This window comes from Mytilus californianus, unplaced genomic scaffold (assembly GCF_021869535.1).
Source record: "Mytilus californianus isolate M0D057914Y unplaced genomic scaffold, xbMytCali1.0.p SCAF_12, whole genome shotgun sequence".
Lineage (NCBI taxonomy): Eukaryota > Metazoa > Mollusca > Bivalvia > Mytilida > Mytilidae > Mytilus > Mytilus californianus.
In genome coordinates this window covers 24,341,656-24,413,744 of record NW_026262604.1, presented here as the reverse complement: position 1 = coordinate 24,413,744, position 72,089 = coordinate 24,341,656, and the positions used below count along the sequence as shown (strand labels likewise).

The following is a 72,089-nucleotide window of genomic DNA, read 5'->3' as shown; positions in this document are numbered from 1 at the left end:
ATAGTTTTAAAGATAATAGCCAAAAGTTGAACATTTCAGGTGCCATTACGCTAGTTTATCTAAAAATTTTAAGACAGGTACACTTTGTCCTGCTGATTATTTAAGCAATTGACATTAATATCATGTATCTCCTAGTTTATTTTACAAAATAGTCAAAAGTAGCTTATTAGGACATTTCATGGACCATTACTTCTACAATGGAAGTCTATTTTTGCTTAGCATTTGTAGACAGGTAGAACACCTCATGCTGATCATTTCTAGAAGATTCAATGATCAGATACATGTATCTTTAATAGTTTTCAAGATAATAGCTGGGAGCAGCTTGATACATTTTGTACGACAGCAGAGGTCGATACTGAACAATTGGGTCAAGTATGGACACAACATTTAAGCTTAAAACAGCTCTAAATTTGGATTGTGATTGAATATTTGACACACCATAGGATTGTGACACAAAATGAATGTGGTCAAAGAACTGAAAAATTTGAAATAGGACGTTTACCTGTTATGGACCGATATCCGAAATATTAGTAAATGGTTAGAATCAGCATATCAATGAACCCAAAGAATTTAATTTGTGATGAAATCAAACAAAGGTTTAATTTAGGACACATTGGACCTCAATGTGGACCAATTTGATAAAGGAGCCCAAAATCCAAAATCTAAAAACATGGAAAGATTCAGCATTTCAATATTCTATTTATGTTTAAATCAAACACAGTTTAATTTTGTACCCCGATTTGTACTAACTTGAAAACTGGGCCAAAATCAAAAATCTAAATACATGTTTATTAAAAGACAATAGAAGCATAGGATTTAAAGGAGTTTGCTTCATCAAAAAAATAAATGGGGAATGTGTCCATGGGTCACAGATGATGCCCCTGCTTGTATATCTATACTACTAAAGGAAAAGACCGATTTCATTGAGCCGCAACTCCTCTGAAACCATACAAAGTCGGAAATATTTGTGATATGACGTATAGAGGTAGTGTTTCGTACTTCCTAAATTTGTCTAATTTGTCTTTGAAACAATCTTTTTTTCACAGAAAACGCCAATTTTTGAGAAAATATCCAAATTCGGAGACCGTTATCGATCCGTGTCTTATACGCTTTCGTGCAGGCTCAGTCGACGTACTGCCCAAAAACTCAGTCCACGGCCAACTCAAACCACTCAAACACTCTCACTAATTATTACAACACTTTATCAAACTCGCATCACTCAGAAAAAAAAAGAAATATAACAAACTTGAAGAAATGTGTTTAATCATTAGATTATTTTCTTCTACTCTTCCTACAAGATTGTATCATATAGATAACGATTAGTATTATTAACCAATAATATATGTAATTTCCTCCTTTAATTCTCGGAGTACCCGTGTCACACCAGAGGCAGATTTAGGTGGGAAAAATATGGTTGATTATATTGGGAATCACTGAATCACTGAAGCATGACTGGAGCGGGTCCTCTCTTATGAAAATTTCTGGATCCGCCACTGCACACGGAGACAGAACTCGCACCACTTGAAAAATATACTACAAACTCGCACCACTGAAGAAATGTTTTAAATCATTAGAGAGTTTTAGATTGTCTTCTTCTTCTCGGAGTTATTTCCTCCGTTCTTTGAGCACCCGCATCATACAGAGACAGAACTTGACTCGCACCTTTCGAAAAAAAAAAAGAAATACTACAAACTAGCACCACTGAGACATTTTTTACTTGATCTGAGTTTTGTGGTAATAAGCATATAAACGAAAATTTCAGCATTTTTTCAATTTGTAGAGGGCATAACTCTAGAACGTAAAAGTAACGCCACCAAAATTCAAACTTGATATGTGTTTTGTGGTAATAAGCATTGTGTATAAGTTTCATATTATTTGGTTGAGGCAAACTTAAGTTAGGGATATATATATATTAGGGATGTCAACTCTGTGAAGATAAACTAATCGAGTACTCGTAGGATTTACCGAGCGATACTCGAGTACTCGCTCGGTCAACCATTTTATATTTACAAAATGGAAACACAAAATTATATCCATTTTATGTATTGTGGGTCGTTGCATTATAAACGTTAAACCCTCAACATTATTACTTAGGACTAGATAATAATCCAAGGAATTTTATATCATAATTAATAGTTCATTTACTAAATGAACTGATTATGTAAGCTGACAATAATCTAATCAAGTAATTAATTAATATCTATAGAAAAATGATTACTCAAACAACAGTAACCATAAAAAACACATTTAATGATCACCAAAGGGGTGATAATTAGAACTTAATCCTTTTCTGAGGGTCAACACAGGGTACAACGAATTTGTTCTTATTGAAAAATATTATCTTGTATACTTTTTCTGGGACGAGGCTATTTCTCATCTTTGTTAGGTAACTAACAGTCCTGCTGAAGAAAATATATACTCTTAAAGTAGAGAAGTGGAGGAATAATTAAGATCAGCCAAAGGTGTATGCCTTGGAAACTTGCTCTTGTTCATATATCCTACCTCTCTTTGGAGGAATTTTAAATGACATTTAAACACAAACATTCGAATCGAATTTTAAGTTTTATTAATTTTGATTAATATTTAATTTCCCGGGAGGTGCTCTCAAAATTTTTTTTTTATGTTTTAGCTTAAGAAAGCAAGAAAGCAACAACATTCTTACAGGAAACCGATTAGTCGAGTATCATTTTGGTAATCGATACTCGGTACTACCGAGCGATACTCGAGTACTCGAGTACTCGTTGACATCCCTAATATATATATATATATACAGTAGGTAATAAAATAAAGTAGTGTGATCAATATACAGTATGGGGATACAAATACAGTATGGTGATAGGTATACCGTTTGTGATATTATACAGGTTGGTCAGATATATACAGTATAACAAAACACTATATATCTTTCACCGTTCTGTATATTGATAACCATACTGTATATCTATCATCATAGTGCATATCTATGACAACACTATATAAATATGCCCACACTCTGTACATCTAACACAACACTGTATATCTATCACCACACTATGTATATCTAAAGCCACACTGTATATCTATCATAATGTATATCTATCACCAAACTCTCTATATATCTCACAACACACTCTGTATATCTATCCCCACACACTGAATATCTATCACCACTCTGTGTATCTATTATACCACCACACTCTGTATATCTATCAACACACGGTATATCTATCACCAAACAGTATATCTATCATTACACTGTATATCTATCATCAAAATGTATATTTATCATCATAACGTGTATTTATCACCACAATTTGTACCTCTATCACCACAAAATGTATATCTATTGCCACATTGTATATCTATCATCATAATGTATATCTATCACCAAACTCTGTATATCTATCAACACACTCTGTATATCTATACCAACACACTGAATATCTATCACCACTCTGTGTATCTATTATATCACCACACTCTGTATATCTATCAAAACTCATTATATCTATCACCAAACAGTATATCTATCATCACACTGTATATCTATCTCCACACTGTATATCTATCATCAAAATGTATATTTATCATCATAATGTATATCTCGCACCACAACTTGTTCTAAACGGTCGTCTATAACTTTGGCATTTACTTCTAGTTTTACAACTTTAGCATTTAAAGAAGTAACTAAGGAGTCTATTTTGTCAAGTTTATTAAGTTTATTTTCAAATGTATCCATTCTCCGAAATAACTTATCAACCCAGACTGGACGTTGTTGGGATGTGTATTGCATGGCTGGCGATGAATGTTGTACCTGTTGCAAAGGATATATTGCACCAGAGTTCGGAGTAGAGCATAGCTGTTGATTTTTTAATTGAAACATCGGGTTTGGAATAGGCGAGTACATTAAGTTTGTATCTTGAGTAAAACGTTGCTGGTTCATATTGTTCATATTGCTCATTAAACTTGGATTGTCAAATGAAGGGTATGTATGATTGTTTACAATCGTTATGTCACCTGTGTACAGCTCACCTTTGTTTACATTTGTCGAACTGAGTATGTCCTTGATTTTACTTTTCTTTTTGGATGTTTTTTTATTAAGTCATTTACAACACTATTGTCAGTATAGTCCAGCTGATTCGTGCATATTTTAAGAAGAATTGTGGATTTGATGATAAAAGCATGAAAATTTGCACAGTTGTAAATATATATTTGATAGTCAATTTAAGCTATGGACCCACTCTGAAAAATCCAATATGGAAGCTGTTTTCAAGATGTCTGCCAATCAGTCCAAATTTCACAAACATGTATAATTTAAAGCAAATAATATTCAAACCAAATCTTTTAAAAACATATAAAATGTATTCCAACGTTTTTAGTTAGTCGTGACGTTATATTAGACTTTTCATTTTTTTCAAAATGGCCGGCAAAAAATAAAAATGATTAAAACAAAGACAAGGCTTTGCTGTTATTACTTCTATTGAATTGCATTTGCGGCACATACAATATTCTAGGGATGCGTTTCCATGATACATGGATGCTGCTTGCAAAACGATTTAATCAAAGATCCCATAAATTGAAACATTCGAACGTTTTCATGACGCCATGAGGATTTGTTTGACCGTTGAGTACCATCTGAGTCACAAATGATAATGGATATTATCCACTTATCCTTGCCACAATCCTTTCTTTTTCCACGATTGTGATAACATCAAGATAATCAATAAAAACGACTAATCACCACCGAATTTCTACTTCAATGAGTAACATCACGAGTGCTACCAGTTCTGGAACACCTGAGTTGAGCCCTAGTTTTGATGAAAAGGGACTCGTGTTTGTTTATGCTTTCAATGTGTTATTTGCTCTTTATTTTAAATGTCTCTGTTGTCAACCAGTGAAAGTCTTGTTTTCCATCGTATAGGGATGGGAAACTTTATTTCATTTCAAACATTCACATTCGATCAAGATATATATGGTTTTTACATGTTTTAAATTTTGTGATTCTAAAGGTTAAATTAGTGACATTTATAAATCCACTATTATATGACATATACCTAATTACTGGATATGACTCATCAATCTATTTAAACAGGATCACCTAGGCTGGTATCACTTGTAGAACAGAAAGTGCTGACCCTTCTTGAGTACCTGAAAGCATCCCCCGTTTTAAGAGGGGTTGATGTGGCTCAGTTTTTGTTTTGTTGTTTCTTGATTGCTGTTAGTCTATTTTGGCGTTTTTCTCTTAAGGACAGCCCATTTAGTATTTGCCCCGCTCCCCAACACATTTTAAAGAACACCGTACATAACATCATTGTACTCGCGCATTATCATCTACCGTGACATCCGTTTTATACCTGTAAACCACATTTTATTAGCTCATTACCAAATGTTGATATCTTTGTGCTAAATGTCCAATAAGGTATATGCCATCAACATTTACTCGAAGTAGCACTATGCGTAAAAGGCCGAAACATCACCTCGCTCAAAACTTTCACATGCTTTGAATATGTGTGTTTGCTTTCAAATAGTTCCTGTGGTATTATATAATCACGTTATATTATTTCAAAGGTGGATTGAAACTTGTAAATTACTATGTCCGTTTCTAGACAAAACACCATTAAATGCTGTAGTTGTGTGATATTGATGGTCGATCTGATTGTCCAACCTTCTCCTTTCACAAGTATGTAATTCTACTCTAATGGGCTTGATCTACATTTACCATTTTCAAATTAAGTTTGCAACACATAAACTGGATAGTTAATTGCCATAATATCGAGCACGGGTACTGAAAGTCATAATTAATATGGACAAATCAAAGGAAATAATGAATAAGCAGTATAATGGAATCTTTATACACCCAGAAGGAACATTCTCTTAAAGATTTCACATCAACATGTTTAGTTCAATCCTAAATGTTAAAGACCAGTTGTGGTTATGCGTACTCTTAATTTCCCTCTTATTACTCCATTCTTTATAAAAATAAGGAGATGTGTCAATGATACAACTATCCAATGGAGTTCAACAATGAGAAAAAAAACCATACCGTTTAGTCGGCTATAAAAAGCCCTGACATGAAAAATATGAGACAATTCAAAAAAGAAAACCAACGGCACAATTTATAACAAAACAATTTACGAAAAACAAATATGATGGACATCAACCAAAGACAACCACTGAATGTTACATAGTTCTCACTAGGGTCTCATTCCTCAGTAAAAATTATGTTAGGATCTTTGCATAAGTATGAGAAGTACACCTACTGTAATCTCATGGAAATGTCTTGTTCATGCTGCATGAGAGCCTCTAAAAGATCTGCTGTTTATGAATACTGTGTTTCCTTGACTATACCCTTGTTCGTCCATTGTTTTCTGAAGAATCACACACGGTTCTAAGCGATGACATTTATATATGAAGACCGAAAACAAAACTACATGTATTCTTTGTTCTGCTAGAAATATGTTTGCCTAGTTTTACTGTTCCGATTTTGGAAGAGCAAAAAACGATTGATCACAAGTAATAATTGTTACATGTCTCGGAAAAAAACACATTGTTGGATTGTATTCATGGAATATCGAATTGTTGTGACAGATGTGGTCTCTTCCTGAAACATTGGTCAATGTGGACTGATACATAAAGGCGAATGACCATTTGACTTGGCTCTACATACGTAGAATGCTGTCCAGACATATTAAATGTTTTCATTATCATCTGCTTCAAGTCACCTGTGTTATCATTTTGTTAACAACTCATTTACACCATGTAAGGATAGAGTTGTACAATTGACTGATTATACCAGGTTGGCATACATGTATTTCTGGTTAGACAATTGTCAGAGTGCATGTCCATAAAACGGTAATTAATAGATGTAAATATGAAACGCATGGGTATATTTGGTTAGTATTAAGGAAATATCTTGCTCTTAATAATATATAGAATAAGTTATAGAAATAATACGAACAGTTGTGCTGGATTGATAAAAGTATCAGAAATTATAAGGGAAATGTATATATTTCAAAGCATAAGGTTATGACGAATTTGCCAAGTTAGCCCACGAAAATGCTGAAATATTGAAAGTGTCGTACTATGTAGCAATTTTTTAGCCTTAGTTTTACTATTGTTGTTGTTAATATTGTCCACGGCAGCTGTTGTAAAACCACCAGTATTCGATGGAGGAACCACATGTCCAATGTTAAATGTTTCATAGATGGAATTTTCTAGTACTGTAGATAAATGGATAATTGAATCATTCCTAAACGACAACGTAAACAGTACATTTGGTCATTTAGTATCCCCGTACCTGGTCCTAGCATCCAGAAGAAGGCCTATATACATTAAGAAATGGTTTTAGTTCAGGTGAATGTAATATTAAAGAAGAATATAGAAATGATAGTGTCGTATTTGCATCAATGAAATAACTCGACTGCATCTAAATATTAAGCCAAACGATTATCAACTAATGTTTTATTGACTGTGCCTACTCATGTATTTTTGAACGACCTGGAGCTTTTTCAAGTATCGGTATCATACAAACAGATTGTTGTGGTTGCTTGTGTAATTGCAACATCGAAATAATCATTAAACAGAAGAAGTAAGCACCTGTCTTGTTAATAGCCTGGCAAGTCTGAGATTCCTGCAATTTATTAGATCATTACTATGTCCTGTTCCAATTGATCCTAAATAGAACTGTTCGAGTTAGAAAGTATACATTCTAGTTCAGTCTAGCCTAAATATTGGAATAACGCCTCGTTGTATACTATTGTTCTGCAAGAATAGTACCATAGTTACGATTTATACTTTCCTCACAAATCTTTTAATGTTTGGTTTTAGTATATAAATGTTGCATACACTTGGTATTATAGGACACTTAGTTTTACTGAAGGTACGTCAAAACAAAACACTTTGTAACCTTCTATAAGGGATATTTGTTGATTTTGATATCTTATTGCGGCCATCTTGAAAAAAGCCGCAATATTGAAGTTTCAATTGGGGTCCTCAGCTAGTATTGTTCGAAGCACCCAGCACTACTTACATGAACAATTTGTACTAATATAAGGGATATTTGTTGATTTTGATATTTTGTGGCGGCCATCTTGGAAAAAGCCGCCATTTTGAATTTCAACGTGGGTTCATTGCTTATATTTTTCGAAACCCCCAGCACCTACTTCCATGTCAAATTTTACCTTAAATGTGACCTTTTATAAGTAAAACAATTGATTTTGATATTTTATGGCGGCCATCTTGGAAAAAATCCGCCGTATTAAAATTTCAAGTAGGGTCCATAGCTAATATAGTTTGAAACAACTAGAACTACTACCATGCCAAATTCGATGCTTTTATCATCAAACCCACAATTTTATCACCGATCTGCTGGACTAAAATGGCAACCTACAAGGTGTAATACCACCAAATCATAGTACGTCACATCCGGTTGCATACGAAAATAGGTCGAAAAAAAGTATTCCCTTGAATTTGAAAGTTGTAGGTTATTGATCCTACATTTCATTGCAGTAAAACATTTCTGGTTCATAAACATATATCTTGGGTATTTCAAAGCACCATTGTTTTTTTATTTGGGGTTTCTATAGAATATTTTTGAAACTTGAGGTTACATGGTTACTAAAGCTTGTACACAGGTTAAAAAAAGGGAAAATTTGATTGGTTAACTTCCAGTGATGGTTATTTTCTTATATGCAATGAAATGTTATGTGAAATGTTTTCTACAGTACTGGACAGGATACAACTTTACTCATACCAAGTATTTCTATATTTGAAACAAAGATAAATTCTGCACAATTTTTTGAACAAAGACTAATAGGGGCAAATCAATGGTAGTATTACACCACAATGGTACGAAATGCTAAATATTAAAATCATACATATGGTACGAAATGGTGTACATTATAATCTCCCATATGGTACGAAATGGTAAACATTATAATATTCCATATGGTACGAAAAGGTATACATTATAATCTTCCATATGGTACGAAATGGTGATGGTACGAAATGGTTACGGTACGAAATGGTTTTTGTTATGGTACGAAATGGGTGGTACGAAATGGTTATGATACGAAATGACTATGATTCTGTGCACTTACTAAATAGAATCATAAAAAGGTGTTTTAGAAACGGTGAAATCGCTATCGAATAAAGAAGGTTAAGCTACACTTTGCTTGTAATTCGATTTTTAACTTTTATAATGTTGAATAAAGTAATCTCATGCATTTACCCCAAAAACAACACTAACGGTTGAATTGGTACCAACCGCAAATCGTTAAATCTATATTTAGAATACGAACGATGATCCTTTAGAAGCTAGTTGGTACTTTTTTTATTCATGCCACATTTCATATTACCACGTGACTAAAAATGCCATTTACACAATAAGTTCATTGAGGTTAATCATCTCAGGTTATAACTTGATATAATCTACAATGATCTCATCTAAATTTCTATGGATGGATTGTATATGGAAACTTTGTTGTAAACAATGTCATAATAAAATTGAGAATGGAAATGGGGAATGTGTCAAAGAGACAACAACCCGACCATAGAGCAGACACACAACAGCAGACTCCCGCACCCGGAGGCGTCTTTCAGCTGGCCCCTAAACAAATATGTATACTAGTTCAGTGATAATGGACGTGATACTAAACTCCAAATTATACACAGGAAACTAAAATTAAAAATGATACAAGACTAACAAAGGCCAGAGGCTCCTGACTTGGGACAGGCGCAAAAATGCGGCGGGGTTAAACATTTTTTTTGAGATCTCAACCCTCCCCTATACCTCTAGCCAATGTAGAAAAAAAAACAAACGCACAACAGTACGCACAGTAAAATTCAGTACAAGAGATGTCCGAGTCCGATGTAAGAATAGGAAACAAAAGAAAATAAACAAAATGACAATAATACATAAATAACAACTACTAGCAGTTACTGACATGCCAGCTCCAGACCTCAATTAAACTGATTGAAAGATTATGTATTCATCATATGAATATCAGGCACAATCCCTCCTGTTAGGGGTTTAGTATTATACCGTCATAAAATATATGAGAAGAACATAACCCGTGTCATAATATATGTTCCTGTTGAGAAATTGTTCCAATGAGAAGAAAATATCGCGGGAAAAGGCTAACTTGGACTTTTACCTTACTTTTTGTATTGGTATTATTTGGGTCTCAAATCATCCTTAAGTTTCGCCTTGGCAATGTCCATGAAAGTTTCGGTCATAAATTTTATGGACAGAGTTAAGTATTTCTTTGGACATCAATTGCACCATTTTGATAGCAGACTTGTTTCTAAAAGCTGCAACCCACCTCTAGGTGTTAAATTTTCTCGCTGCGTTGAATAACTATAGGTGGCATTTGGAATGTTTTCTGTTCTCTGGTGCAGTTGTTGTCTTTTTGTTAAATTCTATGTTTCCATTCTATTCTCCTGTTAATCAATGTTAAGAACCGTAAAGATTCTTTCCATAATTCCATATGTATTTGCTATGTCTATTAACATTCAACGTTACCATGATGACATTTGTTCGTTAAATACTAGTAATCAAAAAATCTTTTATTAAAATGAGGGCATTTTTAAAAGTGATCTGTCCTTAAAGATGAATCTATTTATAACATCAAAACTAGTTTTTTTATGATTTGGATATTTCGGTTCTTCTCATTTTAACTAAAAAACAAAATTAACGACACACGAGACTTTTCTTTCTCCCTATTGTTAATTGTTTTTGGACGATAATGATCTTCGGAAATTCCGCAGGCCCTTTCTTTCGAAGTGTATATACTTCCCAATTTAGAGCTTACAAACATGTTAAACTCCGTGATATTTGATGGTGTCTGTCTAAGTTTAGGAGCCTACAATTAAGTGGTTATCGCGTGTTGCTCGTTTAAATTTTACGGACGCCATCACGAGATGGTTGACCGTTATGTAATATCCGTTTCACAGATGATAACAGATATGTTCCAAATGTAGTATCTACAATACCGTCCTCTTTTCCTCGAATGTGACCTACGGTTTTAGAATTATGACCGGGTTTGTACTAACATGAGTAACACGACGGATGCCACATGTGGAGCAGGATCTGTTTACATTTCGGAGCACATGAGATCCTCCACTGGTTTGCTGGGGTTCGTTTTGCTCAGTCGTTAGTTTTCTGTGTTGTGTTTTGTGTACTATTATTTGTCTACATGCATGTCTTTTTCCTTTTAGCCATGGCGTTGTCAGTTTTTTTTCGACTGAGTTTGAATGTCCCTTTCGCCTCTCTTTTAAACAACTTATCTCATATTTTGTCATGTCGGATCCTGTTGAAGCTGAGTTTACTATGTGGGTAACCTCGTTGTTGAATGTAGTACATATTGAAAAAAAATACAAAAAAAACCTGCAGATTCTAAAAATATTTTAGAAAAAATTAAATAAATACTTTCTTTACGCCGCAATGAAACCGTTGCAGAATTGAAATTTTGAAAACACATATCTGCATGATAGATTTCAACATAAATTTTCCTCGAATATGTTATCTTTCTTTTACACCTTGGCAGTGTATCAAATACGGAAAGATAACTTTTGATATCGATTTCATAGTACTTAAATTTTCATAAATTATATTCATATTATAAGATATAGTCTGGTGATAAGCTTTGATATGCCTAAACTTCAAAATGGATACGAGTGTACTCAAACACGTGGTGAATTAACTCCATGGCTAAACATTGATCTGTAGGATTCGTTTAAAATAAAGAAAGTTGTTCTGGTTAACAGACAAGATGAAAATGGATAAGTATTTGGCAAGATTTGTTTAGTAACGATACACAAGATCATTTTGTTTTGTCTTACAGCGCCATTTTATATCTCTATCATGCAGTAGGTACGTGGTTGAAGACCGATTGTTGACCTCTCGCTGCCTTTTGTTGTTTGTTCAATTGTTGTCCCATAGCTTCTTTCATATTTTCACATTCAGCGTGGTTTACACATCGGGTTTCCCGATCCAAAATCCGCGGAGGGATCTGAATCCCGAGGATCAATTAATGAAAATCGGGTTCTGATAATAAAATTTCAAATGTGCCGCGAATCCTGATACAAAGAAATACAAAAGAGCGTCCTATGTCCAGGTATCATGCTAACCAATCAAAATAAAGAATACTCGGAACAATTTTTTCCGAGTAATATGTAAACAGTGATCCACGTGGTAATTATCAATTTTTATAATACTAAAAAATTTCACTTTTATTTTTTTCGCCCATTATTTTTTTTTTTATTTATTTTTAAGCACCCCATTATTCTTTATTCTTTAAAATATGGACCATTTTTCCACGTTCTTTATTTTCTGGAACATTATTCTCTATTCTGTAAACCACACCCAAAGCTTCGCAAATTAAAGAAAGACAACGCCGGGGCCTAAAGAAAAATGAAATATAGCAGTCCACAAACAAACAGTTAACTTAAGAAACCCAATCACTACTCCCCCCCCCAAAAAAAAAAAAAAAACTAAAAAAAAAACAAAAACAAACCAAAGAGGTAAACTCATATGCTCCGCCGGAAGAGTTTTCGCTCCAGTAGTGACACTCTTGGCCATAGGTGTTAGCTCTGTAGTTCAATAGTAAATATCCAGAAACAGCTTTCAAAATGAAGATTATTTTATGACTCGCCTAGTATATGAGGGCATATTATGTTTCCTGGTCTGTTCGTCCTTCCGGCCCTTAATAGTCTGTTCATATCAAGATAAAGTTTTGGGTTAAGGTACATGTAGTTTACCCATGAAAAAAAGTGCTTGAATGACGTATATACATTTCAGTGAACTTAACCATTGGGCAATGTAAGGGCAGTAATAAATGAACGAGAGAACAAATTGGTATTAATACAATTTAATTTAATTGTTTTTGCAGGTCAGAGGTTGCATGACGTTGAAATGAGAGCTGGTCTAGACGGGGCATCGTTTCCTGGAATCTGAGGAATCTTCGAGGGACCCGGTTTTACAGGACAAAGCGTGACTATATTTTGCCAGAAGAATACGATTGGACGATTTCACAGTGCACAGATCGTTAAAGGAGGATTTCCTGAGTATTTATCCTTGTGTGAAATGGAGATTTATACTTTATAATTGAACTCTCTAAAGTTGAAATGCAAATTGTTTAGTGTTTAAATTGCATATTTCTTTCTCTAGCAATAGACTAATTATAAATTTTGGTTTTCTTTTCTTTATTGTGTATTCAAAAACGAAAACTAAATTGTTACCCAGACAACAGACACCCCAAAAAACATTAAGGTTAAAGTAAAGAAACCACGTATGAGGTTCCTGAATCTAAGCTGTATTTTTTGTTTAGGCTGTTTATGTTTTACGCCCATAAATTGATAGCGTTGGCTTTCCAAACATTAGTTCCCGAACGAACCTGCTGAAGGTAATTCCAAAAATCCATGTTGTGCGCAATGAATAGGTAGGCTGGTTCTCTCCCTTGCAACATACAGGTATCTGAGTCACCCTTGATGTATGTCAAAGCCATACAGATAAAGGATAGGGAACCAGTATAACGGAATAGAATCGTAAGTTTATTTTATTATCATTGGATTTGTACCAATATGATAACAGTTCTTTGTGGAAGTTCCCAGGGATATAACGGCCTAAGTGCCGTCTTAAACTTGCAGTTAAGTGAGAGTTTTTTTGCTCCCTGTTGAAGGCCTCGCTGTGATTTTAGAGGAAGAACAGCAATAACAGGGCTGTTCCTGTGCTTTTTTGTGTTTTTGCTGTGCTTGAACTGATTTTGTGTCCTACCCCATATCCTTTGTTTTTTTCTATTATGAGTCGTACGTTTATTTTATTTGCATTGGATTTGTACCAATATGATAGCATTTCTTTAAGGCAATATCCAGGGATAAAAAGGCATAAAAAATGGCTTCCAAAAAAATATCGAAAGAGTAAATATCTATTCAAATGAGTAAATATTAATACTTTATAGATATGTAAATATGAAAACCACTTCCGACACACCAAATTTATAAATGTTATTTCATTTTCTAGGGTTGGATTGATACCGCTGCTGGTAGGCTCAGTGGCGGACCAAGTGAAGCGTTGAGGCGTACAGGGCTTACACCCCCTTTGATCGCTATTTGTTTTATCATGTTTTTCACGATTTATAAGAATTGTTTAGAATAAAATCGTCATAAAATATTCGCCTCGCTTCGCTTGGTGGTTTATAATCGGCAATTTTAGGGAATTACGCCCTTCCCCCCTTTCAAAAATTCTGGATCAGCCCTTGAGTCTCCTAATCCCTAAGGATATGTGCTTATGTACTGATGTGATAATGAAATACCTTTCCTAAATCTTCCGTAAATAAATTTAGAATTTTTCAAAAACTTAAGGTTCCAAATTCCTCAGTTGTCAACGTTGACCTGATGTAGGTTTCACTCTGTTTGGTTATTCCTTTAAGGTCCAAATACGTCATATGGCCCCTCATGTCTCATCTAGTATATATCTTGACGTTAAAATGTTTGGGTTTGAGTGTTTCTGATAAAGGTGCATCCAGAAAAGCTGGACGCAACACATTATTAAGTGTTATATTCATTGTTAAAAAACGAAAATCACAGTTTTTAGAAAATGTGGTACCATTACACCAGATGAACAATGGTATTCAAATGGCATCTTTTTGACTTTTATATTGATTGAGGAATCGAATCTATTTTAATTATAACGGTAATATTGAAAATGTCCAAAAGAAACTACCGGAAAATGGAAAAAGGTCGTTTTACACTCAAACTCCGAAACAGCGGTAACGTAATGCGTACTCTTTGCTACGCAGCGTTGCTATAATGAGTTTAGCAAAGCAACGGTCACCGCTGTTTCGGAGGTTGGTTTTGTACTATCTTATAAAATACGAAATGAATATCATAACCATAGTACTGTATAAATTTTACTGATGCACATGTAGCAAATATAAATTAATTATGTTAATTATGGTTGAGGAATATTGGGAGTTCATAACATGTTAATTTAGATATTTAAAGTCAGACTGTACTATGAATATATCGTCTATTGTTGTGAATAGACTATTTTCATATTTCCGACTTTTGACTCCGAATAATATAATTTTTCGACAGGTTACCTTCTCTGTGGTAAGACATTCTGATATTCGGTCAAGTAAAAGCAACCAAAAGAAGTAAAATCAAACATATACTCGGTGCAATTTTGGGGGGAAGTTTACTGTTTTCCGATGATTTTATCTTGTATCTAAAACATAAAACAGTATTTTCGCCCAAAATTGTACCGATTGTGAGCTTGATTTTACTTCTTTAAGTTCCTCTTACTTGACCGAGTACCAGGATCTCCTACCAAAGAGAAAGTAATCTGTCGAAAAAAATATAAACTCCGGAGTCAAAAGTCGGTATTATATATAGGTGTCAGACACCAATTCAAAATACCTATCTATTCAACCAAATTTTGCAATTTTCACAGCTTTCTTAATATTTTACCTTATTTAATAAGTTTAACTTCAGAGAAACCAGGTATATCCTGAATTGTACGTGTATCAAATTTCTACATGCCAATTTTCAATCCATGTTTGAAGACTTCTAAGAAAGAACTGCCTTTCGGAAGACAAGTATTACTAAAAATAACCCCTGGTTTTCTGAAAATCTTAAATTAGTATACTATGGAGCGCATTAATCCTCAATTTTTAATGCAAACTCATAGACAAGTAAATTTTGGCTCAAAATGGTCAAATTATATTTCTCTTTCGTCAAAAGTTTCATTTCTGCAAATTTGTTGGTTAGTTTAAGTAAACAATGACATCAAAAGCACTATTTTGTGTCAGAGTAGGGCTACTTTTAAATACGTTCTAAATTGGAGGGAGTGAATTGGTGGTCTGACACCTGTATACAAGGATGATAACATTATATTTGTAGATCTTATTTTGCTAAACATTTTTTGACATTTAACATGAATATAACTCATATAAATGGTCAAATGACTTTTTCAGTCATGATGACTTATTTGTAGATATCACCTTGCTGAACATTATTGCTGTTACAGTTGATTGTTTATTTTTATTTACAATAGTTTGCAAGAAAAAAAAATCAGACTTGGAAATTTCATAAGAATTTACATTTAAAGGACATAACTCTATATTCGATTTTTCGATTTGTCTTAAAATTTCATTACAGGTAGATAATTTTTTGATGGTAATCAATTTTATCAGTTTTCGTCAGTTTTGATGCTTAAGATATAAGTCATAAACTGCATTTTACCCTTGGTTCCATTTTGAGCAAAGGTGGCCACCTTTGTTGATGGACTTAATCTCCTGATGCAATATTTTGAACTAGATAAAATTGTATAGTATCTAAATAAAGTTTGAGAAAAAACTCAAAAAGGATATCAAACTTGTAGTTGTGAACGTCAGACGCATTTCGTTAACTAGGGACTCATCAGTGACGCCTAATAAAGAGGGATTAAAAGGCAAAACCATGTACGAAGTTGAAAAGCACTGAGGAAAATTCCCAAGTATTTTGCTCGGTACTATAACGGAAAACGACGACGGATGCCAAGTGATGGCAATAGCTCACATAAACCTTTGGGTCAGGTGAGCTAAATAAGGATTATGCCAACCTAATATTTTTGCTATCCGCAAATAAATTATGTTAAAGGTTCACCGTCGTTTATATTTACAATAATGGTAAATTAAAATTAGTAACTAACAAATGTTATACCAGTAGCAATAGAATAAAGTTATTCATGGAAACAATTATTATCGGTTTTAAGCATTCCAAATACCAGTATCAATGTGTGATGTTTTGATATTCTAAAATATATATAAGAATGTATTTTATTCATGGTACACATAAGCAATTCGCAAATATAGTGTAATTAGGGAGATGAATTTAGCCTTATAGTTATATGTTCCAATTAAAATATTTTATTATTTGTAACACTCTGAAATTCCTGACCACAAGAGTTTCTACAAGAGACTACATTTGGCCTTTAAAAATAATTAATCCAAACTGAATGAAGTCATTTTGTCATATCCACTATGTTGATCATAATTGAAGTAATGATTCGAAACCATTATATACCATTTAAATTTAGGAGGGAATTTAATTTGTAGGAATGTGAAAAGATAAACAGCTTGACCTTGTACATGTCAAGTTATTAGCAACACGCCTTTTGTTTTAGTCCATCTGTTAAGTCTTAATGGTATTTTTTTTCGAATAACGACGTTATTCAATTTTTTTGCATGTTCACAATTTTAATATATTGCATTTGTCGGGCATATTTGCTAATTTGCAAAATGCAAATATTCAACTGCGTATGTCTCATAATTTGTCCGTATAGAGCCAAATTCTACACAACATATATTCAAGTAAGGGAGGTATTTCGAATAAAAGGGTTGGCGTCACGTTAAACATATTCCGTGTAGTGTTACATAGTTTGAAACGAAACAGATATGGACTTTGCGGCAGAGATTAGCTTCGCTGGTAATTTGTTACGCACATCCGCTTTTTCAGCAGTGTGTTTATATAAATTTTTTTTTCATATAAAGTTTTTTAAAAGCTTAATATGTTAGAATAGAGAATGGAAACGGGAAATGTGTGAAAGAGACAACAACCCGACCGAAGAACAGAAAACAGCCCAAGGCCACCAATGGGTCTTCAACGAAGCGAGAAAATTCCGCACCCGGTAGCGGGCTTCAGTTGACTCCTAAACAATAATGTATATTTGTCTAGTTCAGCGAAATGGACGCCACACTAAACTCCGAAACATACAGATGAACCAAAATTGATTTTTTATTTAAAATTTATAAAATTGAATTAAAAGTAAGATACAATATACGTTCTTGAAATATTTAAAAGTATTGAAAAAGTATACAACCAAACTCTTCCCCTACATTTTTACTTAATCGTTTGTATTATATACATGCATGTAATATTAAGGAAGACTAAATCGTGGCTCTATCCATTTGCACAAATATTTGTGCATTTAAACCAATAAAAAGTATTTTGTAGCCCTTTTTTCATTGAAATGCCTAGCATTAGTCCAATAAATGCTAAACGAAAGACAGTATGCATAATTTGGAGAGCGTTAAATAATTTTGACAATATAACAATGAAATAAAATAAAAAGAATGTTTCATAAAAATTCGTATATATATAATTATATTACCATGATGCAACAGATAAAACAAGTTTAAAAATTATCAGCAATATTCCTAATGCAAGTTTTTACATGAACAGATGAACTAAGTAAACTATTTTAAATCTCTCAATTTAAACATTAGAATACAATCATTCCTGGATTTTAGTCTTGTTAGTCTTTACATGTATCCTACAGAATACTACAGCAGCAAGGCTCCTCATCGCTGTCTGACGAATCGTATGTTATCTGCCGCGGTTGCTGACGATTTTGTTGCTGAAATCTATTAATCATTTGTTTTAATGGTTCGATATAATTTTCTTCTATCCATACCATCTTGTAACACATGAATTTCTTGATTGCTACTTGAACGTTCCCAACCATAACTGATCGTGCCGCAACAATTCTAGTTCGGTTTGCCTCTATTTTAAAGAATTGATTTTGGAAATTGCCACATGCGTCTTCGTCATGGAAAATACATACATCATTTAACGTTACAGGATCCAGAAGAGTACACAATAGGACCATCGCAGCTGTCTCCTCATTGGAGAGTGAATAGTAGTGTTCGTAATCGGTGAATCTTTTAATATTATGTTCCGTTTGATCCAGCTGTAAAACAGTACACATGCTGTCTAAATAGTACATTAATTTGGCTTTTGGGTTATTGGGAACGTCGACTTCCGATCCTGTCTTTTTAAATTCAAGGCCAATATGATCTAGAGAACGTACTGCCATTATTGCACCTTTGCAGTTCGATAGTTTTTTCTTTTATCAAATTATGATTCGTATGTAAGCTAACTTAATGAATCGTATTATGCCTGTATTTAAAAAATCTATCGTATATATAGTCATCTACTTCCTTTGATATATATTCATTTAAACAGTTGACCCGTCAGATTTTAAAAATGTTAGTGTGACATTGGTTTTTGCTGACAGAGGTTTCCAAAAAATTGATACCTATTAGTACGTTTGTACGTGGCTTGACCGAATTCATTGAAGCGTGCAGGAAAGGATTATAGACTGCATGATTTTTCTTGTTCGAATAATTATTTTTTTTAAATAACACAGATCTTATCTGAAATTTATCCAAACATACTAATTAATTTTTTTAAAGAAAATTTGATTTTAATTTGAATAAAAAAAAATAAAGTTATTTGTATTCAAATCTCTTGTGATTACTAGGCATTTTACTGGTCTACATTTTTATGTTCTATACATTATGTGATTTTGAGAGCGAAATAATCATCACTTGGTCTTAAAATGAGTATATTTTCATAATTTTGATATAGATATTATAAGCTAATCATTAAATAGCATGCGCTTACTTTTCATATAATATTTAGAGGGTAGACAAAGCAAGTGATGCGTAATATAAAAGGAAATAGGACATGCCGCTGGAATACGTAACATTTTTCCAGCTTGAAAATATGTGAATAGGTGGGGTGAACCTATCAGAAATATATGATAAGGTCAATATAGTTCCCATTACTTGTTATATGGAAAGCACTGAAGTGTTTTTAATCCACAAATTTTCCCTCTTTTGAAACTTTGGTATACCATTTTTCCAACACACTATACGAAACCTAACCAATATTGGCAAAGGTCACAATTTTACCTACGTAATATATGAAAAGGTATACATTTCAAAAATCTAAATTATAATAAAAGGGTGGGGTAACAGAACCCCAGCGGTACCCCTATCCATTACATGTATGTATTGAAGTTTCGTCCCCGAGGTAGTCACCAGCCCAGTAGTCTGTTCTTGTGTTGGCATGAAATATAATTGATATAGTCATTTTTATAAATTTAGTGTTGGTTAAGTTATGAATATCGTAAAAAAAAACTATATATCAATTTTAACTCCAAAAATGTCATTTTTAATTGTAAAAGTAGATACAATATATTATTTTAAAAAATTTTCTCTAAATACTATCTTTTGATCATATAAGATTATTTGCGAAACCTTTCACGTCGATATTTTTGTAATGAAAAAAACATCACAAAATCTTCTAAACAGTATTTAATTGTCAGTTGTAACACATTTCAAAGAAATTCTTGTAAAATATTATAAGTTAAGACATAAACGACTCGACTACCATGTGGGATTATACATTTAGATATGAAACTTTCCTCATTACAATATTACCCAAGTCATAGTTTCCGAACATACACAGCCAAACACTCACCAAATTAAAACATATTTTAAAAACCTTAATTCAAAAGTTGCTGCACTTATTTGAATTATGTATGTTATATACTATTGCATGTATAAATGACATAACGGAGAGATCTTTTAACTACTACAGGGCTGGGAGGTTTACGGTTTGTCACAAGCAACAGATTATTTTTTTTCTTTTCAATTGAGCGGAGCGCGAATTTTTTCTACCATTTAACATGACATTTAATAGAAAAACTTTTATATGAAATATTGTTTTTTTTTTAATTTCATATCCTTAAAAATGCAGATATATAATATTCGTAAAAAATAAATATTAGTTTTAGTATTATTTCTATTACATTGTATTATAATAATCATTATTATTGTTTGAAATTCATATTCAATGTATATATGGAATAACCTTCTCTTATGACAATCATAAGCGCATCATATGCATGACTATCTTATGACAGCTTTGATTTACAATCTATGACATGCCATGTAAAAGTCCCAAAAATTGTCTTAAGATATATATTTAAGAAATATCTTATGACACTTTCGAGAACAAAGGTACAGGGATACATTTTTTTCGAGAAAAAACAATAACCCTAACCTCACAGTTTAATGGTCGCTCCTTTATAGCTTTCATCTATAAAACAAAAATGTCAATCTAATGAAATATTCTAACCATGTTCATCACAAGTTTGATAGATCTTAATTTCAATCAGATTGGAAAAATGTTTGACGAAACTAGCTAAATTACATTTTTTTATCTATAACAATTCATTTTACTAAGTAACTTCCTAACTTCGTGGGAAAAAAACATTTAACAATTTGATTTAGTTTTGACCATTACACAATTTATATGAACTGTATTGACTAAATTTATTATTTCCAATTAAAGACATTATTTACATTTTTTTAAATGTGCCTTAGTAACTTTGATCTGCTTTGTATTGGCGACAAGAACAGAACTATCTACTCATACTTATTGATAAAGAATCCCCTCTGTCACCTTGTGAACTTATTAAATGGTTTTGGTAATCCTATGCATCCTATTCTTGTTTATACTGATCATAATCCTCACACCGTCATACATAAAATGAGAAACAAGAACCAGAGGTTGACTCGGTGGAGTTTATTGTTACAGGAATATGATGTAATTGTAAAACATATTAAAGGTAAAGATAATGTTTTAGCAGATGCTTTATCTAGATCTTATTAAAACACTGTATACATGCTATGTATTTTTGTATATATTTTCTAGGAGTTTCCCTTCTACAGTGTTCTAGCGGTTTCCGTGACAGCTATCTATACCAAATCCGAAATTGGATAGACAGCCATTAATATATTCGGATTCTCAAAAGATCTCTGGATTGACACTTGTATTTACGTTAACTACATCATACTAGATTGTGAACTTATTGGACATATTCCGTACAGCTAAGAGAAGAATTCCGGATAAAGAAAAGACAAAGGATCGGACATATATTTTAACAGTTAAGTTGACATTTCAATTTGTATAATATTTCTTGTAAACTTGTGTATAATAAATCTTGTTAAATCTTATTATTGAATTGTGTCTTTTTTTGGCTACAATTTAAAGGTGATTTCTGGCCGTAACAATATGATTAATGAAATACCTTTCATAAATCCAAATTCCTCAGGCGGCAACGTTGACCTGATGTAGGTTTGGTTAATCCTCTAAGGTCCAAATACGTAATACGGCCCCTCGTGTATTCATTTAGTATAAAGTATTTTCGTTTGAGCGTTTCTCATGAAGGTTCATCCAGTAAAGCAGGACGCACCAAATTAAAATTGTCATAAACGGAAATAGGAGTTTTTAGAAAATGTGGTACCACTAGACCAGATGAATAATGGTATTTAAATGGCACAATATATTCATTATGGAGTATTGTCATTTAAGGTGGTACCAAAAACCTTGACTAACATAGTTTGGCTCGTTTAATCTTCATAAAATTTTGACAAAATATTTACTTTGACCTTTTGACAAAAATATAAAAATTTCAAAAAACTTAAACCACACATTTTTGTGGAAAAATTTCATTGGATATATAGCAGTTTGACAAATACTAATTTTGATAATTGAGAACCTTAATATTTCCTTAACAATAGAACGTGCTTAAAACGTCCAGCTGAGTTTTTGAAGAGTTATCTCCATGTAGTGTTATATACCACCTTAAATGCAAAATTCGTAAGAAATTTTCCATTGCTTTTTTTTTGCTTGAAAACTATTGTAGATAAAGATAAACGATAAACAACAATAATGTTCAGCAAGGTAAAATCTACAAATAAGTCAACATGACTGAAAAGGTAATTTGATAATGTTAAAGGTTCACCGCCGTTTTTGTTTACAATAATGATAACATGGATAAATTAAAATTAAAAGTAACAATTAACAATTTTCATGCCATAAGCAATAGAATAAAGTTAAATTAAAGAGATTCAGATTCAATATTTTATTAAATTCTCACCACTTGTAATACATATAATACAATCATCATAATATATACATTGTATTAAACAGAAATTTTATAAGTTAAAAATACAAGTGCCATTCTATAAAGAATTATGAGAGACTATAGAAATTCCAAATAAATTATAACTATATATTTATCATGTCTATAAAACATTTCCGTTCCGTAAAAACATATAACTACATTTATTATGTGTATAAAATATTTCAGTTCTGTAAGAACATAACTATCAATTAAGCAAACTTTTAATCATCAGATAAAATATTAAAATCACCATTACTTCTTTTAAATTCGTAAAATAAACTTTCACACAAATCTGCATTTAAAGGACAGTCTAAAAAAAACATGATTCTCATCTTCAATTTTATCATTACATAAAAAGCAAACTCTTTCAGGTACAGTTTTGTTTTCATAGCGAACTTTTTTGACATGTTCCCAATTTTGATATATTGGATTTGTCGGGCACATTGAAAAACTAATTAGAACTTAGCTAATTTGCATAGCAGCCATTTTGGATTTCTCTGCCGACAGTCATTTCAAAGCATACATTTGTGAATAAAAATGCAAATATTCTCATAATTTGTCCGCATAGAGCCAAGTTCTACAATTTGCTTTCTTTTTGTGTACAAATGAACACTGTCAACATTACAAATTTGCAGCCTTTTCAGTTTAAAAAACCGAAGCGTAACCGTAGTATGACTGCTATATAAAATAACCAAAGTTTCTTGAAAGTCATTAAAAAATGCAGATTTAAACTAGAATTAGAGATACAGGGGAGAGAGCATACATGATTTGTCCGCATATAGAGAAACACTTTGGAGGATGACTTTTTTTTGTTAAATCCTTTCATAAGGACCGAGAACACAGTTATTTCGTAGTGCATTTCTTTCAGACAAAAATGCAAATTAAAAAAATCGCACCTGCTCGCAATTTTTTTACATGTAATTTCATACACGTACTTACTATTTTAGGCATAAAATATAAATAATAAATTTGGAAGTTGTATGAAAAAAAATTGCAAGTTATACACTGTCCACACTAGGGACTCTATTCCTACGAAAATCAAAGGACGATAACTGTGTCCCCGGACCTAATAGGATAGAAAGACTTGACCAATTTTAATAAAACTTTGCATGAACTAAGATTAGGGAATTATAGTACAGTTTACAAAGTTTCATGGCAATAGAATATATATGAGAGACCATATGGTCATTCTTATATTTGAACTTTGGGTGTTTATTTTTGACGTTTAAATCGAACAATTTCAACTATCAAGATTTGGGCCTACAAAATTCAAATATTGCAATAAATTACTTTTTAAATGCCTAAATATATAATGTAGCTTGTATTTAAAGCAGCTGAATATTCAATTGATGTATCAGATTTATAACTATTCAAAAGTCAAATTTATATGAGCCTGTGCCTGAAAATAGAGATTTTCCAATGAAAGGGGAAGGGGGGGGGGGGGCGGGGGGCTTATATAAAATTGTAGTTTTGTCCACCAAATTAAAATGTGTGAAGTAATTTTGCTATAAATAATTCTTTCATATTTATTTAATGTACTTTAAATGGAAAGAAAAGTTACAAATAGCATACCACATGAGTATAAAATGGTCCTGGCCATGTAAGACTAAACATAATTTAGGGTCAATTTAGGCTGTAACACATAATTACATATAAAAATGCATATAGAAACTATAGGAAATAGAAATTTGTTTCTTTTTTGGTCATTTCTATGCTAACGTGACATGATACAAGAAGTCTGAGTGCAAAAGAACTCTTGCATTCAACTTTTTTTGCAGACAGTATACTCTGATGCTAAGTTTTTTCATTTTTCAGGGGAAAACTTTCGTGTAATTTTAGTCTCAATAGGCATATATCTGAACCACTTACTATCCTACAGAAGAAAAAAAGGTGTCATATGAAAGGAAGCAGGAACAACAATCATTGTAAAGTGCTTTTTATACAGATTTAGTGAACTCTTTATAATGGACTTCAATTTTTATGTACATAGCTCATTACATTTCACTTCCTTCAAACAGGCCGTAAGACCAGGACCATAAATACAACACATTTTGCACATTTTTTCTGTGATAATCTACTTTTCTCTACATTCAGGGTTCACATATGATTATAGAAACTTGAAATAACCATAGAAACACAAATATCAAAACATGAACACCTGTCAGATAGAAAGTCGGCTAGCTCCTCAGGCATATAAATGGAAATGGCTTTAAAATGCTTATTTCAGCAATATAATGCAAAAATTGGACATTAAAGATTTAAATTCTTTAATTTTATTCAGTTTGACAAGTTGATACCCTCAAATCATCCAGGGAAGTTGCCAAAGTACAGAATCAACATTTATTACCTCTTAGGCCCGAGAACACAATTATTTCGTAGTGCATTTCTTTTAGACAAAAAATGCAAATTAAAAAAATCGCACTTGCTCTATCAAGAAAAAGATTTTTACAGTGTAGTGTACTGCTTTTGGAACAAGTTATATCAAAATTATAGAAAAGTCTATCGGCTCTAACTCAAAATATGGATAATTTATGATAAGGAGGTCTGTTATTCAGTTTGACAGCTTCAAACATACTAATTTTTGACCTTTTCAAACTGGACCAAATCACTACTTTACCTAAAAATTCATGCACCAAATTTTTTTACATGTAATTTCAACCATTAGCACTGCCGTTTGAGCTGTATAGAATGCTCGTAAAAAGCGTAAAAAAATGCAGGTTTGCCATTTTTAAACAACGTAAAGTTAAGAGCTTCTAAAATTTTAGTTACGCTTATCCTTGAGAAATCATGACTTCCAGTTACGAGCATCATAGCGAGAAAAACATCGCATTGTTCCTCTATGTCAAATAATATGCAAGTAAATCTAGGAAAAATGAATATTATACAAATACATAATTAACTTTTTGTTGTTTAGAATCAACAAACGTTTGAGCTGCATCGGATAAAAATCTACCATTTGCATGTGCATGTATACATGTACATGTATGAGACTTTAATTGATTTTAGAACATTCAATTACGAAATAAAACATGTTTTTTTTGTCTGCTTTGTAGGGTTCTTACAACAACTAAATTTTCAAACAGTTACAGACTTTCCGTAGAGATTTTTTCAACTTGAAATAGGTTAACAGATGTATTGATATTCAATAATGGGTCTTCAACGAAGCGGAAAAATCCCGCAACTGGAGGCGGGCTTCAGCTGGCCCCAAAGCAATAATGTACTAGTTCAGCGAAATGGACGCAACACTAAACTCTGAAACATACAAATGAAGCAAAATTAAATTAAACGTTATAAAATTGAAATAAAAGTAAGATGCAATATACGTTCTTCAAATATTTAAAGACATTGAAAAAGTACACAACCAAACTCTTTACCTACTTTTGTACTTAATTAATCGGTTGCATTATATACATGCATGCAATATTTTGGAAGACTAAATCGTGGCTCTTTCCACTTGCACAATTATGGAAAAGTCCATAATATGTGTGCATTAAAATCAATAAAAAGTATTTTGTATCCCATTTTTCCTTGAAATGCCATTCATAAGTCCAATAAATGCTAAACAAAAGATAGCAATGAATGTGGTTTTTAATTTGATAGATGCTTTTGTGCCTTTTTTGTAAATAATTGTTTGTTTTGATATTGTAACACAGTGATGACTGCTGTACCCATATTTTGACTATTTTATTTATAATGTCTGTTATGTTCACGCATCGTTGTAAATATAACGGAATTTGATAAGACTGTCGTACAAGTGAGAGGTTTAGCGCTATAAAACCAGGTTCAATCCACCATTTTCTACATTTGAAAATGCCTGTACCAAGTCAGGAATATGACAGTTGTTGTCCATTCGTTTGATGTGTTTTGTCATTTGATTTTGCCATGTGATTAGGGACTTTCCGATTCTTGAAAGTCATTAAAAAATGCAGATTTAAACTAGAATTAGAGATACAGGGGAGAGAGCATACATGATTTGTCCGCATATAGAGAAACACTTTGGAGGATGACTTTTTTTTGTTAAATCCTTTCATAAGGACCGAGAACACAGTTATTTCGTAGTGCATTTCTTTCAGACAAAAATGCAAATTAAAAAAATCGCACCTGCTCGCAATTTTTTTACATGTAATTTCATACACGTACTTACTATTTTAGGCATAAAATATAAATAATAAATTTGGAAGTTGTATGAAAAAAAATTGCAAGTTATACACTGTCCACACTAGGGACTCTATTCCTACGAAAATCAAAGGACGATAACTGTGTCCCCGGACCTAATAGGATAGAAAGACTTGACCAATTTTAATAAAACTTTGCATGAACTAAGATTAGGGAATTATAGTACAGTTTACAAAGTTTCATGGCAATAGAATATATATGAGAGACCATATGGTCATTCTTATATTTGAACTTTGGGTGTTTATTTTTGACGTTTAAATCGAACAATTTCAACTATCAAGATTTGGGCCTACAAAATTCAAATATTGCAATAAATTACTTTTTAAATGCCTAAATATATAATGTAGCTTGTATTCAAAGCAGCTTAAATTGAAATAAAAGTAAGATGCAATATACGTTCTTCAAATATTTAAAGACATTGAAAAAGTACACAACCAAACTCTTTACCTACTTTTGTACTTAATTAATCGGTTGCATTATATACATGCATGCAATATTTTGGAAGACTAAATCGTGGCTCTTTCCACTTGCACAATTATGGAAAAGTCCATAATATGTGTGCATTAAAATCAATAAAAAGTATTTTGTATCCCATTTTTCCTTGAAATGCCATTCATAAGTCCAATAAATGCTAAACAAAAGATAGCAATGAATGTGGTTTTTAATTTGATAGATGCTTTTGTGCCTTTTTTGTAAATAATTGTTTGTTTTGATATTGTAACACAGTGATGACTGCTGTACCCATATTTTGACTATTTTATTTATAATGTCTGTTATGTTCACGCATCGTTGTAAATATAACGGAATTTGATAAGACTGTCGTACAATGTATTTATAAAGGTTACTCGGGAACACGTGTATTTGTTTACTTTTAACACGTGTGTTTAAATCAAAACATGTTTATGTTTAATTTGATTGGACCATCAGTAAGTTATTACCGGTTTAAGTTATATCAATCATGATAACTTCATGCTAGAATTTTAGCGCTAAAATTATAATAAGATATCTAGAATTGTCATTCGAGGTTCGCCTATCCGACAGAAAGGTTCGTTTTTTCTTAAATCGCCACTTGGTAAAATGTCCGAATCTTCTCCACGTCTGGAATTGAATGAAGACATACTACTCGAAGGAGATAATAGTTTACCGCCACCTAAATCTCGCCAGCAACCTTACCCAAAAAATCCGCCTCGTCAACAACCTGCGGAATCTTATGGTAACCCTGCTTACGCTCAGCATTATCAACGTAATCAGCAACAGCCCTTTCGTGGGAGCTTCGCAAGGCGTGAGCCTTGCTCAATCGACACGTGCCACTACTGCAAGCAACAAGGCCACTGGAGAAAAAACTGTCCTCTTCTCGCCAGTCTCAGGTCATCTAACAGCAACTCCACAACCTACCAGAAGTAGTAAAGTAGGGCCTGAACGTCACTCTCCAGTCATTGTGAATGATAAGTATTTAGACACTATTAATGACCAATTTTCTACATGTTTTGTTGATAACGATTATATAGAATCTTTTTTAGATCAAGTTCAATATTTTGAAAATTGTCAGTCATATGATAAATTTAAAGGGGTGAAAGGTAGATTAGCTTGTCATGTAAAGTATTGGGAAAATATAGGTGCTTGTCCTTTTGTGCTTGATACAATAAAAAATGGTTATGTTATTCCATTTATAGATACACCTTTTAAAATGTACCACAGAAATAATAGATCAGCACGGCAGAATACTGAATTTGTCACAAAGTCAATTGAAGATTTAGTTCAAATAGGTTGCGTAATTAAAGTGCCTTTTCAACCATATGTGGTAAATCCATTGAGTGTTGCTACTCAAAAGTCCGGTAAGAAACGACTTATTTTAGATATGAGTCAATTGAATAAACACATAAAGCGCGAAAAAATAAAATTTGAGGATTGGAAGTTAGCTATACAATATTTTGACAAAGATATGTATCTGTTTAAGTTTGATTTAAAATCTGGTTATTTTCACTTAGACATATGCTCACAGCAACAGACTTTCTTAGGTTTTCAGTGGGAAAGTCAATTTTATTGCTATACTGTTTTAGCTTTCGGAATTACTACCGGTCCGTACATTTTTACTAAATGTTTGAGGCCACTAGTAAAATTTTGGCGTGGAAACGGTATAAAAGTTGTTTTGTATTTAGATGATGGATTTGGCATGAGTCCAGATGAAAATACATGTAATGAGCAATCGTCCTTCGTAAAAAGGTCTTTGATTGATGCTGGTTTCCTTATTAACGAGGAGAAGTCTGTTTTTAAACCTGTTACCGAGTTAGAATGGTTGGGAATAGTTTGGAACTCGAAAGAATACAAATTATCTATTACTCAACGTCGAGTTGACGATTTGATTTTCTCATTTAATGTAATTTTGGCTAAATTTCCCTATGTTACAGCTAGATCTTTAGCTCAGGTTGTAGGTAGAATTATTTCTATGACTCCCGTAATCGGAAATGTGGCTAGAATTATGTCAAAGTTCTGTTACATGGAAATTGAAAGTAGAATTGGGTGGGATATTCCCATTACAGGGTACAAACCCGTCGAGGTTTTATCAGAGTTAAAGTTCTGGTTAGAAAATGTCACCATGATTAACTATCGTAATTTATGTCATTACAGTAAATCTTCTGTTGTCATATACTCAGATGCTAGTAATATTGCCGCTGGTGCATACACCGTTGAATTAGAAAATAAGATTTTCCATAAGATGTGGACATGTAGTGAAACGGTACAAAGCTCCACATGGAGAGAGCTGAAAGCTATAGAGTTGGCCCTTTTTTCTTTTAAGAATAGTTTCACAGGAAAAACTATAAAGTGGTTTACTGACAATCAAAATTGTGTCAAAATTGTTAATTCGGGAAGTATGAAAGAAAATCTTCATGTTATAGCAAAATCTATTTTTTCATTTTGCATTCAAAAAGGAATATCAATTGACATTCAATGGATTCCCAGAAAAGAAAATGAAAAGGCTGATTATATCAGCAAAATGGTTGATTTCGAGGACTGGGGAGTCACACATATATTTTTCAATTTTTTAAATGATATGTGGGGTCCTTATTCGATTGACAGGTTTGCAAGTGTCGAAAATAGAAAAGTTATGAGATTTAACTCCTTATTTTGGCAACCTGATTCTGAAGCAGTTGATGCATTTTCTCAAGTTTGGACCAATGAAAATAATTGGCTAGTTCCACCAATTAATCTTGTGATACGATCGATTAAACACATTATAGCTTGTAAAGCTCGAGACACGTTAGTTGTGCCTAAGTGGATTTCTGCTGCATTCTGGCCTTTGATATTCGATAAACATCTGATTTATCAAGATTACGTAAAAGATGTTATTGTGTTTAAAAATACTGATGGTATTTATAAGCAAGGTTCGAATAAGAATACGATATTCGGAATTGAACCGTTTGGTTCGCCAGTTTTGGCTGTTTTGCTAGATGCATCTTAGACATGGCCCTAATATATATAGATATATTTTAGCAGGCATGGTCTGTTTGTGACATGGCCCTAATATATATATAGATATATTGTAGCAGTCATGGTCTGTTTGTGACATGGCCCTAGTATATGTATATTGTAGCAGGCATGGGTGTTTATGTTGACATGGCCCTAGTATCGGTAATGATATTGTAGCAGGCTTGGTTTTTTATTTGACATGGCCCTAGTATCTATAATGATATTTTAGCAGGCATGGTAATTTGTTTTACAGTTTATGGCCCTAGTATCTATAAAGATATTGTAGCTGGCGTTGAAATATTTGAATATATATTATATTTTACTGTGTATAGAAATCTGAAATATGCTAATAATTCGTCCTCTGTATATGTATATAAAATGTTATTGCAATTTTACGTTTTTCAGATATTTTTTCAGTAGGACATTGGTCAGACTTTAATTCACAAGTTGCCTCTAATAATGATCTCAGCAGTTTGTTCAAACAGTTACCAGAATTCCTTCTTTCGTCCAAGGCTGCGAGTACTCAGAAGAAATATAGATATGCCTTCAATTCATGGTGTAAGTGGACTAGTCAATATTCTTTTTCACCATTGCCAGCATCTCATTTACATATTTCTTTATATTTAATTCATTTGTCTGAAACTGCAAAATCGGTTTCAAAATTAAATGATGCTTTTTACGCCATAAAATGGGCACATAAATTAGCTGGCGTTGCTGATCCCAGTGAAAATAATCTAGTTGCATCTGTTCTTGAAGGGGCTCATAGAAAAATAGGTCATTCAGTTGTCAAAAAAGAACCTATCACACCGCATATTTTGAAAAATATTGTATGTAAATATGCTAATAATACTTGTAATTTAAAAGATTTAAGAATAGCATGTATGTGTTTATTAGCCTATGCTGGCTTTTTAAGATTCTCCGAGTTAGCTAACTTGAGAAGGTCTGATATACAGTTTTCCCCTACTTACCTTACACTTCATTTAGTCAAGAGTAAAACTGATGTATATAGGGAAGGGAAAGATGTTGTCATTTCAAAAACAGGGAATATTACATGCCCGGTAGATGTACTTCAGCGTTATCTAAAGTTAGCTAACATTCCTGAAGAATCGAATGATTTTATTTTTAGATCTATTTGTTATTGTAAATCTTTGAATATATACAAACTTAGAAAGAGTAGTCATATTTCTTACACCAGAGCCAGAGAGTTATTGTTATCTGCACTTGACAGTTTAGGTCTTGATAAAAAACAGTTTGGCTTACATAGTTTGAGGTCAGGAGGAGCTACTGCCGCGGCAGAAGCTGGAATAGATGACCGGTTGTTTAAGAAACACGGGAGATGGAAAAGTGATAAAGCCAAAGATGGTTATGTTAAAGAGAGTATACTCAACAGATTGTCAGTATCTAAGAATTTAGGATTGTAATTTATATTGTTTGTCCCCCCTTTTTCTTTATGTCCCTTTCTTTATCAATCGAAGCTTTCTGTGCTGTCGGGGCGAGCTGATAACCAAAAACTGTGTTGAGTTTTTACTTTGTAAATGCTTTATGATCGTTTGAAGTATTGAATAAGAACATAAATGTATTTATAAAGGTTACTCGGGAACACGTGTATTTGTTTACTTTTAACACGTGTGTTTAAATCAAAACATGTTTATGTTTAATTTGATTGGACCATCAGTAAGTTATTACCGGTTTAAGTTATATCAATCATGATAACTTCATGCTAGAATTTTAGCGCTAAAATTATAATAAGATATCTAGAATTGTCATTCGAGGTTCGCCTATCCGACAGAAAGGTTCGTTTTCCCACCCACCCACCCCTTTTATTAAGACTTCATAGGAATGTGAATCAGTATGTTATGTAGAAAATAGTTGATAAAATACATGTATGTAAATCGAAATGATTTTTTCTTCAACTTATAGAACATTTTTCTATTGTAGATTGTGTTTATATGTGATGGCAGCGGTCGATGACAGCAAATTGGACATTTGTTTATTGTTTATAATAAAAATAAGCTTTCTGTGCTGTCGGGGCGAGCTGATAACCAAAAACTGTGTTGAGTTTTTACTTTGTAAATGCTTTATGTTCGTTTGAAGTATTGAATAAGAACATAAAGTGAGAGGTTTAGCGCTATAAAACCAGGTTCAATCCACTATTTTCTACATTTGAAAATGCCTGTACCAAGTCAGGAATATGACAGTTGTTGTCCATTCGTTTGATGTGTTTTGTCATTTGATTTTGCCATGTGATTAGGGACTTTCCGATTGAATTTTCCTCGGAGTTCAGTATTTTTGTGATTTTACTTTATAGTATGCAAAATTTGGAGAGCGTTAAATAATTCTGACAATATCACAATGAAATAAAATAAAAGAATGCTTCATAAAAAATAGTATATAATTTATTTATATAACCATGATGCAACAGATAAAACAAGTTTTAAAGTTATTTGCAATATTTCTAATGCCGGTTATCTTGAACTAAGTAAACTATATAAATCCCTATAAGTAAACTATTTAAAATCCCTATAAGTAAACTGTTTCAAACCCCTATAAGTAACCTATTTAAAATACTAATATTTCATATCCCTTTAAGTAAACTATTTCAAATCCCTATAAGTAAACTGTTTAATATCCCTATAAGTAACCTATTTCAAATACCAATAAGTAAACTATTTCAAATCCCTATAAGTAACCTATTTCAAATCCCTATAAGTAACCTATTTCAAATCCTTATAAGTAAACTATTCCATATCCCTATAAATAACCTATTTCAAATCCCTATAAGTAAACTATTTCAAATCCATATAAGTAACCTATTTCAAATCCCTATAAGTATATTTTAAATCCATATAAGTAACCTATTTCAAATCCTTATAAGTAAACTATTCCATATCCCTATAAATAACCTATTTCAAATCCCTATAAGTAAACTATTTCAAATCCATATAAGTAACCTATTTCAAATCCCTATAAGTATATTTTAAATCCATATAAGTAAGCTATTTCAAATCCATATAAGTAAACTATTTCAAATCCATATAAGTGAACAATTTCAAATCCCTATAAGTAACCTATTTCAAATCCATATAAGTAAACTATGTCAAATCCATATAAGTAACCTATTTCAAATCCCTATAAGTAAACTGTTGCATATCCCTATAAGTAAACTATTTCAAATCCCTTTAAGAAGCCTATTTCAAATCCATATAAGAAAACTATTTCAAATCCCTATAAGTAAACTGTTTCAAATCCCTATAAGTAAATTATTTCAAATCCCTATAAGTAACATATTTCAATTTTAAAGAATTCATTTTGGAAATTGCCACATGCATTTTCGTCATGGAAAATATAGACATCGTTTAACGTTACATGATCCAGAAGAGTACACAATAGGATCATTGCAGCCGTCTCCCCATTGGTGAGTGAATTGTAGTTTCGGAAATCGGTGAATCTTTTAATATTATGTTCCGGTTGATCTAGCTTTAAAACCGTACACATGCTGTCTAAATAGAGATGACCAGGATATTGACGAACGAACTTATCTCGACGAATGAACGCAATGGGAGCGGTAATTGTATGTTTACAAACGTACTTAAAACGTAAAAGATTTTATCATGTTTAAGGTGTATTTGGATGCAATCACGTTAATAGATAGAAACGCATAAAATATACCGATTTAAAAAAAAAGGTTTTCATAATATAAATGGAAGACGTTTACAAGTTTCCGAAAGTGTTACATATCATACGATACAATGTGATTGTTTGTTATTGTTGAAAGCACGATGAAATAAATAAATTTTGTGTATTTACTGTCTTCTGATTGGTTAAAAGTATTACCTTTATTTTCATTGTTGTCAATTTTTATGGCGACACGCCCACTCTGACGTTGTGTATTCATACGCCAACATGTGTGTACGTTGTTATTGTTATATAAATAATATAAAAAGCTCTTTGAACCTTATTTTTGATAGAAATTTATTTATAATGAATAACAATAATTTATTTTGAATTTATTGAACCATAAAATTAATTTTTGACTCTTCACATTTTACATAATCCGCTTCGCGGATTATTCAATGTGAAGAGTCAAAAATTAATTTTATGGTTCAATAAATTCAAAATAAATATTAGTCATTCATTAAATGTACATCACACATAGGATTATTCGAGTGCAACGACAACTTTTGCAAAGTTCAAACAAATACAAATGCAAAACTTTGATGATTTGATGTAATTTACAAAGTTATTGTTGTCCAATCGTATGTTTGCTCTGTGTTTTTATTGGGTATTCAAGTTTTAGGAAAAACAATCTATCAGATTATAATAAAAAAGAAAACCTATAGCGTCTTGTACCAATTTAAACAAAAACTATTTCTGTTGCAAACAATTTTTTATCATACCTGTCATCCTCTAACGATGGAAAAACTTTTTAATGTAAAAAAAACTAGTCATAAGAGAAAATAAAGTATTTTTTAAGGGAATTATTTAGACTAAAGGCATTAGTGATCCATTAATGACGCATACGAAGACATTAAATATATTTTTAAAGCCTTACAACTATTAAGATGAAGAAAAAATATATGTCAAAATGACCACAGGCGCTTGTGGGGTAGAATCCCCTTTTAAGTGTTTAATCTTTATTAATTATTCTTGATTAAAATATTAAATTTTCAATGTTTATACCACTTATCTATCTCTGCTGCGTATGTCTCACCTTGTTTCGAGTGAATTTACCACCTCTGTTACAACCCCTTATTTTACTATCCATACTTAAAACAACATTTTAGTATGGATATCAAACCATGTCAGAGGAGATGCAATGAGTAAGTGCATAGTGAATAGGATGCAATGAGTAAGTCCATAGTGGATAGGATGCAATGAGTAAGTCCATAGTGGATAGGATGCAATGAGTAAGTCCATAGTGGATAGGATGCAATGAGTAAGTCCATAGTGGATAGGATTAAAATTTATAAAGTCTTAACACCTGTTCCTTCGGGAGAATTTATGAACCGCAACATACTTCGTCTGACATGGTTTGTTTGATAAAAATGCAAAATTTTGCGTAGGAGATTGTTGAAGTACGTTTCACTGAGTTGAGTATTTAAACTATCATTGATTTAAAAAAATAATCAGAAAGCAAGTAATAACATTGATAAGAATATCATTTAGATGATGGTACATCAACCTTTGTTTATTTCGGAATTCAGATGTATTGCCTTTCAGTTTAGCTGAACTCAGGGGTATTCTGTCCTTCCCTAGGGACTAGTCATTTGCATCCTGAAGGAGGGAGGAGGACATTAAAGGGGCCTCGAAAATTTTGGGTATAGGAAGGGGTGGTATTCAATATTTCAATACTTCAAAAGCATCGAAAAAAATTTACAATATTTTAGCTGTTCTGTATTTCACACATGAACAAATTATAGCTAATTTGATAAAATACTTCAAATCAGTATCTGACTATTCAACAGAAGTGACTAACACTTGATTCATATGTCATATCTATAAATATTGTGTCATAATTTTTGGCTTCAAACTTCATTTCAATGTTTATGTTATATGCATGCGAGTCTTGACCATCTTGTTTGTGTTTTGGACATGTAGAATGACAATAATAGGGAATAATGGTTTGATGTCTTTCAGGTTTTTTTATAGGTTTTTCTCGAAATTCTTCTTAATATTATACCCCTTTCCATATCATAAAAGCACTGATAATATTAATAGTTGTTTCGTTACATGGTTTATCGCAAAACTTATGATTGAGCATATATTTCGATGGTTCAAGATGATATCTAGGAGTCAAGTGTTGCATTTTTAATACGTCTTAACGTTAATAATTTCCTTTATGACCTGGAGGTATGGAGTCAGGCGACCCACAACCAACGCTCCCCCTTACAATAAAGAAAATAATTTATTTTAGCAGGAAAGACATACATTTGTTTCGCCTCGCTCAGCTCGGCTGAATTGTTCAGAAAAACACCTAAAGTCTCAACATGTTCTTCCAGGAAAGTATTTTTATCTGAAGTTTAGTTATTAACTTTTTTAATAAAGAATATGAACAATGTGCTGAAATTGAAAGAAAACAAATAAAAGTAATTCAGATGTTTCCTTACCCCTCCCAAATGAAAGAAAAAGAACAATCCCCAATAACAAACCTTAGATTATTTTTAAGTTTTGAAATGTGGAAACGATTTCGTTTAGTTATATACGTACTGATCATCAATCATATTAATATAGTAAACTTCAATATCTATCCTATCACCCTTTTCTTACCCCCCCCCCCCCCCAAAAAAAAAAAAAACAACTCATTAAAACCACTTTTGAAACCTCAATTGTCAAAGCAGAGGCTTGGATATTGAGTGCACCATTTGCTATTGTAGAAAACATTGAATTATTAATGAGAGGATTTGGATACAGATACAGGTAATATCTTCTTTAATTTTCATGCAGACGATGCGAATTACTATACTTCTGTCGTTCAACCAGGGTTTTTATGTTAGATTTATACATTACTATGTATAAAACAACAGCTCCCGGTTCGTATGATTCGTCAAGTTACGCTTTCGTAAGTTCGTTCGTCAATATCCTGGTCATCTCTAATAGTACATTAACTTGGCTTTTTGGTGATTGGGAACGTCGACTTCCGTTCCTGTCTTTTCAAATTCAAGGCCAATGTGATCTAAAGTACGTACTGCCATTATTGCCCCTTTGCAGTTTGACTGTTTTTTTCTGTTATCAAATAATGATTCGTACAGAATCTAACTTACTGAATCGTATTATGCCTTATTTAACGAACCTGTCGTATATATAGTCATCTACTTCCTTTGATGATATATTTATCTAAACAGTTGACCCGTCAGATTATAAATATGTTAATGTGACATTGTTTTTTGCTGACAGAGGTTTCCAAAAAATTGATATTACTCAAAATAACCTACCTATTAGTACGTTTGTACGTGACGTGACCAAATTCATTGAAGCATGCAGGAAAGGATTAAATACTTCATGATTTTTTTCTTGTTCAAATACTTATTATTTTATAAAAACAAAGATCTTATCTGAAATTTATCCAACCATTATAATTATTTTTTGCATAGAAAAGTTGAATGATTCTTTTTAATTTTACATTTTAATAAAAAAAAAAAATTTAAAGTTACTTGTTTTCAAATGTTCCTATCATTACTAGGCATTTTAGTAGATCCATATTTTTATGTTCTTAACATTATGCGAATTTTGACAGCGAAATAATCAAAACTTGGTTTTAAAATGAGTATATTTTTCAATTTTGATATAGATATTATCTGCTTATTATTAAATAGCATGCGCCAAATTTTCATAAAATATTGAGGGAAGACAAAGCAAGTGATGCGTAAGCGAAACGCGCGTCTGGCGTGCAAAATTATGAGCCTGGTACCTTTGATGATTATTAACAACCACTGGGTTGATGCCGCTGCTGGTGGACGTTTCGTCCCCGAGGGAATCACCAGTAGTCAGCTCTTGTGTTGACATGAAATATCAATGGTATGGTCATTTTATGAAATTTAATGTTTGCAAAATATGAATTATTCAAATTACTAAGGATTTTCTACCCAAAGCAAAGATTTTCACTAATGAGTCTTATGTAGACGAATCACGCGTCTGGTGTACCAAATCATATTAAGCCTGATATCTTTAATAAGTATCATTAACCACACAGACTTGAACTCCATGATATATCTAAATGTTTACTGAACAATCATTTAGTATATTGCACCTCATGTTTGCGGTATACCATCTATTCCGCAAGTTTTTTGTTTTCTATTTAGTATTAGATTAAAATTAAGATCCATTTTGTTACATCTGTGATCCGTTTATTTGGCAATCGCCATGGCAGTCTGCAGGGTTTAAGAACATCCGTTGTTCGACCTGCTAGTCAAATGCGTTTTGTTAAAATATACTTTTTCACTTTTTGGTCTTTTGGAAAATGTTGTTTGTGCTGTATTTAGACCTCTCTACCAAGAAATTTGTTTTGCATGCACACGTATAAAAATTGCGGTTTTTATCAAACGCAATCATAGGTTTGAACGTTGTTTTCAATTTAGACTTGTTTATATTTTTTCGTTTGGGCTTGTGTTATATTTTCCTTCGGGTTTATATGATCCGTTCATCCTATTTCGACTCTTCAAAATTCAAGAGTCAATCCCAAATTGAGGTAAATTATATGGCCTTCCAAATACCTTTCGATTCCTAACATCACTGAAGAGACATTAATTGTCGAAGTGCCTATAAATAGCAGCACATGACATACAAATCTATGGGAGTGTGGATTAATCAGTACAGAGATTAATTCAATTACACAAATAAAATTATAGATTGCCTAACAATGTAATTTTAACACACTATTTAGTATGTAAATATAAGAATGTTTAAAATATTTACAAAATGATGAAAATAAACGCAATATTTCGCTAGACTAACTAGCTTTATCAAGCGTGCATCTATCCAGGTGAAATCGGATGTAGATGATAAGAAACTTTTGCAGCTCAATGTATATGTTGCACTTGAATTTAGCTGCCTTGAAAATAATACATAATTTGGATGAAGTTCAAGATTTTTACAAAATTGGTAGTTGAAGTTAGCAACGTCCATTGGCCAATATTACAGGATAAAAAGGACGATGCTGTGTACTAAATTATTCTTTATCTTTCCTGTATCTTTTCTCATCTTTTTCGTTAAGACCATCAGGTTCTAAAGTGTGGAGTTGGTGGATCCCAAAATTTTCTCTTCTCCTTCTCGCCGTGGTGTCCCACTCGGTGTTGACTTCTATGATTTGGAAGGTAACATTATCAAAAGAATGTTTCGTTGAACGAAGATGTCTTGTGAGAGGACAGTTTTTGTTTGTTTTGTACCATGAACGATGGTTATTGAGCCGAATATTAAATTTGTCCATTGTTTCTCCCACATACTGAATGCCACATGTGTCACATGTTAATATATAAATTGAGTTCTCCGTTTTACAGTTGGAATTTGAGTAGATGGTATAATTTTGTTTAGTAACGGAGCTGATGAAAGAACTGCTTGTATTGGCAGCTTTACAACACAAGCAGTTCCTTCGACCACATTGTTTGTAGCAACCGGGAGATGGAGTAGGCTGCTTTGCTAATACAGATGTCACTAATTTGTCACGGATGTTTTTAGGTCTTCTGAAGGCCATGACTGGTGGTGAGGAAAATACTTTTTTAAGATTTGCATCATTTTCTATAATTTTCCAATGCTTCTGAACAATGGAAGACACATTTTTAAAATCAGGATGGTAAGTGAGTACAAGGGGTGTTCTGTTAGCTGCTTTATTCTTATCTTTGTACTCTAGAAGTTCTTGGCGACTAGTTTTGTTTGCTCTTTCGAAAGCGCTATCAATGATGTTGTTATTGTATCCTCGAACAACTAGATGTTTACGTAGTTGTCCAAGTCTAGCATTTTGCGTATTTTCAGTAGAGCATATTCTCTTGATTCGCAATGCCTGGCTGAATGGGATGCCACGGGAGCAGTGTTTAGGATGGCAACTTTTAGGAGAAAGGAATTGATGTTTGTCCGTTTGTTTGGTATGAAGGTCCGTTATAATGGTTCCGTTCTTGATGTAACTCGTAGTGTCGAGGAAGTTTATTTTCTCCATAGATGATTCATATGTAAATTTTATTGAATGGTGGAAAGAGTTACAGTGTCCTAGAAATTCATTAAGATGTTCTTGTGAATCTGTCCATTTGAAATCAATATCGTCAATGAATCGGAACCATGATAAGGGCTGGTATGGAGCACTAGCCAAGAGGCGTTTTTCAAGTTGGCCCATAAATATGTTGGCATATGACGGGGCCATTTTTGTGCCCATACTAGTACCGTCTATCTGGAGATAATGTTTTTCATTGAAAGAGAAGTTGTTGTTCTCTAGCACTAGTTTCAGAAGTGTAACAAGGCACTCAGTTGGAGGATTTTTTTCACTACGAGTGTTCCATACCTCTTCACACGCTGCTATTCCTTCGTCTTGTGGAATGTTGGTATATAAAGAAGACACGTCCATGGATGCAAGTATAGTATTGCTTGGTAGAGGATTGAGGCTTTCCATTTTCTTTAGATAATCAGTCGTATCTTGGATGTAAGAGGGTAGTTCTTTCACTGTTGTAAATTTGTCATCTAAAGAACTTACACGTGCTGAAGAATCTCTTTTAAGTAAAGGTTTAAACTTCTGTCCTATCCCATCAAATGTAAATAACTTTCAGCTAGACGAGGACTTAGACCAATTCGCTAGACGTTTACGCTTGAAAGATTTTTTCTACAATAGGGGCAAGAAAAACCTTGAAGAAGCTGGATTAACAGATTCAGATACTGACACCAATGAAGAAGTCACGCCCATCCCAAAATTTAAGAAAAAAAGTTCATGGAAACCACCTAAGAGTAAAAATGATAACTTGGAGTCATTCATTAACTACGTGAGGTCTGATATAAAGTCCTGTATAACAAATACAAGAAATTATAATTTATCCAAGTCAGAAAGCATTGCTTTGAAAGCGTTAAAAGATCAAGAGGATATCGTAATAAAACCTGCCGACAAAGGGGGCGCTGTGGTTGTCATGAATAAAACAGATTACATAGCAGAGGGAAATCGCCAACTTTCAAACTCCATTTTTTATAAACAATTAACCACAGATCCAACACTTAATAATATTCGAAGGATCAACACCATCCTTCAAGAGATGTTCGACAAAAAGCATATAGACAATGACACCTTTGATTATCTCCGACCTCTTGAGAACGAAGCAAAGGCCGGAAGATTCTATATGTTGCCTAAAATACATAAAACGGGCAATCCAGGTCGACCAATTGTTTCAGCAAATAGTCATCCAACTGAAAAGATATCAGAATTTTTAGACCATCATCTAAGACCTCATGTGAAAGAACTACCCTCTTACATCCAAGATACGACTGATTATCTAAAGAAAATGGAAAGCCTCAATCCTCTACCAAGCAATACTATACTTGCATCCATGGACGTGTCTTCTTTATATACCAACATTCCACAAGACGAAGGAATAGCAGCGTGTGAAGAGGTATGGAACACTCGTAGTGAAAAAAATCCTCCAACTGAGTGCCTTGTTACACTTCTGAAACTAGTGCTAGAGAACAACAACTTCTCTTTCAATGAAAAACATTATCTCCAGATAGACGGTACTAGTATGGGCACAAAAATGGCCCCGTCATATGCCAACATATTTATGGGCCAACTTGAAAAACGCCTCTTGGCTAGTGCTCCATACCAGCCCTTATCATGGTTCCGATTCATTGACGATATTGATTTCAAATGGACAGATTCACAAGAACATCTTAATGAATTTCTAGGACACTGTAACTCTTTCCACCATTCAATAAAATTTACATATGAATCATCTATGGAGAAAATAAACTTCCTCGACACTACGAGTTACATCAAGAACGGAACCATTATAACGGACCTTCATACCAAACAAACGGACAAACATCAATTCCTTTCTCCTAAAAGTTGCCATCCTAAACACTGCTCCCGTGGCATCCCATTCAGCCAGGCATTGCGAATCAAGAGAATATGCTCTACTGAAAATACGCAAAATGCTAGACTTGGACAACTACGTAAACATCTAGTTGTTCGAGGATACAATAACAACATCATTGATAGCGCTTTCGAAAGAGCAAACAAAACTAGTCGCCAAGAACTTCTAGAGTACAAAGATAAGAATAAAGCAGCTAACAGAACACCCCTTGTACTCACTTACCATCCTGATTTTAAAAATGTGTCTTCCATTGTTCAGAAGCATTGGAAAATTATAGAAAATGATGCAAATCTTAAAAAAGTATTTTCCTCACCACCAGTCATGGCCTTCAGAAGACCTAAAAACATCCGTGACAAATTAGTGACATCTGTATTAGCAAAGCAGCCTACTCCATCTCCCGGTTGCTACAAACAATGTGGTCGAAGGAACTGCTTGTGTTGTAAAGCTGCCAATACAAGCAGTTCTTTCATCAGCTCCGTTACTAAACAAAATTATACCATCTACTCAAATTCCAACTGTAAAACGGAGAACTCAATTTATATATTAACATGTGACACATGTGGCATTCAGTATGTGGGAGAAACAATGGACAAATTTAATATTCGGCTCAATAACCATCGTTCATGGTACAAAACAAACAAAAACTGTCCTCTCACAAGACATCTTCGTTCAACGAAACATTCTTTTGATAATGTTACCTTCCAAATCATAGAAGTCAACACCGAGTGGGACACCACGGCGAGAAGGAGAAGAGAAAATTTTGGGATCCACCAACTCCACACTTTAGAACCTGATGGTCTTAACGAAAAAGATGAGAAAAGATACAGGAAAGATAAAGAATAATTTAGTACACAGCATCGTCCTTTTTATCCTGTAATATTGGCCAATGGACGTTGCTAACTTCAACTACCAATTTTGTAAAAATCTTGAACTTCATCCAAATTATGTATTATTTTCAAGGCAGCTAAATTCAAGTGCAACATATACATTGAGCTGCAAAAGTTTCTTATCATCTACATCCGATTTCACCTGGATAGATGCACGCTTGATAAAGCTAGTTAGTCTAGCGAAATATTGCGTTTATTTTCATCATTTTGTAAATATTTTAAACATTCTTATATTTACATACTAAATAGTGTGTTAAAATTACATTGTTAGGCAATCTATATATATATATATATATATATATATAACCTGAAATATTGGATAGATGAGAATTGGTCGTTTCGTTACCATAAAGTTTATTAAAGATATTAACGTTTATGTTTCCATTTGCATAATGGTCAAGGCCTGCAGTCTGTAGAATAGTTTCGATATTTTCTATATATTTCCATTCATTACATTTTACAGGTATAATTTCATTTAGGATAAATTTAGACAGTCGATTATCGGGCAGGTTTTTTAATCTAGCGTAGTATGCAATTCTTTGTCTATCCATAAATCTATTTATTGATTCCCAGCCAAATTCAGCTAGTAGCGCACATTTAGGGATATTCATTTTTGTGTTTAGGATAATTTTTCCCACTTTATATTGAAAACTTTCTAGTAATTCGATACATCTCTGGGATGACGGAAACCATACAGAACACCCGTACGTCAGTGAAGGTCGAATAGCCGACATCCACAGAGAATGTCCAAAATTTATACGATGAAAATCCCCACGTTCACCTAAAATACGAATTGCATGATTTATTTTCTGTTGAAAATTTTCTTTCAGGTACTGCTCTATATGGTATGTAGATTTAAGGGATCTTGAAAAATATACGCCTTAATATTTATATTCATTAACTTCTTCAATGAGATCATTCCCTAAGTACCATTTTTTATTTGAGTCTTTCTTTTTACCTGTAACCAGAACCTTCGACTTTGATGAATTAAACTTTAAGCTCCATTTTGAGACAAATTTATGAGCTATGTTTAAAAGAGTTTGTAGCTCATCTTCCGTGTTTCCTAAGAGGACAATATCATCAGCGAAAAGAAGACAGTTAATTAATTCAGAAGCGATGATAATACCCAAATTTGTCTCCTTCAGCATATCGCATAGGTCAGTCATTAAGACAGAAAAAAGTGTACGGGATAAAATGCATCCTTGTTTAAGACCGAATTCTTGATCGAACCAATCAAACTCGTAATTACCAAAGATCAAGGTAAAACTTCTAGTTTCGGTAGTAACCTTTATCTCAAATTCAGTGGTTTTGTGAAATGTGAGTTATTTAGGTACAGGAACTAATCAATATATATGTAAGTGAAACTAAAGAACATTGCAAGGTGCTTTTTCGTTTTTTTTTGTATTTGATGAGATTCTGAATGAGTTCTGCCTCATATGAGAAAACAGTAAGGGAGCACAATCAAAAGTAATACCCATTGGAATATCAATGCACCAAATCCAACAAATATGTTGTTGATAAAAAAATCAAGCACCTTGATGATAACATGTTCGTTGTTTTTGTACCGGGTAGTTGGAATTAGTGTAGTTCTAAACAAATTAAGGTTTTTCATGACTTAAAACAACAACAACAAAAAAACAACAAAAAAACAAATGTACCTACGATTCCTTTTTTTGTAGAAAAAACTCTAATGAATGAGATTGGGAAGTCGATCTTTCAATTGTGCATAGTAGTAAAAAAGCGTAGAAAAATCAAAACTTTTGGTATTACTTAAAAATTGTAAAGATTGTGATTAAGAATCCACGCCTGATTTGACATCTTTTGTTGAATATTTTTCCATCACACGATTCTGAAGACCATCTTTTACTGCCGAAAAATGGTACTAAGCACTTGAGAAAGATGTTAAGTTATTGTAAAATTGTGGTTTCAAGTATATATACTCGTAATGGAAGCGTGTTTGGGCCAAATCTTTTATTTTGATTTTTTCAAAATGATGCCTTAAGTCTTGGAAATTCCGCCTATATAATTGGAATTACCATTTTTGAACTGGGACATGTCACTAAGCTAAGTGTCATTATTCAATTGGCTAAACAGCATTAATTTATGCATAACTGTAATACTTATTATGTGGTGCTACATTTAACAAGATACACGCATAAAACAAGTGACAAACTATTTTAAATCATTATTACGATACAACGTTCATATAAAATATGACCAATCAATTATGCAATGAAATCAAAGAAAATATTTTGCGAAAGACTTAACTATAAATTCGTACTAAACATTCTAAATTACATAAAACTTTTCTTATTTTTTTACATAAACATTCTAGAAGACAGAACATACTTTTAGTATTAGTCTTTGTCATTTTTATAAATTCACTGGTTACAAACCTTTTGAACTGCTCAAAAACCTAAGGATTTTCTACCCCAGGCATATATTACCGTAGCCGTATTTGGCAATATGTTTTGGAAATTTGGGACCTCGATGCTCTTCAACTTCTTAATTGCTTTGGTTTGATTTGAGCGCAATTGAATTGTCGTGTGTAAACGAAACGCGTGTATAGCGTACACAATTATAAGTCTTGTATTTTGATTATTTTTGTTTTTTTAAATTCATAACATAACTAGCATCCATAGATGATATATTTGATAATATATGTTTAATCCCCCGTGTAGCTTAAAGTATACTTGAAAATTCACATGATACGATAGACGCCTTCAGTTCAGTTGTAATAGACAAAGAACAATTAAGACATTAAAGACGAAGAATTGCAAAGAGTGGACAGTCTTTTATGCTACTTTGCATGTCGTCAATATATGGTACCTAAAAACTATGGGCTATAGATACTGTAAATTCAGAAATTATTGCGATGTTTTTAATATTGCGAAAAATGCGACAGGGTTATAATCGCAATAATTTAAACTCGCATTTTGAAATTTTTTATATGAATTAAACAAGATTTTTCTCAATATCGCAAAAATTTAAATCGCATTTTAGTCTAAAATGCCAAAATCGCAATAATAAATGCACGCAATAATTTCTGAATGAAAATGACGTACGGTTCTGCGACAGCGATGTTTCTTTGGTGGCATCTTGCGGTGTTTCTGTATTCCAACCTGTTCGTTGTGTTCGCGTGTATGGTGACATAGTGGATTACAATTAACAAAGTCTGTGTATGTCGCTGATATTGATTGTTGAGTCAGAGATTTCATTGCTATAGATCTTTTGCCCGGGTCCTTCACTATGTCTTTGTCCTCAATCATTTTTTTGTCTGGGATTATAAGATTGAAGCCACGCGTTTATATATATTAACGTTTTATTTATTATATAAGATGATTTCAAGTAAACAATTTCAGATCCAGCTGCTTTGTGTATATAAGTGTAAATAGATGTATTTAAGTTTTATAAAAAAAGGTCTTTTCATTCGTTCCAAATTTCAAGTATTTAGAATGTCAAGATATTTTTAATATACAGAGTTACTTCCCCTTTTCAATGTACTTATAGAAACTATTTTTGTCAACCAATTCTCGCTGTCTGAATTGATTTATTTTGGGTAATAAAAGTTTAAATTAAGTTTTCATCAAGCAAAATATTTGTGCTACCATTTTATCAGCTCTACCATGTTTATCAGTAAAAAGATTAACACTTTAGCACATGTTTTATGCTCACATAGTAGGTTCAAATACTAGGTATCGCATTATACTTTTATGCTACAGATTTTGTTCGCATCTTGCTCACACAATTGAATGCTATTCATAGACGTGTTAAAAAGTCGATACTACTGCTGGCGCTCGAGTTGGGTGGAAGATGAATACAATATGATGTGGGGACCATCTCAAAAAGTACTAATACTCCATCATTTTTGTTACCTACATGTATATGGGCGTGTTTAATATCGCTGAGATTAATCTTAAACAATTATATTTATTAAAGTACGCAGAAGATCAAATATATTTTTAAGAACCAAACAAGGTAATATAAATACATTTTTAGATCAGTTAAGGTGGTACCTAACACTACAGGGAGATAACTCTGTAAAAATCAGCTAAACGTTTTAATCATGTTGTATTGTTAAGGAAATATCAAGATTCTCAATGATCAAAATTAGTGTTTGTCAAACTGCTATATAACCAGTGAAATTTTTCTGATAAAGTGGTTGGTTCAAATTCTTTGAAATTTTTATATTTTTGTCAAAAGGTCAAAGTAAACATTTTGTCAAATTTTTAGGAAAATTAAACGAGCCAAATTAGTATTAGTCAAGGTGTTAGGTATCACCTTAATATCAATCTTGTGAATAATTTATCTTGTTTTAACGTTTTGTAAACTAATGGTAAAAGGGTTAGTCGTATAACTACGGAAACCATAAAGGGACACATAAAAAAAATTAATCCGTGATCTCAGATTGATAATCCATGATCTCGGATTGGTATTCCATGATCTCAGATTGACAATCCGTGATCTCGGATTGCTAATCTGTGATATCGGATTGATAGACCGTGATCTCAGATTGCTAATCCATGATCTCGGATTGCTAATCTGTGATTTGGATTGACAATCTGTGATCTTGGATTGTTAATCTGTGATCTCGGATTGATAATCCGTTATCTCGGATTGCTTATCCTATACTGAATAACTATGACAATTCAATCCTACTTTTTTATTAGATAATAAAACTCATTTAACATTTACTGAAAGCTAGCTCAAAGTCATTAACAACTAATAAATAATTCAAGGTTCATTTATACATGCGGAAGCCGTTGTTATTTACTTTGAGCTAGCTTTCAGTAACTGCGAATACTCTAATATTGGTACTATGTGTCTTTTGTCTTTATGTTAGTTTGTTATATTGTGCTTCCTGTCAATATAATGAGTCAAGCCATTTTCAACTGATTTTTACAGTTTGCGCTTATGTTGTGCTATTACAACTTACACTACTGTCCAGGTTAAGAGGAGGGTAGAGCGCTCGCAAACATGTTTAACCCCGCAATATTCTGTATGCACCTGTCACACTCCAGGAGCCTCTTATTCGGTGATTGTCGTTAGTCTTGATTGCGCACACTGGTAGTAAACACAGCAAATAATAACAAAATCAAGATAAGTAAACAGAAGATGTCAGAAAACAAATAGAAACACAAAATATAGTCCCCTAGGTCATCTGTTATAGGACCAGAAAAGGGCTCCACGATTTTTTTTCTATATATCAAAATTAAGCGTCTCTAATAAGATGGTTACTGTTTACTTTTCTAATGGTTTTGATTTTAGAAATAAAAAAGTTTGCAAGACATTGAAAGAAAAGATAAAAACAAAATTAGATTCAGCTGGCATTGTTTCCCGTAGTTACAATCTCATATCATATAACGGGCTTTTATTAATGTAATTCAATCGACCCTTCGTGTCCCCATTGCCATCATGTAAAATAACATTTGTCTGCATTTCCGATTTCAATGGTTTTTATCCTCTCGCCAACGAAGTTTGAGGATATCTTGTAACGATAGCGTCTGTCCGTCCTTCCGTCCGTCTTTCCGTCCGTAACACCCTTGTTAACACTCTATACTCAACATCGTTCCAGGATTTTGACCAAACTTGGTACATACTTAGTCCTTATGAATATCTAGAATCCTATTGATTTTCAAGGTAATAGGTCAAATGCCATAGGTCAAAGGTCATGGTCACCCTTGTGAACACTAGAATCATCATCCTTAAATAGGTTTTGAACAAACTTGGTACATACTTAGTACTAAGTAAAATCTAGAGCTCTATAGATTATCAAGGTCATAGGTCAAAAATCAAGGTCACAGAGTCAAATCTTAACATGACGAGGGGATGCCACGCTTCGCGTTGCCCCTGTTGCATTTTGCAGTTGTGTACAGATAATTATGATCTTTAGAATAACAATTGCATCTGCAGTTTTTATCGACGGTTATATTTTATAGGGTGTGATTTGCTCTATCGGCCACCTACCTACAGTATGTGTTAAAACTAAAGAAACAAGGTTTTTTGATTAATAAAACTGTTTTATTCTGATTTTTTTGCAAGAATTCATTGGTTCTGATAATAAAATAAAAACATGCCCCCCTCTTTTTCCACAAAAAATAAATGATCATAAACTGCCTTATTGTTTTATTATTTTTGCATTCTTTAATCAAATAATCACAATTACATGTATGGTCATAATAATCTTCAATATGCCACGGAACGGAGCGCGAATTTTATTTTACCATTTTACATTACATTTATTGGCAAAAACTCTCTTACGAAATATTTATTTTTTCCTTCTCCACGATCAAAATATTATTTTCTTCAAAGTTTAGATTTAGGGACATGGTTTTCAAAAGTAACTTATGACTAAGACATGTCTTCCGGTGGTCTTAGGACATGTCTTCTGATGGTCTTAGGACATGTCTTCCGATGGTCTTAGGACATGTCTTACTCTAACGATATGTTTTTGAAGAAGTGATCGATAAATCCGAACTTGTATCGTAAACTTTAGACACATCATGACATGATTTGTGATGGTCTTATGATTTTTTCTAATCTAAGCTCGTTCACTGTTCTCTGGTGATTATTTTGAAATCTCATATGACACGACGGGTGTCACATGTGGAGCAGCATCGGCATTCTGCTTACCATTCCGAAGCAATTAAGATCACCCACGGTTTTTGGTGGGGTTCGTGTTGCTCAGTCTTCAGTTTTCTATGTTGTGTTTTGTATACTGTTGTTTGTCTTTTGGTCATTTTCTTTTTTTTGCCATGGGATTGTCAGTTTATTTTAGACTTATGAGTTTGAAAGTTTTTTTGGTATCTTTCGCCTCTCGTTTACGGCATCTATTTTCGAACATACAACCTTTCGTGCTTTAATTTTGGTACTGTTGATGGTTGTCTTTATAAGTTTGCTGAAATGCATTTACTTTCTCCACTCCATCAGTCAAAATGTGGATCTCCTACTCTTACTAGTTGGGATTCTTTTTTAATAAATATAAATTATTTCTTTCCTTATTGTAAATTCATAAATTACTGCGAGGATTTTATTAATGCGAATAATGCGACTTTGTGATTATCGCAAAAATAAAAACTCGCATTCTGATATCTGATACGTATATCTGTATGCAGATTTTCCTGAAATCGCAATAATTAATCTTGCATTTTTGTCAATTCTTCAAAAAACAGCAAAAATAAATGCATGCAATAATTTCTGAATTTACAGTAGTAGTCAGTATTTGCACGAGCATTTCGTAAAACGGGCACCCAATGTGCCCAATCTTAAAAGTATTCACAATTAACTACTTCATGCATAATATTTAATATAAAATTATATACTTGAATGTCAAGTTCTAGAGTTTTATGATATTATATGTTTACTATATTTATGACATTATTAATTTTGATTTCCATCCTCTTCACATAAAATTTCATGTCCATTAAAATGCAAATATATAATATTTGTAAATATGATTATTAATTTTTGTATTATTTTTACATCGGATGACCATGAGGGCATTCCGGTGTATTGTTGCCACAGACATTTCTACCCACGTGACTTTCGTTTTTGACTGATAACCGAACGCAAAATAAAATTCCTTATCGCTTGTTATTTATCAATTTCATCAATAAATATTCATGAAAATAATTAAGAACATATTAGATAAATGATATGAAAATGTTTTGTCGTGAGAAATATATATATATATCAATAATTAATCAAGAATACCGAAAGTTTCATGCGGAAGAATATCTCAAGAACGTTTTGCGGGAAAATATGAATGCCTACTCAAATCCAATCTATTAGAAAAATCGAATTATTACAGAAGAGTGTCCACCATGCACTTGCACTGCACTTTTATTAGAATAGTAGAATAGAATGATATACAATTGGATGAAAATTATATATACTTGTAACTGTTATATAAAAATATTAGTATAATATATAACAACAAAACAGAGTATACTGATTTGTATCACTACAATATAATAGTTATTACGGTGAGGTTGAATTCCCTGTCATTTATACTTTCAGGTATAGAGATGTGATTTTTTTTCCTAAGACAAGTGTTTGTGACCATCCACAAGAACTTGCGGTCATCCGCTGTTCAGTACTTCAGTTCTTTGATTATTACATTGTATTATAATAATCATTATTATTTTTTTTTAAGTCTTATGCAATGTATATGTTGTGTACAACTTATCATTTTGTACAAATTATAATTTGTACAAACAAATTGTACAAATTAAAATTTGTATTTTGACTTTGTACAAATTGTAATTTGTACAAAAAGTGCTTGTACAAATTACAATTTGTACAAAATTCGATTTAAATTCACTTATAATTTATATAATAACAAATAAATAAAAGCAATAATTTATAGCATGGGTTTTGTTATAAAAAACATTGATACACACTATAGAGTTTTTATTCAATGACCAAATAATGAACCTTATTTACATAAATGGATATAGGATGAAATTTGAAAAAAGAGGCAGGATAGGACTTTTGAGTAAAAAAAAAGGCAGAATGAGCAACTTTGCAAAAAAAAAAGGCAGGATGACAATTTATGTAAAACCTAGTCAGGATAAACTAATAAAAATTTGGCAGGACCGAATAGAGTGAAAAATAAAAAGGAAGGACAGAGATTATAACTAAAAATAAATGCAGGACAAAATTGTTCATCCTATCCCCCCCCCCTCCCATAAAAATCAAATGGTAGCTCTTTAACCATAAAAAGGAAACAAAGATCATCAGAACTTGCTGTGGGGGATAATGTCATTATTCCAGTTTTTTAGTATGAACGTGCCCCAACTGATCCTCGAAATATCATAGGTGTAATTATTGAATCTGGAGAGTTTGGGTACTGCTTGCATTGGAACAGTTATAGGAATTTTAACAGGATATTTGTTGAGAAATCAAATTGAAGCTGATAAAGACACATCTATAGTCACAGCAACAGTTTCTGAGCTTATACTTTAGCTACGGGAAGCAGTTAAAAAGCTTTCAAAAACTGGTGGTCAGAGTGTTCTTGCATGTTAATGCAAAGTGGGAGCAGCACTTTTTAATGTAAATGTAAAAAGCAAAAGATGTTGTGCAATTCCCGATGCCATAACTCACTCACATGCTCAAACAAATGATACAAAACTATTTTTGTATTTTGTAAATAAGGTGTATTGTGTGCATGGTCATTGAATAAAAACATTATAGTGTGTATCAATAACTTTTTTTATAACACAATCCATACTTTAAATTATCGTACAAGTTATAAGTGAACTTTAGTCAAATTTTGTACAAATTGTAATTTGTACAAGCACTTTTTGTACAAATTACAATTTGTACAAAGTCAAAATACAAATTACAATTTGTACAAAGTCAAAATACAAATTATAATTTGTACAATTTGTTTGTACACAACATATATATGAAATAACCAATCGTAACTACTCGGCCATTCTCGCTATGCAGTACAGTACAGTTATTTCTTCGTGCAACCAGAAAGGCCGAGTAGTTCCGATTGGTGAAATAACCTTCTCTAATGACAATCGTAAGAGCATCTTAATATCATTTTATGACTATATTAGGACAGCTTTGATTAACAATCTATGACATGCCATATGAGAGTCCAAAAAAAGACGTATTTTGTGACATATCTTATGACACTTTCGAAAACGAAGGCACAGGGATAATTTTGTTTTTGAGAAAAACAACAACCCTAACCTGGGACATAACCTCACAGTTAAATGGTCTCTCCCTTATAGCTTTCATCTATAAAACAAAAATGCCAAGCTTATGAAATATTTTAACCATGTTCATCACAAGTTTGATAGATCTGAATTTTAATCAGATTGGAAAATGTTTGACGAAACTAGCAAAATTTCATTCTATTTATCTATAACAATATATTTTGATAAGTAACTTCCTAACTTCGTGTGGAAAAACATTTAACAATTTGATTTATGACACAATTTATATGAACTGTATTGATTAAATTTATTATTTCCAATCATAGACCTGATCTACATTTTTTTAAATGTGCCTTTATTTAGTAACTTTGGTCTCCTTTGTATTGGCGACCAGTACGTACTATCTACTCATACTTATTGATAAACAATCCCCTATGTCACCTTGTAAACTTATTAAATGGCTTTGATACTTCTTTTCAGTTCAAATTCTAAATCAAGAAGTCAATAGAGACAATCTGTATTTTGTTTAATTAAACCATTAAATAAACCTTATATAGAGGATGGTACAGACAAATCATAAATAACCTAATATATGAACACGCACATTTTTTCGATATTTGATATAAACTTCGACAATCAAAAAGCCGGGTTTTTATCAGTGATCAACGAACTTACATACAAAGGGACAAGACGTTTACATACATGGCTTCATGTGAGGTGAACATCCCAATTGATAACCCGATATGATTCTTTTTTCCCCGATGGCTATAACCCGAATGAAGACAACTCTTCAAGGATTTACAATTTGGATGTTTACCTTGTATGATAGCAATAATTGTTTTATTATACTGAAACAACATTTGATGATATACAATTACAAACTACATTTGATGATATACAATTACAAACAACATTTGATGATATACAATTACAAACTACATTTGATGATATACAAGTATTGTCGTCATATGAGGTGAACAACCTAATTGTTCAAATATCTGATTTTACCAAGTAGTTGAATTGATTAAAAAGTGAATAGAGACAATTTTTTTTTAAAATTCAAGCTTTTATATATACGAGATAGTACAAACAAATAATGTATAACCTATATCAACAGGCATATTATTTAGAAAGTTGGGTTTTTATAAGTGATCAATTAACTTGCATAAACTTTAATACAGTTTTTAAAAGGTATTTTGAAACAAGGACCCGCACAAATAATTCAATCTTACATAAACATTACTTTTATAAGACAATTAAAATGTTTTTAACCAAATTTCCTGAAGAGGAGACGACTTCCGTTTACAGACAAGACGCTATACATTGTACAATAATTGCCTTCATGCAAGATGAACAACCCGATTGTTAACCCGAGATTGGTTGTATTCCCCGATGGCTGTAGCTCGAGGAAAAACAACCCTTAAAGGGTTCATAATTTGAATGTCCACCTTATATGATGGCAATAATTGTTTAATTATACCAAAACTACATCTGATAAAAATAGATAAATTTTACGTTGGGCAAGCTTTAAAATACAACACATTTATCTCTGTTCTTTTACTAAATGTGAAAAAGAATTAATCACTATTTTGGTGTAAAAATGTCTTAAATTCAAAATTCCGCGAAAATATTACAACTTTCTCACTAAAACTAACTGACTTCATAGGTAAGATTCTGAGAAAACATTGTCAAGCATAAAAAGGTGTACCCGACTTTGCGATGAGATTATTGGCAAAATTTAGGATATTTTACCCAAAAAAACTGTTGCCGGGGTAAAAGAGGATAGAATGTATGCCTATGCACAAAAAAGATCCACATGTATTTGTACCTACCCTAATCGACCGTTTTGTGAAAATTTGTCTTCATATAAAAGTTAACAAATATCTCGAAGCTCCATGCTATAATTTAAGCATAAACACATATATAAGATGCATAAAATCGTAAATTATACAACTACGTTTAACTTTTAAAGCCCATAGAAACAAATATAAACAATTCAAATATACCAACTTGGCCATTTTTACCTTCTCTAATAAAGAGTTTCAATTTCTTTTGTTTTTCAACTGGACATCAGCCTGTAAAGATGCGTAAACTTATGTCGCAAAAAGAAACTTGCATGTGGCATAAATAGAGGCAATCACTTTCGAAAAATTTACTTTGTTTTGTTTCCAAATATATCGATGAAAAAAAAACCAATAAAGCTTACTCCGTGATGTTAATATATAATCGATAATGGTTGAAATCAATACATCGAATTTTAAAATTTACCAGTAAAATATTATACTGTGTACGTCTTTGAATTTTGAATCATAGTTTATCCTTATATTTTAATTCATTTCCGTATATTTAGCAAGGTCAATATGTAATTTGGATAATGGACATGAATATTTAGATTTTTTGAAGTTATTTTTCCAAATCTGATGTTGCATATTCAACATAAACTATATGTATTAACTAGTTTTTGAAAAGAAAATAAATTCGGACGCTGGAGACAGACAGTTTGTTTTTACATGTACCACTTACTGTGACATAAAAACATAAGCATTGTGACATAGGAAATTTACAGGAAAGTGCACGAATTCGAAAGTCGTCTATCAAGGAGGAACAGTGCCGTCTGTAGCTTTTATTAGCCAACCAACCCATTTGACAGATAACAAAAATACCGAACTCCAAGGTAAATAAAAACCTGACAATCTCAAACGTTAAACTATATCAACCAACGGAACATATGGATAACAACTGTCATATTCCTCACTACATACAGGCATTTTCCGAAGAACATGGTGGGTTTAACCTGGTTTTATCGCTTGCAAAACCTCACACTTGTATTACAGTTGTTTATGGTACACAAGGGATGACAAAAAAAACCACGAATGACCAGTTTGTATATCATGGTTCTACTAACAAACACAGCAATTCTTACTTTCATGCATGAAATACATGTAAATACACAAATAGACCAGCTGTAAATTGATCAAGATATTGTCTTCCATATGACGATATTGACCATACTGATAAACTGTCACACCTGCTGATTTCTGATACTGGACGTAAAGAGAAGATTTTGTCTGGAGCTTATATTTTCAGTGAAACTTTGATAGCATTCACACCACGGATAAATCTGGAGATGAAGTTTCTTTATGCACTAATATGTATAGAGTTTGTGTTTATGACGAATGGTAAATAATTATATTTAATTCTTAGTAGTTGTTAAGAATTTGAACGACATCGCTTTGTATTTAAGGCCTCCATTTCAGGATTTATTTTACTTTTACACGCAATGTATAAAAGCATGAAACAATAGGAGTTATCAAAAATATTGAATTTTACATCAGACCACTCCTACAAACAAACACCGGACTCTTACGCGAAAAAATACGTTCATTTCGGGGGCTTTTATAGCTTGCTATGCGGTATGCTTTATGTTGAAGGCCGTTCGGTGACCTATAGTTGTTAACTTCTATGTCATTTGGTCTCTGGTGGAGAGTTGTCTCATTGACATTAATACCACATCTTCTTATTTTAAATAAATAAAGCCAAACAGCAACGGAAAACACATTGTCTTGCTAGCATGACTTGATACAGGCACAAAATGTGGCTTGGTAAATATTAATATTAAGCAATCCTGGAGACACGATTTTATTTTTAGCTATATGTACTAGTATATAAATGGAATATTTTAAAAAAAAATTGAAATGAATATCTTATCACTAGAATATATAATATAAACGCAAACTGGTGATAAAAGTTAAAAAATAGTTTTCGGTTTAATGTTTTGTTATTGTTGTTCGTCTTGTTGCCAAGGTGTTGTCAGTTTAATTGAACTTTTGGTTTTCGATTGCACCCTTGGTGTCTTGTCTCTCGTGCTTTAAAAATCTTATGTTTATTGTGTTAAATATTCCATAGGATTCTTATTTGATTTAACGAAAGACTCTGGTCCATGTAGCAGCCTGAAACTCTTCTGTCCACCTGGATGTGCTTCGATGACACCTAGCGGATGCAAATGTGATTGTGCCCACCATTTCGATCCATCGAATCCGGGAAACAGTTTCAATAGTGGAAACAAAACTCCTAAACCAAATATTTGTAAGTTATTGGCAACAATTAATTACGCTACCTACATTTACTTTTGTTATATGCGATAATGATACATCTTCCGTTAATGTAACGTATTTTTATTAGTATGGTATATATAGGGAACAAATATCGCGAGTGCCGGACTGCTGCCTTCTATAAATGACAACTGAATTGTCCTCACAAATTAATGCTATGGACTATACTTTTGGTACAGAAAAGCTTTATGAGTGATTAGCTATACTTCAAAATCTGTCATAACTAATCACCATGTAAACAAAATATGAATCACGGCAAACTGAAATCTAGTACATATATTATGACATAAAGTAAATAGTCCTGTGTAATCCAACCTGCGTAAATTGAACACTTTTTTTTAAGACAAGTTGCCGTGTATATGTTAGTACTGTAACATATTCTGAAATAAAATTTTATCAAAGATAAAAGGCTTACGACGCATTTTTCATATACATAAGACTCGTCAGTGGCGCTCGAATCAAAAATATTAGGAAGGCCAAAATATGGTATGAAGTTATTGGCCATGGGGATTTAAAGCTAAAATAATTCCGAAAAGTTGTACGAAATACGGCAAAGGTCATCTTTGCCTGGGTGTATAATAACTTAAGTGTTTCGAGTAATTCAACATTTTAGAAACAGCTATTGAACGCTTCAAATAAACCACTCTTTTGTAAGTTCGATGATTTTCACTTTGCCTTAATAAATAAACTACAAACACTTTTTAGCAGGAGGATACTGTAATACTGACTGGAGGAATTGTCAACAACCATGTGCCACTAAATCTAACCCTGTGTCTGGATGTATAGAATGTAGCTGTCGTAAGTCCTTATTCAACTTTTACTGCAATTATTATACTAAAACTAGAATGGAGCTATCATAATTAAACTCGACAAAGGGTTTAGAAAACAAGTTAAATATAGTTCAAATTAAAGTAAAATAGGATATCAATTATTTACGAAATAACTATATTATGTAAATAATCAACCACATACATTTGTGTAACTTACTAAATGGAAGTGATTATAGAATTGATTTGAAAGACATTTTTGGTTAAGCACTAAGTGTCTTTTAAAGTACAGACATTTTTGGTTAAGCACTAATAAAATGTCTTTTAAAGTCGATAACATTGCCTTATAAAGTTTACGTAAAATATTTTTTTTTTAAATAAAATGATTTTACTTACCTGCCTACCATAATTGTTTTGGAGGGAACAAGTTTGTTTTACCTAACATAGATAAGAAAATAAGTGTAGTGCCTTTTACAATTTAATGACAAAATATTGCCCTAAATATGCAAAACATGTCATTGAAAATACAAAATTTCATACCCTTACATATTTTGCTCTCTGACTTTTTTGTATCGCACTCTTCTATTTCCAGTTTTATCTCATTATTTATGTATTATTGGTAGCTAATGATCAAATAACCACACCAGTTGCTGAAATGTCGACGAGAACAACAGAACCGTATAGCACTATTAATACCAACAGTCAACAGTCTTTCACCTTTTCTATAACAAACAAACCTACTATTATGCCAGAAACACAAAAACTGATGACGTATACACAGACTGTAAAACCTACTACACAAGCACCCCAACCATTAGTTCAGTCAACAGAAATATCCACAAAAAGAACAGATAACACAGAGGTACATTTAAAACGTAAAAGAGAATAAGATTAAAGCGGTATTTTGACAGTATAAGTTAAAAAAATTGAAGTATGAGGGTCTGGATGGGGTTTACAGAATAGACAATAATGGAAAAATTTCAAAATAAAAGGCTAAAAAATAGAATAGAGAAAAATAGGCCCAAAATAAATTAAGAATAGAGAATAATGAGGGGTATTATAAAAGAGAAGAGAAATTAATGGGTAATTATAAAAAGGAAGAAAGAAAAATGGCCTAAGAAATTAAATGATACGGAATAAAGGATCCCCATCCAGATCCTCAAATATTGTTTTTTTAAACTTCGGCCATTTACCAGACCGGAATATTGAATAATATTTCAATAAAAGCAATCAGTTTGGTTCAATGTTTTGACAAAATAAAACCCAAACTTTGCTGATACATTATTGACTTGTAAGACCTCATTTGTACCCGTATGCATTCGACATATGTTGTCACCTTAGCTGGTGATCAATTGCGCATGACTTTGTCTTCAGCATATTCCATTATTGAAAAGAATGCCATTTGAAAAAGCTAAATAGGGAAGAAAACTTTCTGTACTTAATGTCTTTTATTTGTTAGGGATGGGGATGGATATATACTCTGCCACGTCCTGTCTGTGTTTTTGTTTGATGTTTTTCTTTGTATCAATCTAATGAGTTATGCCTTTTTCAACTGAATTTTATAGTTTATTCTTATGTTGTGCTGTTACACCATTGTCCCAGGTTAGGGGGTGGTTGAGCGCTCACAAATAAGTTTTCCTGTTTGAATTGTTTTACACTAGTCATTTTGGGGCCCTTTATAGCTTGCTGTTCGGTGTCGAAGGCCGTACTTTGACCTATAATTGTTAACTTTTTATACATTGTGACATGGATGGAGAGTCGTCCCATTGGCACTCATACCACATCTTCTTATTTATATTAAACCCGCCACATTCTTTATGTGCATGTCCCAAGTCAGAACCTGTAGCTCAGTAGTTGTCGTTGGTTCATGTCGGTCATATTTGTTTTTCGTAAATTGTTTTGTTATAAATTAGGCCGATAGTTTTCTAAATTGAACTGTTTCATATTTTTCATGTCGGGGCCTTTAATAGCCGACTATACGGTATTTTTTTTTCTCATTGTTGAAGGCCGTACGGTTTCCTATAATTGCTACATCTGCTTCATTTGAACTTTGGTGGATAGTTGTCTCATTGGCAATCACAACACATCTCTTTATTTTTATATTAACAGGAAGACCTATTTCGTTTACTCATTTGACCCGCCAAAAAATACTATTATACACGTAAAACGACTATTTATATTATAATTTCTGTTATATGAAATCAAACAGAACAAGGATATTCTGCATTATACTATTGCACGTGGATAATAATATTATATCGAGGTCACATGCCCATGGGCAATGCTCGGATGGTTAACCTAAGTTTATGGGTATATATTTAAAGGAGTTTTGTTTTTGAAAGAATGGATAACTAATGTATCGAACGATTGATGGATCAAAAGAGAGAGTGAGAGGAATAAGAATAAATACCAAAATAGGTGTTATCTCACTTGGACTTTTGATGATTTGTCTGTCGTTCCAGATAAGATTTCCGGATGTCTTCACTACCCCGCATGTACCGGAACCGGAAGTTACAAGTGACAAAACAACAAGAGGCACGACTCTTCACATGATTGTATGTGCAGAAGTATTTGACTGTGATTTAGATTGCTATACAGGCTATTCTACGGACGATAGTGGATGCCCTTTGTGTAAATGTGCACCGCTTCCAACAGGTTTTGTTTGTTAGTATTTAATGATATCTTAAAAATCCATTCGAAGACCGTACTATCACACATTTCTCTAGAAAGCATCATTCAACTTTCATTTTTGTTTTATTTTTCACTCTGAAATATTGATATTTTCAAACATTGCTTTTTCGTCAAATTAATTTGTCTTAGAATTGAAAGTTAAAGAACAGAGAATTATGCAATTTGTGTGTTATATATTCAGTTGTGTCTATGATCATTCTTTTAATGTAAATATAGCAACTGCATTTTATTAATTTTATTCTTTTTCAGAAAAGCACACAGCTACAATAAATGGAAAATATGACCTTATTGTTCACATTATTGCCCTTTGATCTTATGGATAGTTGTCTTATTGACAATCATACCACATCTCCTTATAAGACGGTATTATTCGCATTTCTATTTAAACTTTTTTGAGGTCCCAAACGTTAACTTTAACATTTTGGCTTTCCAAACATTTAGGTCGAGCATACCAGTGGAGTTATTCCAGAAAACCATGTTGCGCACACAGAAATTATATCACTTTGTCACAAATATCATGAATGTATTTACAAATTCTAACTTTGTCTTTGTAAGCTAACAAACATAGTATTTCTTTGCCTGTGCATTCAAATAAATATTTATAAGATAATTTATGAATTGTATGTGAAATCATTACAGTACTGTATATGTACTCATACATATAAAATTAATAAAATTACAACAGGAGAACAGAAAAAATATAATAAACGGTTTTTTTCTTAATCTAGACCTATAAATCAAGTAAATTAATCGCTTCAAGAACTAACAAACAGAATATTTTAAGTTTAGGAGGTATCTTCTGTGTCTATGAAGGAAACATATTATACGTAACTGTTAAAACGAATAATAAGTTTTGGCATGAACCTCATAATTCCTTATAACTATTATCGTAACGTATAGTATAACCTTAAAACATTAAAAATTCACAAAGCTTTCTTTCAGCGAATTTTATTTAACAATTTAAAATATTTCTGGTTGTTTTCGTGAAGCTCATTCTTTAATTATCAAGTGTATGTTTGAACTGGATGTTGTTTGTCATTGTTTTAGCTTTTTGTTTTTTCAGTGGTATAAGAAATTCATCAACAGTTATCACTAGCCTGTCATATTCGAATCCTGCTTTGGCAAGGTGCGTTTGGCTCCGATCTTAATTGACTAGGATTGTTAGTTTTTTTAGCCCAAAATCACTGGTTTTCTCCGGGTATTTCAGCTGCATGGTTCCGCCAATAAAAACATGCCGCCATGATATAGCAAAGTGTATTTAAAGTGGGGTTAAATACCAACATTCAATCTTAAATTTTAGTCATTTTATTGTCTGTCTTTCAAATTATGATTAACATTTCATATTGTCTCTACATTCGTGTTGAAAATACATCAGGCAATATTGAATTAAGACCATTTTGTCTATTGTCCTTAAATACTTCGGGTCTTGCTGCTCTGAAATTTTTTAGTTATTTGACTTCAATAATGATTGGATTAAATGTTATGAATTTAAGTTAGAGCCATGCTTATAGAACAATTCACACATTAAATTTATGTACAGAGTAATTTCAACACAGAAAAGAATTTAAAATAATCACCAAGACGAGTTCCAAACTGTTCCTGGATTGATGTCTTCTAAACGTTAAGTTACAAATATTTCATGCATTTTAAGGAGGATAACATGTTTAAGGCATAAGACGATGTGTACTAGATCGGCTCGTATATACTGAGTGGGATTTTTATCCTGCAAGTTCACACGATATTATGGAGGCATGCTCAAACTTCAACTTTTAGCTGACTAGTCTTTGTTCTGATTCTCAACTGATGCGTGCAACGAGTCGTAGCAGAAACTGTATTTGTTTTTCAGTTTCGACCTGGTAAGGGATCGTACCACCATCTACTACACTCGAAGCGGACACTCTACTACTAGACCACTAAGGCGAATGCATTACGCAACAGTCGTTTGAGCTACCAGTACATTTTTCCAAACGTTAGTTCATAATGAAAACATTGGTTTTATCTTTTTCTTTTCTTTACAACTGGATCGGTATAATTTGTAACGTTACCAAGTCAAGTCGATGTTTACAAGCTAAACCAGAGTCCCACTTGATGAATAAAAAAGTATGAACTATTTCGTTTTCAACCACTGCCCAAAAAACAAAAAAGGTGATGTTACTAAGTACAGTATCTACATATTTCGTTTTAAAAGAAAAAAAAAATAATACCCCTCCACTCCCCCCGAAAAAAAAAAACCAAATCCAACAAAACAACAACAAAAACAAACAATAAAAAAAACCCACCAAAATATCTGAAAAAAATCTTACCGAACAAACAAATAAATAACGTGAAAATAAAATGAATAAATCGAATCATGTCATAGAATGTTTACCACTGAACTATCACACCGACACAATTGTTTTGAATGCAAATCTAAACGCTTTCAATGTATAATAAAATATTTGGATATTGGTAAGTTTTCTGAGTACTCTATATGTCTTTTGATCTTATATAAGCAAAGACGAATACGATCTTCCATGCATGCAAATCTAAAAATTGAAGATAAAACATATCAAAAGGTTTTTAAGGGATAGAGATTTTGTTGTGCTTTGGGGAAACGGATTGTTCAACTAGCTAGCAGAATTTCCTTGGGAACTTATTATTTTCCCTTTTAGCCGAATGTTTTAGACTTCGTTGATTTATCGACCTGAGTAGAAGTTCAATTGATGACAGGTTTATACTTCGGCAGCCTCATGTTTAGACATGTATTTGGATATGTCTTAAACTTGCGTTGCATCCCATTACACGATGTTTAGGGGATTGGAGATGGTACATGAACGTCCGTGCAGTTTAGCTTGTATATATATTCTGCCGAACTTAAAAAAATATGAAAGGGAAACTTTAACAGATCAATCGATTGGACAAATGAATTTTGACATAATCCTAAATATTAGGGATCTATGCAATGTGCTGTTTAAGTGATTTATAAGAGCTTCTTTCCTTAAATGGAAGCATGAGACATACAGGAACCAAAATTAAGTGATTGTATAAATGTTTGCTAGTGCGATACACATCATCCAGACAATTCTTTTTGTTCTTATATGTGGACAATGTTTCCGAAATCAAAATACCCAAATGTTTGCCTAAGTTATTCCTACTATGGAAGTGCATTGATTTCACAGAAGACGTTATGTTCCAGGTGTCGTAACCATTGCCCTGTCTACTAAGTTGTAAAGTGCATAAAGCGTGACACCCTCTCTACACGACACGAGGCAACTGATTTCAGGGGACGAACATTTGGTATTGGGGGAGGGGGGGGGGGGGGGGGGGGGGGGGGCGTGTCTTTGGGCAGAAAGTTTTTCCGGATTTATCATTTATTTTCAACATGTTGGTACGCATGCTTATTTTTTTCCGAGGTTTCGCCGCAGACAACTTTGGTTTAATCTTTTGTACACATTGATTGCGAGTTTATACATTCCATACAGACAAACATACGCCCTCTTTGTCATTGGTATTACTGCAGGTCGGAAGTGTACCTAGGATTGACCATATTCCCATACCCCAGTCAACCTTTGGGGTTTCCTATATAAAGAAAAATGAGACCTGTCTGTTATTTCACCCCGGAAGACGGCTAAGAGGAACTGTTCACGCAAAAGTTGGGTAATGTATCGTGTGATTGCTTTGAACAGAGATGCATAATAATAATTATTTCTAAATCATCCAACATCTTTTTTCCCGCGATTTCTATATCTCGTTGGGAATCAATTCGAACGGGAAAGTCTGACAAAATTAAATATTCAATAAATAATAGGAGTGAAAGATTTAGAAACACAAGCCATCCTCTAATAAGATTTGCACTGATCAGTGTTTCGAACTAGCCTTGTTATACGGAAACATTTACCCTTGACCGGGTCTTGAATTCTCTGTTTCTAAATCTCACAACCATGTGATACTCAATTTATAACAGGGTTAGAATTATATATAATAACTTAAAGAAATGATTCATTGACGTTGTATACAATATGAATATCGTCCCGAACATGCATGAAATATTTGCCACTGGACGTGAAGCAACCAACAATCAATCAATACAATGTGAATAAAAGAAGATATAAAGTTACCTAGAGGTCAACCACGTGAGGTCAACATACAGTTTTCAACAATAGACACGTGGTTATACCGTATGCCATAAAATAGCAATGAATCTAAACAAAAATGTCAATACTATTTATCAATTAACACCAAATTCGTTAAATTCCAAATTATCTCTTTAATCATAAACAAAGACAACAATAATTTGGACCTGCGGCGATTTTAGAATTAATTTTGGTACTCAACTCATTCCCTCAATCAAATAAGTAAAAAGTCGTGTATAATTAAAGCTTAAGTCGAACCTTGACACTATTTAGATTTCAATCTTATTTTTTCCGGTTTATAACTATAGTCATGATTTTTTAACTAAAACCAGTGAACATAAACTTGAGGCCTTGTAATAATGGTTATAGGGTTTTTTTATTTGATATTTTTACTATTCGACATTTAAATACCTGTTTTTTTTCGGGAAATGACGGAATATCATTTTAAACATAAAGGTTAATAAGCCTATAGACCGAAGACATGGAAAACGTAAAATAACAAAAATACCGAACTCCAAGGAAAATTCAAAACGGAAAGTCCCTTATCAAATGGCAAAACCAAAAGCTCAAACACATCAAACGAATGGAAAACAACTGTCATATTCCTGACTTGGTACGGGCATTTCCTTTTGTAGAAAATGGTGGATCAAACCTGGTTTTATAGCTAGCTAAACCTCTCACTTGTATGACAGTCGCATAAAATTCCATTATATTGACAACAATGTGTGAACAAAACAAACAGACATAATAGGTAAACATGTCAAAAATAGGGGTACAGCAGTCAACATTGTGTTATAATCTTAATCACTATGAAAAACACACATATGTCAACAAAGAAATACAAAATGGCATATAGACAAATCACATAAGCAAAAATGACCTTAGCACAATAACACAATGGCGGGATGTATAAGTACCGAGCCACGCCAAAAGGGTATAATCAAAAAGGACTCAACAGTAAAGGTTAATAATTTACAAAGACAAAAAAATAAAGAACACTCTGAAGGAACTCCGAATCATATGAAAATAAGAAGGAATGCCGACAATTTGTTGAAAAAGTCTACCTCGAAATTCAACAAATATGTTGTCAATAAGAAACTCCAGCATACTGATCACTTGTTCCTCTGTGTAGCATGTTTTAACTTTTTGTTCACTATTAACAAAATATGCCGTATGGTATCCCAAAGTAATAAATATATAGCGTATGCTACCATTTGTATACCGAAAAGCATTGTGGATTATTTCTTTTAGACGATTTTTCAATTTCACATGCGGAATGGTGGTATACAGGGTTGAAAAATCAAAAGTTTTCATAGAAATAGTTTCGGAGAAAGATCGAGATTTAAAATTATCCAGAAGTTCTTTACAGTTTTTTAGAATCCAAATTTGGTTAACACCACTACGCGAGTAAACAGTTTCACAGTATTTCTGAAGACCCTATTTCACTGCGAACAGAATTTTTGTCAATCTAATGGACAATTTCTTTGTAGAACATGCAGATGAGCCGGCAATGTGGTCCGAGTACACAGTTATTTCGTAGTGCATTTCTTTTAGACAATAAATGAAAATAAAAAAAATCCCACCTGCGCTTTCTCAATAATATTTTTACAGTGTGTTGTACTACTTTTGGGACAAATTATATCAAAATTATAGAAAACTTCATCGGCTCTAACTCAAAATATGGACAATTCTATGTTAAGGGGGTCTTGAAATCTTTTGACAGCTTCCGAAGTGCTAATTTTTAACCTTTTTCAGCTGGACCAAATCACTACTTTACTTTACAATTCATGACCCAAATTTTTTTACAGTGTAATTTCATCCCCCTACTTGCTATTTGAGGCATAAAACATGAAGGAATACATTTGGAAGGGGTACTAAAAAAATTGGCAAGCAACACACTGTCCACACTAGGGACTTTATTCGTGGACAACGAAAATCAAAGGACGATAACTGTGTACTCGGACCTAATAGGATAGAAAAATTTGACCAATCTTAATAAAACTTGGTATGACTAAAGCTTAATAAATTATGAGACTGCTGACAAAGTTTCATGTCAATAGGATATATATTATAGACAATATGATAAATTCTATATTCAACTTCGCGTGTTAAATTTTGACGTTTAAATTGAAAAATTTCAACTATCGACATTTGGGGCTTTAAAAATTAAAATATTGCAAAAAATTACATTTTAAAGGGCTTTATATATGACATATTATGTATTTAAAGCAATAGAATACTCATTTGATTTATCAGACTTATCACAATTATTTAAAAGTCAAATTTATATGAGCCTGTGCCAAAAAATGGAGGTTTTCCAATGAAGGGGGGCCTTACATGAAGATGTATTATTTTCCAGCAATTTTAAATTTGTGGAGTTTTTTGGTTATAAATAATCCTTACATATGTATTAAATGTACTTTAAATGGAAAGAAAAATTACAAATAGCATACCATATTAGTATAAAAGGGTCTTAAGCCAAGTAAGACTGAAAATAATTTAGGGTCAATTTAGGCCGTAGCACATATTTACATTTAAAAATGCATACTGAAGCTATAGGAAATAAAAATTTGTGTCTCTTTTATAATTTCTATACTCAGGTTACATGATACAATAAATCTGAGAATAAAGGGACTCTTGCATTCTACTTTTTTTGCAGACAGTATGGTCTGATACAAAGATTTTTCACTTTTTAGTGAAAAACTCGCATGCAATTTTAGCCTCAGCAGGCTTATATTTGAACCACTTGCTATTTAACATAAGAAAAGAAAGATACTATGTGAAATGAAACAGGTACAAAAGACATTGTGAAGTGCTTTTAATACAAATTTAGTGAAATCTTTATTATGGACTTCAACTTTTATGTACCTAGGTCCTCACATTTAACTTGATCCAAACAGGCCGTTACACGAGGGTCATTTATACAACACATTTTGCACATATTGTCTGAGATAATCTTATTTTCTGTAGATTCAGAGTTCACAAATGAGTAATACAACTGGGTTAAAGCATAGAAACACAAATATTGACACAGGAAAACCTGTCACATAGAAAGTCAGAATGCCATTTATGCATCAAAATTGAAAAAAGCTTTGAAATGCTTATTTTGACCATATAATGCCAAAATGGGTAATTTTTGCAGATTTTCTATCAAATAAAAGTTTAAATCCTTTAGTTTCATGCTATCTGACAAATTGACACCATTAAATCATTCAGGGAAGTTGCCAAAGTACAGATTCTATATTTACTGATTTCGCCTCTTAGGTCCGAGTACACAGTTATTTCGTAGTGCATTTCTTTTAGACAATAAATGAAAATAAAAAAAATCCCACCTGCGCTTTCTCAATAATATTTTTACAGTGTGTTGTACTACTTTTGGGACAAATTATATCAAAATTATAGAAAACTTCATCGGCTCTAACTCAAAATATGGACAATTCTATGTTAAGGGGGTCTTGAAATCTTTTGACAGCTTCCGAAGTGCTAATTTTTAACCTTTTTCAGCTGGACCAAATCACTACTTTACTTTACAATTCATGACCCAAATTTTTTTACAGTGTAATTTCATCCCCCTACTTGCTATTTGAGGCATAAAACATGAAGGAATACATTTGGAAGGGGTACTAAAAAAATTGGCAAGCAACACACTGTCCACACTAGGGACTTTATTCGTGGACAACGAAAATCAAAGGACGATAACTGTGTACTCGGACCTAATAGGATAGAAAAATTTGACCAATCTTAATAAAACTTGGTATGACTAAAGCTTAATAAATTATGAGACTGCTGACAAAGTTTCATGTCAATAGGATATATATTATAGACAATATGATAAATTCTATATTCAACTTCGCGTGTTAAATTTTGACGTTTAAATTGAAAAATTTCAACTATCGACATTTGGGGCTTTAAAAATTAAAATATTGCAAAAAATTACATTTTAAAGGGCTTTATATATGACATATTATGTATTTAAAGCAATAGAATACTCATTTGATTTATCAGACTTATCACAATTATTTAAAAGTCAAATTTATATGAGCCTGTGCCAAAAAATGGAGGTTTTCCAATGAAGGGGGGCCTTACATGAAGATGTATTATTTTCCAGCAATTTTAAATTTGTGGAGTTTTTTGGTTATAAATAATCCTTACATATGTATTAAATGTACTTTAAATGGAAAGAAAAATTACAAATAGCATACCATATTAGTATAAAAGGGTCTTAAGCCAAGTAAGACTGAAAATAATTTAGGGTCAATTTAGGCCGTAGCACATATTTACATTTAAAAATGCATACTGAAGCTATAGGAAATAAAAATTTGTGTCTCTTTTATAATTTCTATACTCAGGTTACATGATACAATAAATCTGAGAATAAAGGGACTCTTGCATTCTACTTTTTTTGCAGACAGTATGGTCTGATACAAAGATTTTTCACTTTTTAGTGAAAAACTCGCATGCAATTTTAGCCTCAGCAGGCTTATATTTGAACCACTTGCTATTTAACATAAGAAAAGAAAGATACTATGTGAAATGAAACAGGTACAAAAGACATTGTGAAGTGCTTTTAATACAAATTTAGTGAAATCTTTATTATGGACTTCAACTTTTATGTACCTAGGTCCTCACATTTAACTTGATCCAAACAGGCCGTTACACGAGGGTCATTTATACAACACATTTTGCACATATTGTCTGAGATAATCTTATTTTCTGTAGATTCAGAGTTCACAAATGAGTAATACAACTGGGTTAAAGCATAGAAACACAAATATTGACACAGGAAAACCTGTCACATAGAAAGTCAGAATGCCATTTATGCATCAAAATTGAAAAAAGCTTTGAAATGCTTATTTTGACCATATAATGCCAAAATGGGTAATTTTTGCAGATTTTCTATCAAATAAAAGTTTAAATCCTTTAGTTTCATGCTATCTGACAAATTGACACCATTAAATCATTCAGGGAAGTTGCCAAAGTACAGATTCTATATTTACTGATTTCGCCTCTTAGGTCCGAGTACACAGTTATTTCGTAGTGCATTTCTTTTAGACAATAAATGAAAATAAAAAAAATCCCACCTGCGCTTTCTCAATAATATTTTTACAGTGTGTTGTACTACTTTTGGGACAAATTATATCAAAATTATAGAAAACTTCATCGGCTCTAACTCAAAATATGGACAATTCTATGTTAAGGGGGTCTTGAAATCTTTTGACAGCTTCCGAAGTGCTAATTTTTAACCTTTTTCAGCTGGACCAAATCACTACTTTACTTTACAATTCATGACCCAAATTTTTTTACAGTGTAATTTCATCCCCCTACTTGCTATTTGAGGCATAAAACATGAAGGAATACATTTGGAAGGGGTACTAAAAAAATTGGCAAGCAACACACTGTCCACACTAGGGACTTTATTCGTGGACAACGAAAATCAAAGGACGATAACTGTGTACTCGGACCTAATAGGATAGAAAAATTTGACCAATCTTAATAAAACTTGGTATGACTAAAGCTTAATAAATTATGAGACTGCTGACAAAGTTTCATGGCAATAGGATATATATTATAGACAATATGATAAATTCTATATTCAACTTCGCGTGTTAAATTTTGACGTTTAAATTGAAAAATTTCAACTATCGACATTTGGGGCTTTAAAAATTAAAATATTGCAAAAGATTACATTTTAAAGGGCTTTATATATGACATATTATGTATTTAAAGCAATAGAATACTCATTTGATTTATCAGACTTATCACAATTATTTAAAAGTCAAATTTATATGAGCCTGTGCCAAAAAATGGAGGTTTTCCAATGAAGGGGGGCCTTACATGAAGATGTATTATTTTCCAGCAATTTTAAATTTGTGGAGTTTTTTGGTTATAAATAATCCTTACATATGTATTAAATGTACTTTAAATGGAAAGAAAAATTACAAATAGCATACCATATTAGTATAAAAGGGTCTTAAGCCAAGTAAGACTGAAAATAATTTAGGGTCAATTTAGGCCGTAGCACATATTTACATTTAAAAATGCATACTGAAGCTATAGGAAATAAAAATTTGTGTCTCTTTTATAATTTCTATACTCAGGTTACATGATACAATAAATCTGAGAATAAAGGGACTCTTGCATTCTACTTTTTTTGCAGACAGTATGGTCTGATACAAAGATTTTTCACTTTTTAGTGAAAAACTCGCATGCAATTTTAGCCTCAGCAGGCTTATATTTGAACCACTTGCTATTTAACATAAGAAAAGAAAGATACTATGTGAAATGAAACAGGTACAAAAGACATTGTGAAGTGCTTTTAATACAAATTTAGTGAAATCTTTATTATGGACTTCAACTTTTATGTACCTAGGTCCTCACATTTAACTTGATCCAAACAGGCCGTTACACGAGGGTCATTTATACAACACATTTTGCACATATTGTCTGAGATAATCTTATTTTCTGTAGATTCAGAGTTCACAAATGAGTAATACAACTGGGTTAAAGCATAGAAACACAAATATTGACACAGGAAAACCTGTCACATAGAAAGTCAGAATGCCATTTATGCATCAAAATTGAAAAAAGCTTTGAAATGCTTATTTTGACCATATAATGCCAAAATGGGTAATTTTTGCAGATTTTCTATCAAATAAAAGTTTAAATCCTTTAGTTTCATGCTATCTGACAAATTGACACCATTAAATCATTCAGGGAAGTTGCCAAAGTACAGATTCTATATTTACTGATTTCGCCTCTTAGGTCCGAGTACACAGTTATTTCGTAGTGCATTTCTTTTAGACAATAAATGAAAATAAAAAAAATCCCACCTGCGCTTTCTCAATAATATTTTTACAGTGTGTTGTACTACTTTTGGGACAAATTATATCAAAATTATAGAAAACTTCATCGGCTCTAACTCAAAATATGGACAATTCTATGTTAAGGGGGTCTTGAAATCTTTTGACAGCTTCCGAAGTGCTAATTTTTAACCTTTTTCAGCTGGACCAAATCACTACTTTACTTTACAATTCATGACCCAAATTTTTTTACAGTGTAATTTCATCCCCCTACTTGCTATTTGAGGCATAAAACATGAAGGAATACATTTGGAAGGGGTACTAAAAAAATTGGCAAGCAACACACTGTCCACACTAGGGACTTTATTCGTGGACAACGAAAATCAAAGGACGATAACTGTGTACTCGGACCTAATAGGATAGAAAAATTTGACCAATCTTAATAAAACTTGGTATGACTAAAGCTTAATAAATTATGAGACTGCTGACAAAGTTTCATGGCAATAGGATATATATTATAGACAATATGATAAATTCTATATTCAACTTCGCGTGTTAAATTTTGACGTTTAAATTGAAAAATTTCAACTATCGACATTTGGGGCTTTAAAAATTAAAATATTGCAAAAGATTACATTTTAAAGGGCTTTATATATGACATATTATGTATTTAAAGCAATAGAATACTCATTTGATTTATCAGACTTATCACAATTATTTAAAAGTCAAATTTATATGAGCCTGTGCCAAAAAATGGAGGTTTTCCAATGAAGGGGGGCCTTACATGAAGATGTATTATTTTCCAGCAATTTTAAATTTGTGGAGTTTTTTGGTTATAAATAATCCTTACATATGTATTAAATGTACTTTAAATGGAAAGAAAAATTACAAATAGCATACCATATTAGTATAAAAGGGTCTTAAGCCAAGTAAGACTGAAAATAATTTAGGGTCAATTTAGGCCGTAGCACATATTTACATTTAAAAATGCATACTGAAGCTATAGGAAATAAAAATTTGTGTCTCTTTTATAATTTCTATACTCAGGTTACATGATACAATAAATCTGAGAA

The 72,089-nt window shown here is 32.5% G+C and overlaps 1 protein-coding gene across 1 annotated transcript; it reads left to right on the top strand.

The window, feature by feature from the left end:
• The first annotated feature begins 28,114 nt into the window (after positions 1–28,114).
• Positions 28,115–60,887, top strand: LOC127722355 (uncharacterized). The gene is made up of 6 exons (XM_052229241.1): positions 28,115–28,791; positions 30,830–31,303; positions 57,352–57,444; positions 58,037–58,275; positions 59,876–60,077; positions 60,354–60,887. Coding segments are annotated over exons 1-6 (1,635 nt in total). The 5' UTR covers positions 28,115–28,166; the 3' UTR covers positions 60,356–60,887.
• The last annotated feature ends 11,202 nt before the right edge of the window (positions 60,888–72,089 follow it).

Excerpts from the sequence above, each read along its gene's own strand:
- LOC127722355 (XM_052229241.1), top strand. The coding sequence starts at position 28,167 with ATGGTAACCCTGCTTACGCTCAGCATTATCAACGTAATCAGCAACAGC. Across the intron at positions 28,792-30,829 it reads TGTTGCTACTCAAAAGTCCG|ATATTTTTTCAGTAGGACAT; the intron begins GTAAGAAACGAC and ends TACGTTTTTCAG. Across the intron at positions 31,304-57,351 it reads AAAAGATTTAAGAATAGCAT|CAGGAGGATACTGTAATACT; the intron begins GTATGTGTTTAT and ends AACACTTTTTAG.